Below are 52154 nucleotides of genomic sequence, written 5' to 3'. Positions count from 1 at the left end.
CGCAGAATAATTTTGCTTCACATTTTGTTTAGCCTGCGAAGCAAAATCATCATTTTTCTTGTTGTATTCTTCTTCGTAGACTTCGCAGTTTCGCTTTCTGCGAAGCGTTTCTTTTATTATTTCCCTAAAATGACTTATTTTTTTGTGAAGGTTGAATACAAATGCATCAAATTCAAGTATCCGTTTAGCTTCAATACAAATGCATCAATCACAGTGAGAGATGATTGGGATGTGATGAACATGGTGAAGACCAAATGTTATAGTTCCTTTTGCTTCTAAACTTCTTAGCAAATGTTATGGAAGCCACACTTCCTCCCAAATGTTCTAGAAGCACACTTCCTCCATTGCTGGGGTTTAAAGTTTAGAGTTTGAATTATCGTTGCAATCTTGATGTTACAAGGATAACGACATAAATATTTATTGTTGCAATCTTGATGTTACACAGTTAAATTATTAATAAAAAAATGACATAAATATTTACAAATATTACTATATCATCCTATATTATTTAATGTTACAATTAAAATTGGTAGTAAATAGAATGCCCTAAATGGACGATTTTCTTCTCATTCCTCAACTGAGCTTTAGGATTTACCCTTGTGGTTCTTCCCATTTTTCTTTTATCCTACCCCATAGCTGCATCACTCTACTCCCATTACAACCCTTCTTTCTATCATTATGGACTCCTCATTAAAATCCCAAATGTCCAAAGTCAAACTTACCCATCCTGAAGATAAGGTTATCGACTTAGGCCTTGTTTGATAACACCATTTATCACTTAAATTAAAATGTTAAGCACTTATTTAATTTAAGTGTGTTTGCTAATAGTTATTTCTCCACCACTTAAATTAGTCAATTAAGTTAAAAATTATTGAAACACATTTCCACATAATTTTGATTTGACAAAATGATTTAAGTTAATCCATGATTAAGACAATTAAATTTAAGTGCTTTGATTTAATTGTACTAATGAGTTTGTTCAATGTTAAGTATAAAAATATTTATAAGAACAGGAATAGAGTAAGACAGAACTTAGTCAGCATGATAACATAGCACGGGCTGAGTAAAGAATAACTCAGTACGAAAGAAGGAAAGTCTTCTTCAGTATCGAAGCCTACAAATGAAACTAATCACAGAAGCTGAGTAGAAAGCAACTCAGCATGAAAGAAGAGAAGTCTTCTTCGGAACTATATCTTGCAGAACGAAGCTGACCGTGGAAGCTGAGTGAAAAAGTAACTCAGTATCGGAAATAGCAACGATCAAAGATAATGGCTATCAAAGTCAAGCTGTGTGTTTTTCAGGACAGCACCAATGATCCGTTTGCTAAAAGACAAGATCCGACAGAGATCTGCGCTAAATCAGAAAGCTTTGAAAATATGCATGGATACAGTTTCGAGACGCATGGGTCAACTGTCCGCTAGCTAAAAGACGAAATCTGTGCTAGAAGACAAACCTGCGAGAAGAAGACAAGCCTGGTGCCTGCCGAATTCAGACGACAGGATTGGCCTGCAAATCTGAAGCTGACCAGAACAATGACGCAAGCAAAGAGCCGTTTGAATTCAACGGATAGATCCGAATTCAAATGATTGTGTCTTCAGATTTCAACTATAAAAGGACAAGTACACTTCTCGGATCCTTGGCCGAAATAGAAGAGAAAAAGAGCATACATACAAAGCACATCAAAATAAGAAAAAAATCTTACACCAAATTTCTATCTCTGTGTAAAAGCTAGACTGATTTTGTAATCATCTAAAGTGTTCTTTGTCTGAAAAAGAACAAGTTTGTATCAATTGTAAAATTGAGAGAGTTGTGCTGAGTACACGGTTTTAAGTACTCAGCGGTAGAGAAATCTAAGTGTTCGGTTATAGCACTTAGTAGGAGTTGAGTATAAGAATAGAGGACGATATTCTTGCATATTCAACTGCCTTGTAAATGGTTTGTGCTCTACCTTTAAAGAGCTCAGTATTAGATTGAAAAAGCCCGAAGGGATTCTGGGGACTGGACGTAGGCGGAGAGGCCGAACCAGGATAAGTCGTACTGAGTAATTTCTAAACTCTCTCTCAATATATATCTGTATGTGTTGCTTGCTATATTTACTCATTATATAAATTGTTTAAGCTGACACTGAGTAAATCAGAGTGCTGAGTTGGAAGCTGACCACAAAAGAGTCATTTCCCAACTCGCAAGTAAAACAGTTCTAGTCAGTATCTGACTAAAGCCGTCTTACGCCTCACTCGGCAGTGCTGACCAAAACTGAGCTGTGAAACTCAAAGAATTATATTAATTCAGCATAATTAAAACGAAAAAGTTATATTAGTTCCTAACCCCCCCTTGGAACTAATTACACGGGACCAACAAAAATCATTTATTTTAATAAGTCAAAATATTTAACTTAATATTTTAAGTTAACCATTATAACTAATATTTTTATACTCAACACTTATTTTTAGTATTTATCAAACAGTTACATCATTAATACTTTCAGTACTTATAATATTTATCACTTAAAATTCAGTACTTATTTTTTCAACACTTAATTTTCAGTTTTAGCAAACAGCACTTTACTGTCGGAATCAAATAAAGGCTCTAAGAATTTGGCTAAACCTTGCCTGATTGACAGAGTTCTTTCAAACAAACCTCTGGGATTTATGCATGATTAATATGGAATTAATGATAATTAATGTAGGATTAATGCAGAGGTGAATATACAAATAATGAAAAAAAAGGATGGAGTCTCTAACATTATATCACGCAATGTGGACCATGACGAGACACGCCATAATAAGACACGCTCGATGAGAGCGAGTAATGGAGACCCATCATTGTTCTCAAGGAGAGCGTACATACGCCTCGACGGTTCTAAGAATACCAAAATGCGCAATTAATAGCCATTAAGGGGAATAAAAACTTAACTATTCGAATACCCCAACTCTGAGGTTTTCAAGGATAAATGTTGGGATTAATGGAGAATTGATAGCAATTAAAGATGAGTAATGACATGACTCTTCACCTGCTTCCCCATTAATGTTGAAGGTTACAATAAACTTATATAAATATCTCAATCTCCTAGGATCAAAGGTACACATTATTCTAACCCTACTTTGTGATTACAAATTATTCTCTAAAGAATATTGCTGACTTAGGCATCGGAGTGTCCCCGGCTGATCCCAATGGCGCCTCATAAAGAAGTACTCTGATCAAAGATTTTTTCACAAGTTATACAATATATAAAATTAAAAATAATATTTGATTATCTATCATGAATTAGTAACCAATGAACTAGGAAAAAAAGTTCTAATAATTATTTTTAATCACACGTACATTCAAAATATATTAAAAATACATTTTGAATATCTAAAAATTAAAAAGTATATCAATCTTTTATTAATAAATACTTTTAATTAGAAATGGATCTTTGAAAAAATTAATTTTTAGAATCTGAAAATGTTTTATATTTCTGTAATTTAATTTTAATTTATGTAATTTTCTAGGTATTTAAAAATAGTGTTTACATATTAAAAACAATTACAAAATGCTAATTAATTCAATATCAATTATTCTTTACATCCAAAAATAAATTAAAAGTTACAGAAAAATCCCTAAAATTATTGATGAGCATACTGTGAAAAATCGACGACAAGCAGACATCGTGAGACGTCGCACGTGTGTGTTGGGCGGATTCCGCAAGTACACGGTTTCTCTTGTAGTAATAAAAGATATCGAACCTACAGAGAATGTCTGATAATTTGATTAAAAATTATTGTTTTGATTAAATTCGTTTTCTCGAGGTTTATAGAAAATTGTTAATGGTTTAAATGGTTTCTAATTCTAAATTTGGTTATAGTTAAGATTACAATTTATAGAAATTATATTTAGATTAAAGTTCATTTCAAGATTTATTTATACTAAGGGGGTGTTTGTTTACCTACTTTTCACCTCCTGTTTGCATTTTCATTTTAAAATGCAGAGTTTTAGGTGTTTGGTTAGGCTTCTCCTGTTTGCCTTTTACAGTTGAAAAACAACATTAAGTGTTTGGTTAGTGACCTCCTGTTTACTTTTTACACCTGAAAAGCAGCCTTTTACAAAAGCAGAGAAGATCTGCTTTTTGGAAAAGCAGTTTTTTCTAACAGCAACCAGCAAACAGGAACAGCAAACAGCAAACCGTAACAGTAAACAACAAACAGCAACAGCAAACAGTAGGTAAAACAAACGAGCCCTAAGAGAAAACACAACTTATAACTTTGATTTGTTTAGAAAGATATAATGAATTATCGATTTACTCAATTTAAAAGCATTGAATTGTAATCAATCTTTCATTTTCACTCTTGATTGACTACCTTAATCAAATGTGGTGTTTATATCCGATTAATCGATCTCTCGAAATGACCAAATATAAATCCGAATTTGCTTAAGTGCCCAACAAGTTAGCATGAAAAATATCAAGATCTTTTATAAATACTTTGCATGAAACACCCGTTAGAATTACTTACAGAGTATCGCTAGATCAAACTTAAAATGAAACAACAGTAAAGATGGAATTGAATTAAAATATATTCATTAGTTTGAGTTGAAAAATCTCAAGTTAACAGAGCAGAAGAAGTTTGAATGGCATTTGACTAAGAAGAGTTCCGGGTTGTCAATCCTTTACTCAACTTCGTAGGTTTGTCAAACCGTGGGTTGCCCCCAACACTAGTTCTTCTTGCTGAATCCTCAAAATAGCAATCTTTCAATTGTCTACGAAGCATAAACTCGACTTGAGTAAACAATAAAATCTATACATTGTAGTGACTCTTTGTGTGTTGTGTAACACAAAAAAGTAGCACAAAAGTAAACATTGAACTCTGAATTCTTCCTCTATTTATAATCTTCCAAGAGGTATGCTGAAGAGACTGTTGGTCCCGTATAACGTGACAATATTAGTTCCAATGGGGGGGGGTTAGGAACTATTTAAAAATTTTATCACTAAGACTGACTTGTTTTTAGCCTAAGACTTTAACTTAGCCTTTTAGCACAGTGGTACTAAGTTGATAACATTGTGATATTATCCCAAGGATTAAAAGAGATATTCGCCTAAGAACGCCACGTGTTGATCAACTGATACGGGAATACCACGGCGTATTGAAACAAAGAGATCCGACGGGCGGATCACCAAGGTCTCACCAAAAGAGACCCGCGAGCGAACCTGTGAGGCGAATCTCCATAAACACTCAATCCGCCATTAGAACGGCTGGGCCGATCCGGCTATAAAGACCATTAATGAACTATCAATTAGCTAACAGCCAACTTAAAGGAAATCAGTAACCGCCATTAATGGAACATTAATGGAGACTTTCTAGTTACTGAAAGTTACAGCTTCATGACTATATATAGCCTATGTCTCAGGCTATCAAGGTACACATTCACTTACCCTTTGTCAATTCAGTTTGCTCTCTTGTTTTTCTATACTGACTTTGGCATCGGAGCTTCCCCCCGTCGAACCCAACGACTCCCCCACAGAGACGGAAACCTATCGGAAATTCTCCACTAGTCATCAATTGGTGCGGTGAAGGTGGAACTCTTAATCAAATAAAGGGTTTTCGTTCACATTAGAAAAGATATGACAAATGGAGAACAGAACCCCTCCTCAGGGGTTGAAACGCCATTGGTAACACCCTCAAGCCAACCTGAATCAAGCGCTGGACGCGTTGATGTGAGCACTCCAGCAACTCAGGACGGAAGGAGTCTGTCGCCAGATGCATTCGTTAAAACATGTGCGGGAGCCATAGGAAGAGCGTTTGGCCCTGATATGGAGAGACGCCTAAGGTCGTTCATGATAGTACCAGAGCTTCGGCGCACCAACCCTACGTCATCTCAATGGCAACAAGCCATTATAGGATCTGGCGCCCATGATTCTTCATTCTTCCAAACTCAACCCACGGATTCCATGGTGACTACTACCGTAGCTGGTAATAACCCGCCACTCAATCGGTAATTATTTTCTGATGAAGCAGGTGGAAGTCAAAGGATAAATTTGGGCGGATCAGGTAACCCAAGCCGCCCGTGGTCGAGTCTCCCTGAGGGCGGATCGGAAGGCCGAAGGCACAAAAAGCGTAGAAAAGAGAAAAGTAGGCGGTCGAAATCACCTTCGCCCCGGAGACCCAGATCCTCCCGTAGGGGTAGATCACCCCCATCTACTGGTCATAGACAAAGCAAGAGGCCAGTAGAGATGCCATGTTCAGATAGGCCACCGCCACTGCCACACCAAGGAGAGGATAGACACCTTCCTTCAGGAGACCATGGAGGCAATAATGGCCAAGGTGGTGGCGGACAAGGAGGTGGAGGACAAGGTGGAGGCAGACACGGTGGTGGAGGCAGACACGGTGGTGGAGGTGGACGTTCACCATCAGATCCGTCATCTGGTTCCAGCTCTTCATCTTCTCCAAGTAGATCTCCCCGTAGGAGACCTCCGAGTCGATCGCCACGAAGAGGACACCGCAGGGCGGGTCCGGAGAATTTTGATGATCGAGTTAGAGCTGCGGTGCTCCGCATTAATGAAGAGGATGCCCAGCATAATCCATTCGCCAATCGTGATTCGCCTTTTACAGCATGGATCGAAGCTGAGGAAACGGAGAGGCATTTTAAAATACCTAATATACCCCTTTATATAGGTGCGGACAACCCGAAGGCCCATGCAAGAAAGTATCGGATGTTGCTCAGCCTTAACCGTGCTAGTGAGGCGGTCTTATGCCGGATGTTTATCACCACCCTAGGAGGCCCCGCTTATGATTGGTTCCAATCTTTACCTCCTGGATCTATCGATAGCTGGGATCAATTGAGTAGGGAGTTTTGTGCTAAATTCGCCGGATGTATTCCTCCTGTGGTCAAGTCATGAAAGCTTTTTAAATTAAAGCAGAAGGCGGATGAACCCATCCGAGAATATGTAGACAATTTCAACAAATTGTGTATACGAATTGTCGATGTGGATGTCTCCATGGCAGCAGAGGCTCTAGCGAAAAACACCACGTGTAAAAGTTTGCAGGAAGATTTAATTCGGAAGAAGCCCAGAAGTATGGCAGAATTAATTGAAAGATGCAAGGACTTCATGGAGGTAGATGACATTCGCAGAGAGTCATTGTCTCTGCCCAAGAAGGACAGGGGCGAATCTCGCCATCGAGATGAGGAGAAAGACAAGCATCAAGACTTATCCTCTAGAGGTCGGCGAAGAGGCTCTAAGAACAAATCGGCATTTGTGTCGTCATTTACGCCACTCGATGCTTCTAAAAGCGAAGTGCTCATGTGGATTGAGAATAGTCAACACAAGCGGAGCATTTCATACCCCGAACCAAAAGGGGGGGAGTACACCAACACTGGGAAAAATCCCAAAAATTATTGCAAATACCACAGGAAGAATGGCCATGACACGGACGCATGCTGGGAATTAGCCAGAGAGATAGAAAGGCTTATCGAAAGAGGAAAGTTGGACTGGTTCATCCAAAATGATGGCAAGAAGGGAGACGGTGATAGATCCAGAGATGATCAGAAGAAGAAGGCAAAAGGGACTATCAATGTTATAACAGGCGGACCTGGGTACCAACCTGTGTTGAAAAAGGCAAAAACCACTGCTCTAGACATGACGTCACTTAATCGCCCTTTTGCGGATACTGGTCCGGAGATCTCTCCTCATGCAGACGCCCTGGTCATTACTATGATGGTGGAAGGCTGGGAGATGAAAAGAGTGATGATTGATACGGGGAGTTCATGCAATGTCATCACAAGAGGAGCATTCGCCAAACTCATGGTCGACCCAATCCAAGTGGAAACCACCATAGTGGACATTCTAGGGGTAACATGACACACCATTCAAACTAAGGGCCAGGTAACATTAGATTGTGAGTTACCTTGATCAAATTGTGCAATCTTCGAGTAAATGAACTTGTCCCCTTCTCGGCGAATCAGGGGAATGTCATTCATCATGAAGTCTAAGGCGTCAGCATATGTCCAAGCATCCGCCCTGACACTCTTCATGAGCTCCGCCGCTACCTCATCACTATCCGTCAATATACGCATATCTCCCGCCATGTGCAAAGGTTTGGGATTCCAGAATGTTGGAAAACCTAGAGATTCGCCCTCGTTTATCTTTACATAGAAGAATTTTTCGTCCCAACAATGGACGTTGGACATCTTGCCGCTAAACGGCGAATACGCTCCAAACTTTGCAAAAGTGAGGAAAGACTCAGACTTTCGCTTTGACGGTTTATGAAAAGATCGAAAGATACGAGGGGTGCACACTACCCCTAAGTTCGAAGCTAGGTAACAATCTAAAGCAAGATCTAACCAGCCATTTGGATGTAATTGGCTGGTGGTAATGTCAAAGTAAGCAAGGATGTCCGCCATCATCTTTGGAAGAGGCAGTCAAAACCCGCTTTCTATATGACTACAGTATACAGATAAGAATCCGCTTGGCGAACAGGCGGGTCGTTGATGAGCATCCGCCAGTTGGGTTTCGTAGTTATTTATCCATGGGAATCTACTCGCCAGATCCGCTAGATCCGCTGCACTCATGCGAGAGGAGGTGGACTCCACACGAGGTGTCTTTTTCCTAGGTGGGGCAGAAGAAGAAGCCACCATCCCGGAAGATCGCCTAAAATCTGTGGCCAGAGCAGTACCGGTGATAGGAACTGAAAGGTTTTGACTTCTACCTAAACGAGTCCGACCGCGATTACACGCCGAATCGCACAACTCAGCTAAATCAGAGCTAACCGTACCTTCGGAGGAAAGAGAATTTTCCGATGAAGAAGTGGTCCAACTAACTACAATTTCAGAAGGAGAGGTCCAATTAAAAAGTTCAGAGGTTGATCCGGAGGATGAAGAAGAGCTCCTAAACATTCAGAAAATATAGAATGAAAAGATGAACTTACATGAAAAATAAAGGCTGAAAGGATTCTGAAACTCTGAGAGAAGCTCTGCAATGAAGACGCAAAGGAAAATGGAGAGGAAGAATGAATGAGGAAGAAAGAGAAAAAGAGAAATGAAGAAAGCATTTTCTTTTCCCTCGAGCGGTGCGCCTGCCACACGTGTCACCCCTCGATTGGCATCGAACAGAGTGATCATTAATACAGGTAATCATGACGGCGCGCAAAGAAGCTCAAAAGCCCTAAAGGACTTTAAGGGAACTTTGGGGGGGGCTTTTGATAACATTGTGATATTATCCCAAGGATCAAAAGAGATATTCGCCTAAAAACGCCACGTGTTGATCAACTGATACGGGAATACCGCGGCGTATTGAAACAAAGAGATCCGACGGGCGGATCACCAAGGTCTCACCAAAAGAGACCCACGAGCGAACTTGTGAGGCGAATCTCCATAAACACTCAATCCGCCATTAGAACGGCTGGGCCGATCCGGCTATAAAGACCATTAATGAGCTATCAATTAGCTAACAGCCAACTTAAAGGAAATCAGTAACCGCCATTAATGGAACATTAATGGAGACTTTCTAGTTACTGAAAGTTACGGCTTCATGACTATATATAGCCTATGTCTCAGGCTATCAAGGTACACATTCACTTACCCTTTGTCAATTCAGTTTGCTCTCTTGTTCTTTTATACTGACTTTGGCATCAGAGCTTCCCCCCGTCGAACCCAACGACGCCCCCACAGAGACGGAAACCTATCGAAAATTCTCCACTAGTCATCATAAGTAAATTCCAGACACAAGCTTAGCCAATAGGTGGCTAAGGCTGCTTCTGTCCTTGAGTTAGGAAATAACACTTAAGTCTATTCCTGAACTCAGCTTCTCAGTTCACTCAACTCAGCGTATGTTCTTTTTAGTATTTTACTAGGCAGTATTTAAGCAAGCAATGTATAAAGGAGTTAAGGGTTAGAAAGATGTTACTCAGTAGACGTATCTTGGTTCGACCTCTCCGCTTACGTCCAGTCCCCAGAATTCCTTCCGAGCTTTTCAGAATCCTCTACTGAGCTTTTTAAAGGTAGAGCACAAACCTTTTACAATAGCAACTGAGTATACAAGAGTACCTTCCTCTATTCCTCTACTCAATCCTATTTCTACCGTTGAGTACTATAACCGAGTACTCAACTTCTCCTTTCTATTCTTCTAGAAATGATAAGTGTTTTTGTTCTAAACAACAATAGCTAAGAACACTTTAGATGAAATAAGATCACTCTAGACTTTTACATAAAGATTGGAATTGGTGTAAGATTTGCTTTGCTTTTCTAATACAGAACTTCGAATATCAATTTGGTCAGCGTTTCGACTTGATGAAGATCTGCATCGAATGAAGCGTTTGAAAGGCCTATTTATAGTGACACTTGAGGCACTGGCCATTTTGAATTTCGAAATAACCGTTGGAGGGAAACGACTTCCTGTCGCTTTCACTCAGTCTGTGCTCAGCGTGTTCGGCCAATGAAATTCTTGTATCTTTTGTCTTCGGTAGTGCTCAGATGCTTTTCGTCAGGCTGGTCAGAGTGTCTCTACATTTTTGGCAAATTCTTCCAAACAGCTTCCTGCGTCTTCTGAACTTTACCCAAAGTAGAAATACTTTGTCTCCAAGTTTGTTCAGGTCAGCCGCTGACCTGACTTCCTTGTCGCACAACTCAACAGCTTCGTCTTGAAGCTTTTAGATGAAGGCTTCTCGATCATTCTCTTTGCTGGGCTTGCGTTTCATTCAGCTTGAGCTGCGTTTTGATCTGTTTGGGCCGTGTGGCTTTCATCCATAGACTTGGGCTTGACTTTATCTTGTGGGCTTTTGGGCCTCATACTTTTAATGTCTTTAATCTTATAATTCAATTTACTCAACATTGAACAAACATATTAGTACAAATAAATCAAAACATTTAAATTTAATATGTTAGAATATTTTTATCATGGAGATTTAATTCTACTTAAATAATTTTGTCAAATCAAAATCATGTGGAAAGATGTTTCAATAGAGACGTGTCCGTTGGTGATGGGTTGCCTCTATCTGGATGAAAGGATGCGTCACTTGGAGAAATAAATGTGTAAAATGTGTTAAATGGCTTTGTTGTTTCTGTAGTTTCAAGAATCTCGTACGTGACAGGGGGAAAAAGAAAGCAGGAAGGAAGGAGAGGCGCATGGTTGCTCCTACGCATGTCGCTATAGAGATTTCAGAATCTCTATAGTGATAGAAACTATTCTTTTCCTCTTTTGGTTATGTGCTTCAATTTCTCTGACGTGATTTTTGATTCTCGTACTAGATTTTTACTAAAGCTTTCTCACTCATTTCTACTCCATTTTTGCTCCTATTTGGATTTTTCCAAATAATTAACACCTTGCACACAAACAACAAATACCAACGCGAAATCTTTCCAAAATAAATAATTAATATATATTTTACATAAAATTAACCATATTTATGCATGCTAATTTAGGTATATTTTGGGCTTATCAGTATGGGTGGTGGCCGGCAGCGCGTGGTTTTCGGTGTCAAAACTTTGGTCGGTGGGGGGTTTTTTGGGTCTCTGATTTTTTACGGTGTGGTCGGTTTCGGGTTTCGACGATTGGAAATAGGCGAAATAGCACAAACAAATCTTAAATCGCTTGTGTTAAATCGCTAAAACGCGCTAGAAAATTCCAACAGCCACGAGGCGATTTTGGCAGACTAAAGTTATCCCTGAGACGTACTAAATATGTAGATATGAGATACGACTCAACCAAGCATGCATTTATTCAATCAAACAAATTAATAGAATCATAAATCATGCAAAAATGGGTTCTTAATAGATGGAACACGGAGCTAAAAGGGCTCTGATACCAATGGAGGCACTTTAAATAGCTATAATAGATTTCTCTAATCTCTAAGAGATGAGTAATGAATCTAGATCTATAAATAAATAAATCAACAGATTTAGGTTTACCTCTTGTAGCGTAGATCCGTTGAACAACATCGGAAGTAATCAACCTTGGCTCCCCATCATCGATCTAGAAGGTTACTACACCAAAGGAGCAATCTTCATTGTTCCATGAACTAAGAGCGTATACCGAGATCAGATAAAGGGGGCGGCGGCTTAAGGTGTAGGAGACATAGTGTATTTTGCCTTTTTGCAGTATCTCTTGTTTGTTGACTCTCTTAGGTCTAGCCTCCATAGTTATTTATTTATAGTTAGGCTAAACCTAAATCCTAACCCTAAACTGATTAGGTTATGGGCGAGCCATAAATGGATCACTAAATAAGTCAAGACCCATTTATTCCATTTATTCCTACAGTATATAGCTAAAAATAAATAAAATATAATTAAAACAACCAATCATTATCTAAAAAAAAAGATAACTAAAAAACATTAACTACCATTTCCAACTTCATTAAAACGTTAATATATACTCCATTTGTTCCATAATATTTTTCTTTTAATGTTAAGACACATAAATTAAGAAATGTAATTAATTTTAACTAAAAGACTTTGTTACCTTTGTATTAATTACACACACTAATAAACCTCGCTTCAACTAATGAAGCATGAAGATGAGAGAAAAACAGAGGAATGCCCAACAGAGAAAAAGATGAGTTAAACAATGTTGATTAAAATGGAAATTTGGAGTTCTTTCATCTCCATTGTTGTTCAACAGATATGAGTCTTGTCATCTGACAAGTTTGGTTTCGTCTTGTCATTTGACAAGTTTCTTCTTTTCTTTTCAATTATTGCATTAAAAGTTCTTTTTCCATTTATGGCATCATCAATTAATCATTATGGAGAATGCATTTTAGTTAAGATGAGAGCTTTTCAAGGAAATCTCAGTCCTCAGCTAGCCGAGGCCATGACTAGCAAAAAAAGCTTTAAGTTGGATTAAGATGCATTGCCTCAATGAGAATTCAAATTCAGTCGGATTGTCTTGTCATAGACAAGACAATTCAAATGGGTTTAGAAGGTCTTTCGTATTTAGTTGACATTGTTTCTGATTGTATCCATTATTACGAGATTTAGAGTTGTGCTCTATCTCTTTTATTAAGCGTTCATCGAATTTGGCTGCCCATGCTCTAGCAAAAGCGGTCAATTCTGTGTCTGTTCGGGGTGAGTGGGCATGTCCACCACCATTTCTTAGCAATATTCTTTCATCTGATTTAAGTTAATAAAACGTGACATTATTTCAAAAAAAGAAAGTACACACATTAATTAATTTTTATCCATTTCCAAAATAAAAAAAAATAACTTAAACATGTGTATAATTGGTAAAGCATCAATTAATGTGCATGGATTGAATCAAAACGTCATATATTATGGAACAAAAAATTTTATCTAAAAAGACAAATATTATGGAACAGAGAGTACCATTTATAACTTCATTAACAATAACTAAAAAATATAACTAAAAAATCATTAACAACCATTTATGACTTCATTAACATTAAAATATAACTTAAAATCATTAACTTAGGCCTTTGTTTGATAACACGCATAATGACTTAAATTAAAATGTTAAAGACTTATTTAATTTAAGTGCATTTGATAACAATTATTTCTCCACCACTTAAATTAGTAAATTAAGTTAAAATAAACTTATTTTGATAAGTCAAAGTATTTAATTTAACATTTTAAGTTAAATATTATCAACTAATATTTTTATAATGATTATATCATTTAATATTTTCAGCACTTATAATATTCAGCACTTAAAATTCAGTCCCACTTATTTATTTAGCACTTAATTTTCAATTTTACCAAACAGAACCTTACCCATTTAACTAAAAATAGATTTAACTAACCCATTACTATTGTTGAGCGATTTCCGCAAGTGCACGATTTCGCTTGTAGTAATAAAAAGATATCGATCCCACAGAGAACATTTTTTTCACAAAAACTTATTTTAATACAGTTTAGACTATGTCTTTAGGTTTATATTATAGAAAATCGTTTAATTGAATTGGATTGGATGGAATTGAATTAATCAGAATCAGATGAGAAATATATGCTAGAAATTTAGAAAACAATTCTGTCTGAGATTTGATCACGAGACAGAAACTTTTGTGTTTAAAGTAAGAAAAGTGTTAAACTCATTCACATTAAGCAAAGAAAACAACTTTAACTTTGGAAAGATTATGGGCATGTAATAAATCGTAAATTCGTTCAATTAACAGGCTTTGAACCATAGAAATCTCTCTGGATCGGAGTAGATTTCTACCTTAATCAAATTGGTATTTATTTCCGATAAGCCGACATAACGATCATATCTTCCATAAACACTAATTTTTTCAAGTGTTCAACTAAGTTTCCTTGTAATTATATGAAATTAAATACGTTTTAATGAAAACACCAGAACCTTACTTCGAAGGTAACATCAAAGTAACAACAAAAATATTTATTGAATTACGTAAACATTTTATTATAGAATTGTGAATCTTCACAAGTTAACAGAGAAAAATAAACATGGATAGCATTCTAACTAATTTGAGTTCCGGGTTGTCAATCCTTTCCTCAAACTTCGTAGGTTTGCAGACCCTGGGCGCTTCAGCCGTTAGTTCTTCTCGTTGAATCTTCGGAATAGAGCTGGTTCGTTCTACTACCAGAATGAGAACTCGTCTTCGAAAAATTCTTAATCTAAACTTAATCGCTACTGTGTTTGTAATAATCTAAGAACAATCTTGTGTACAATAAGTTTGCTTTACAGAATCGAAATCTAACTTCTGAATCACTTCTGAATCAGAATTTCTACATATATCTGCTCTCTAAAACTTAATTAATCTAACTCTAACATTGAACTCTGAAATCAATTCTCTATTTATAGATGTTGAATAGTCGTGTTTGAAGGGTCGTGTCCGCTGTGAAGAGACATTTCTATCCACTCGAACAGACGCGTTTCTTGGAATTTCGACATGTGAAATTAGTGCTGGATTGGCTGCTGGTCGTACCGAGATTCTGAAATCTCAGTCGCGACCTGGGGAGCAGTTTTTTTCCTCAGAACGAACTTCGACTTCGTGCCTCATTTAAGCGTGTCACGATCGAGATATGGGAATCTCGATCGCGACACGGGTTATTCCTCCCGGTCTCGCCTCGTTCCCGTCTCCTCATATCGGTGCACTGATTTTCTCATACTTTTGGCTCGTAACTTAGGGTTTTTCCTTCGTTTTTGATCCGTTTTAGCTTCTATTTGGATTGTACCAAATAACTAAGTACCTTGCATCAAAGAAACATATTCGGACGTAAAAGTACTCTAAATAGATATAATCAGCACAATTTCATGACAAAACTGACGTGAATATTAATGATATTTTAGGAATATTTTGGACTTAACAACTATATAAAAATATTTTTAATTACTTACAAACTATATTTACCTAAACCATTTTCTAACTAAAAATATAATTACTACTTTTTGGTTAAAAAAAACTAAAAATATAATTACCTAGAGCTATTTAACCGAATATATATAAATTATACACTTGTAAAAATAAATATATTTCCATTACATTGATTTTTTAGAAGATCATTTAATATTCTTTCACACTAAAATCATTGAAACATAATAAACAAAATAAATTAATAATATCACTTAGTTAAGGAAAATTAAGTATAAAAACAATATGCTAGAATTTGTAATTACCATACCTTAATTGTTATGGAGAAGAGAGTAAAGTGAGACGGTATAAGAAGAGAGTAAAGTGAGATGGTAGGAGGAAGAAAAAGGTAGAACGATGTAAGCGTAAAATAGCGTATCTTTGCGAGAAGAAGAAGGTAACAAGAATTGTCAGAATTTGCATCAAATAAATAAAAATAAACAGGGTCTAGATCATAAATATAATGAATTATGAATGACAATTAGAACTCTTTTTTTTTTTTTATCGAAATGACATGAGAGCATAGAGTTGTTATTTTGAAAATGATACCACTTAATAAATAACTGGTATCAATGAGATATGTTATTTATTAACCGATCTTAATTTGCCATGTATGGCTCTCGCATATATGGCATGCGATCCAGATTTTTCAAAAACCAAAGTCTTTAAACTAAATATTTTATAGGAATTTATTAATAATTTTGACATTATTATAAGGAAGAATCTGACAATGTGATGGTATCAATTTTTCTTTTGATCGATAAACTAACCGAATTACTTACTGAATTGCTATGACGACGCAAGTTAAAACTAGTACTTCCTTTTGGTATAAAAAAAACACCAGAAGTATCTTGATTTATAAAGCTCTTTCTTTTCTTAAAACAAGGGAAATGTAATAAGTCGTATAATGAAAATTCTATTACAAAATAAAAAAGTCTACTAAATATACTTTATTAATTTTAAGTGATTGAGATTATCAAACAATGATGATTGACACGTAAGTTGTAAAAATGATCGGTAGATAATTTTGTTGAAAAGTTTTTTAAACACATTCATTGAGTAAGGGATCGATTTAATTAGGGCATATGAATTAACGAGTGACACTGACTATTAATTCCCAATTAAAGTTGTCCCTACCCTATTTTCTTAATTTTTAACTAACTAATTCATTAATTAAGTAATTAATCAGTCCGAATTCAAAACAAAAACAAAAGCTAAAGAAAAGTGAGAGAGAGAGAGAGAGAGCACGAAGAAAGCTAAAAAGAAGGAAGCAATAACCTGCTCTCTTTCTAAATTCAAATCTTGGCCACTTCTGTTTCAGTTTAACCTTCAATTTTCTTGTTGAGATTTAATGGCTCAACAAGGGCAGGCTTCAATGGAACCTGCCGTTTTAGATGATATAATTACTCGCTTGTTAGATTTTAGGCAAACAAGGGCTGCCAAACAACAGCAGGTTCAGCTAACTGAGAACGAGATCCGACAACTATGTACTGTTTCTAGAGAAATCTTTCTTCAACAGCCTAATCTTCTTGAACTTGAGGCCCCCATCAAGATCTGCGGTACATTCTTTCTCTTCTGCCCTGCCCCCATCAAAATCGTTTGTGTTCTAATGGGCTCTTTGGGATTGTGATTTTTTTTTTTTTATTATTTCTTTTGCAAAGTTAGGGATTCAGTATCATGGTTGGGCTATGGGTCAATCTTTTGGATGATAATTTTAAACTTAGTTTACCTTGCAACAATTGACCTAAAGAACGTTATTAGATGGATAAAGGATTAGTGCTTGGATCCTAGGTTTTCCTGGTTGTTCAAACTCTTGACAAATGCAATGTAGTCTTAAACTGTAATTTTGATATGCTGCTAATTGTGAGTCTGAGGGTAGCTGCTGGATTTTAAAACATGAAGGCTGAGACTGCAATTTCAATTGAAGTTCCTATACTCTAGTGGGAGCATGACTGAGGGTAATGATATTTTCAATGTTTCAACATTTGATTTTACTTGTGAGTTGTGACTTGTTATGAAATGAAAATGATCTTGGAGAAAATCTAGCGGGAAGGGGATGGGGGGAATAGTACTTTGAACACAATGGAGGTAATGAATTTTCTTTCGAGCCTTTTAAAAAAACTGGCTTAAGAAAGTGATTGTTATGCTATCTCTGATATTTTCTTTTTATGTAAGCGTTTGCCTTACCCTCTTGCCTGTCTGTTTTCTGTTGTAGGTATTTCTTTATTAAGTTTATACAAAAATGATTGCATAATGAATTTGAAATACAAGTACTTCAGCTGTATAGTATACTGTTATTATTATTTTGAATGTTTGATTGAATTTTGTTCTTGCAATCCATTGTAATCTGATCCTGTGATGGTTACTTGCACATATAAAATCCATTGTATATGAGATCATATGGTCTTATCAGCAATATTAGTTTAAGGTTTGACACCTTGCTGGTTGTACAAGGTAATTTGTAACTGTGAAACTGAAATTGAGTGGCTCAAAATATGTTAAATGAGCTGGCCTTCTGGTGGTCAAATATTAGGTGTTGAGTAGCTTGTGCTACTAGAATCACGGTGACGTTTTCCTTTGTCTTGGTCGTGTAACCATGCTCCTTGATGATCTCCATCCTATGAACATGTCAGGACAACCTTGTCATTAAAGCTTATATGCTTAAATTAGTCTTTATTAAGCAATAGATTATTTATATATAATATTCAGAGGCCTGACTGAATTTATTCACTTGCTGCTATTGGTGAGTTGTCAAACTTCATTAACACAATAGATGTGAGTAGGATCCACATTGTGCTGCTGAAGATTTCATTTGACCAAATGAACATCATTCTAGAAATATGCTGCCTCTAAAATTGTCACAACTTTCTGGTAATCATTGGTGCTGAGTCATGTCTCATTTTTTTTATATTTCCCGATCGAATAAGGCGAATACCTCCAATGGTGTGATTGTAGTTGCAAACAAGTTCAATTGTGAGATTTTGATTGCTCTGAATGCCACTGGTTTAAGTTTTGGGAATGTGTTTGAATTTGTATTTCAAATTGAAAGAATTGGTCGATTTTGTGTCTAGTTCAAACTTGAAACAAATCTTAATAATTGTCTGTGTTGGGCTTATGGAGACTAATATATATAGGCCCAACTGAAGCGATGGGCCCAACTGCAGGGTTTTTGACGGTTAGGGTTTCAGGAGTATAAATGTAACCTCTTTCTCTGTAATCCGTATCTCATTCATTATAGTAAATATCCTGGCTTGGTAGTGCCCCCAGACGTAGTCATTCATATTGAGTGGCGAACTGGGTAAACAATTCTTGTGTGTTTGCTTATTTTTCGTTTATCGTAATTTCAATTATTCCTAACAGTCTGATCCTTCTCTTTAACAATAATGAGCTTTAGTTCTCACCTTCTGCATATATTAAAAAAGTTACTTGATTTTAATCATTTATTTAAGTGTGGAATTTTCCTTTGAGATATTTCTCACAATTATTTTTCCTTGGATTTCCAGGTGACATTCATGGACAATATACTGATCTTTTGAGGCTTTTTGAATATGGGGGATTTCCTCCTAGTGCTAATTATTTATTCCTCGGTGATTATGTGGACCGTGGCAAGCAGAGTTTGGAAACAATATGCCTTTTGCTTGCCTACAAGATTAAGTATCCTGAGAACTTCTTTCTTTTAAGAGGAAACCATGAATCTGCATCTATTAATCGCATTTATGGATTTTATGATGAATGCAAACGGCGGTTTAATGTGAAGGTTTGGAGAATTTTTACTGATTGTTTTAATTGTCTTCCTGTTGCTGCTGTTATAGACGATAAAATATTGTGCATGCATGGGGGGCTTTCCCCTGAATTAACAAGTTTGGATCAAATAAGGAACTTATCCCGTCCAGCTGATGTTCCAGATTCTGGTTTGCTTTGTGATTTACTTTGGTCTGACCCTAGTAGGGAGGTGAAGGGATGGGGAATGAATGATCGAGGGGTCTCATTCACTTTTGGGCCAGATAAAGTGTCGGAATTCTTAACAAATAATGATATGGACCTTGTTTGCCGTGCCCATCAGGTTGGTAAAGCTCACTTTTGTGAATTTTGTTCAACTAGTTCAGAAACATGGTTTTTATTTTTTTTAACCCTTTTTCAATTTTCAGGTTGTTGAGGATGGGTATGAATTCTTTGCAGAGAGGCAGCTTGTAACAATATTCTCAGCTCCCAACTATTGTGGTGAATTTGATAATTCTGGTGCAATGATGAGTGTTGACGAAACCTTAATGTGCTCTTTCCAAATACTTAAGCCCGCAGAAAAGAAGTCCAAATTCATGTGAAAAGGACATGTATGGTATCTTTATTCAAGCTTATAATGCTAACGTAAGTTTCATGATTTTAAATTTTTCCTTTTTCACTAGGTACTCATCTATGATTAATTTTAAGAAGACAGTATTCCCACTGCCCTACTATGTGTCTTATAAAGTGACCATTCTACCATCAGTAATTTCCTTTGTTTTTATAGCTATCCCATGGAGAAACAGAAACCGAATTATTCTATGTAGTTGAAGTGGACTTTTATGCTTTGGTCACAGCTCAATTTTAAATATGAAATCAGATAGGAAATGGAAAACTTACTGAAGTTCATTCAAACCAGACTGTAGGACCTTACATTTAAAATTCAATCTATGATTAATGTTAAGAAGACGGTATCCCCACCGCCTTACTATGTGTTTGGCTCTTTTGTGGGAAATTGCAGGCGTGCCAGAGAATTATAGTATTCTCGAACTATGGAGTGAAATTGAGTGCGCTTTCTAACTTCTACATAACAAACGATTGTAAGAATTAAAGAGACCGAAAATTCCTAAAGGATTCGATTATCAAAATGATACTTACCTTACAGAAAATGATTGAACAACAAATAAAATAAAATTGTACTAGAAAAGATGAATGAACTTTAGATCTAAAATTGAAACTAAGGGAATAACTAAGAATTATAAAATGCTGAAGTCTAAGAATGATTTGCTAGAGTTTTGCTTGGGTGTGTTGAGTTGTTGAGTTCCATCGTGATTCCTTGCTTTTATAGGCATTGGGATAACTTCCTGCTTCATTCCACAAGTCACGTTCTCCACCATATTGAGCAACTGCTTCACTTTGACTTCCACGATGAAATTGATTATAATGCTTTCGAACTGTCCTGATTTTAATCGACTCACAATATACACGTTAGAAATATTAAAAGGCCTCATGATCCCTTAGGTTTACCTCAAGTATCCCATGATGTTCACTCTAGGAAGTTGGTTTCCCACGAGGTACACTATATAGGAAGTTGGTTTCCCACGAGGTACACTGTATATGAAGTTGGTTTCCCACGAGTTCCATTGTATAGGAAGTTGGTTTCCCACGAGGTACACTATATAGGAAGTTGGTTTCTCCTGAGATACACTATTTGAGATGTTTCTCTTGAGGGAGACTGAGGTTCACTCTAGGAAGTTCTAAGTGAACGATAATCTAGGAAAACATGAAAAGTTTCCTAAACAGACCTTTTAAGAAAAAGTTTCCTAAACATGCCTTTTAAGAAAAAGTTTCCTAAAATGTTCTTTTAAGAAAAAGTTTCCTAAAAAGAAAAGTTTATCCCATGAAAAGTGTAAACCAGGGTATGCAACAAGAAAACTTTATTTTTGGTGCAAACACTATGTATCTTATGAAGTGACCATCCTACCATCAGTGATTTCCTTTGTTTTTATAGCTATTCCATGGAGAAACAGAAAACGAATTATCCTATATAGTTGAAGTTCACTTTTAAGTTTTGGTCGCAGATCAATTTTAAATATGAAATTTGATAGGAAATGGAAAACTTACTGAATTTCATTCAAACCAGAGTGTAGAACCTTACATTTAAAATTCTAGATTCCATTGCTCAATTGGTGGCTGCACAAATTAGGAGAAACATCCAAACAGGATAAAATTTTGCCACTCTGCAAGTCTGGTCAATTTGCTCTCATAGTATTTTTCTCCTAATTTTTGCAAGAATTGAATCCTGGAGTGTAATTAACATTACCCTTAATGACATTTGGTCATCACAAAATCTGATCTTATTGCCTTCTTTTTGAAATATCTTATCCCATCTGTCACAATTTGGCAAAGTCACTGTTACTATGATACTACAATCACAGTATCTTATCTTTTGCCAGATATCCGCTATCATATTCATTAGTATTTTTTTTCCCATATTACTTGATGTTACTGAGAGGTCAAGGGTTCGAGTCTTAGGAGCGGCCTCTTGTCAAAATATTGGTAGGGGAAGGCTTGCCCCCTACACCCTTGTGGTGGGACCCCTCCCCGGACCCTCGCTTAAGCGGGGACGCGTAATGCACCGGGCCGCCCTTTATTACTTGATGTTACTACTGCCTCTTTAAAAGTTCTCTCTTTACTCCTAGGCATATATTTTCATTTGTTTAGTTTTTCTGTTTCAACAGTATGGTATATTATGGTCCAACCATACATAATAAGCGTTTCCTCTGAATGGTAACATGTTGTGCACAACATATCATTATTGTCCAGCCTACTCCTATATTGATGTTGTTGCTGCCAATATTTATTTGTCATCTATGAAACACAAAAAGCTTTGAATATTAGGAGTTTCCAAGTTTTGTAATATGAAATTGAAACACTCAGAAACTAGTATAGTACAATTTGGCCACGTGTAAAGAAAATTGTAAACACGTTTCTTAAAATAAAATGCATTTTTAGAGGTTGACTAGTGCTCATTAGTCTCTTAACCAGTTCATCATGCCCCGTCTTCTCGCCATAAAACTCCTGATTTATTCGTGCTTTCTTCTTTCCCTGTTCTGCTTTCTTCAAACTTTAACCAAAACCTGTAATTTCTTTCATGAGCTCTTTCATAAATGTCTATGGAGTGTGTTCTTTTGATATTATGATTGTGGAAATTTTATAAATTTAATTTTAACACTCGAGTTTGTTAATATGGTTTTTTTGTTGTTCTTTTATGCTCGATAGATTATACTTTGGTCTTTGGCATTTAAAGAAACTGACTGCATTCTTCCTTGTCAAGGTCTCATCAAGATTTGTGTTGAACAATATGTTAATTTGGTCTTGTGGTGATAAGTGCTCGGCAGGTATAGACTGCAAGAAGCCATTGAATGGTCTGTCGAATTCTCAGCTTTGTATGAGGGTCGACATCATAAATTTAAGTAGTGCTGTCTCATGACTTGTGATTATGTATACTTAACTCTCATTTTCCAGATGATTGTTATTTATGTGAAAACTGTTATTTCTTTTTGTATAGAGCTAAGGTAATTGTATATAGTTGATATTCTTCTAGACTTTTTACCGATTTCGGTTTTGGCCTTCTGATAAATAGTTTTACTTGTCATTAATCATTCTTGCAGAACTTAATTCTATCATTAAGGAGACATTTGAAGATTGAAATCCTGGAATTAAAACTCCCAATTTTGAGGTGGTATTTTGGCAATTACGCCTGTCGAACGTTGGAGGCATTTGTGAAAACTATTGTGCTTTGAAGGAACACTATCCTAACTCCTAGCTCGGAGCTAACTGCTCTTAGTGCAGTGGCAGAGACCAGCAATTTTCTTTTTTCCTATCTATTTCAGGGTTTTTCAAGTAAATTATATCGCCTGGTGTAAATAAAGTTTGGATGTAAATGACATTGATACACCACTTGCGAGATTCCTGTTTTATTTAATTTTTACCTTAATTTGTCAAGGCCATATCATCATTTTTTGTGTTTCAGGACAAGGCTGATTAACTCAAGAGTTTAAACGTATTGTTGTGCAGAGAAACACATGGCATAGCATGCAGAAGATGAGACGTATGCTCTAACAAATTTCGTTCACTTGTGCTGACGTTTATTCTCTTCCAAAATGTCAAACTTGTCATGTGATCTAAGATCATCTTTTATGTTTTCAAGTGTTTTATGACCGTTACTAAACGTGGAAGCAAACAGCATATCCATCATTGCATGTTTGGAGACAAAGTCATGTGTCTCAACCTAAGTTTTAACGTGAATGAAAAGGTGGACTGCTTCTATTTAAACCTTAATTTGAACACACACTACTCATAGTATTGTGGGCTCTTCCCTTGTCTGGCTGAAATGAAGATGCTTCAGTTTTTTGTTCATCTTCTACTTGTGTTAGTTGCAGTTAGTGGCAATGTTTCTTCGTTTGCCACCATGACTAGAGGTTTCCCTAGTGAACTCAAACTTGTCAAGCAACATGAATCGGTTAATCCCTTACATTATGGATATCAACCACCTTTTTTACGTCATCCACCTATACATATGCCTCTTCCTTGGCCTCCTCATGGATATACACCACCATCTACTAAACATTTACCACCCACACATGTGCCTCCTCATAGATATATGCCACCACCGGCTAGACACCTACCTCCCGCTCAAAGATCTCCTTATGGGTATTCGCCACCTCTTCGACATCCACCACCTACTCAAACGCCTCCTTCACACAGATATATGCCACCACCTTCTCGTCTTCCGTCACCTATACATACACCTCATGGATATACACCACCATCTTCTCAACATCCACCACATATATATGTACCTCCTTATGGTGTGTCACCGCCTTCTCGTAGGTATTTACCACCGCGTTCTCAATGTTCACCACCTATTCGTACCCCTCCTCATAAGCATACACCACCACCTACACATGTACCTCCTTATAGTGTGCCACCTTCTAGACACCACCCACCCACCCGAACACCTTTTGGTAGGCATTTGCCACCACCTTCCCAACGCCCACCACCCATACGAACCCCTCCTTATGGGTATTCACCACCACCTTCTCGACATCCACCACCAATCCAAACACCCCCTTCTCGTGGTTATATGCCACCTCTTCAACATCTGCCACCATCTCGACATCCACCACCAACCCAAACTTCCCCTTCTCGTGGTTATACGCCGCCTTCCCAACATCCACCACCAGCCCAAATACCATTTTCTCATGATTATACGCCACCTCATAGACATTCACCACCTTCTCGATATCCACGACCGACCCAAACACCCCCTTCTCGTGGTTATACGCCACATCATCGGCATTCAACACCTATCCAAATGCCTCCTTCTCATGGATATCTACAACCACCTTCACAATATTCACCACCTATTAGAACCCCTCCTCGTGGGTATCCATCACCGCCTTCTCAACAACATTCACCACCAACTCAAACACCCATTTCTCACGGTTATACACCACCTTCTAGACATCCACCACCCACCTATCATCGATATTTGCCACCCAACTGAACGCCTCGTCGTGGATATTCGCTAACGCCCCCTTCTCATGGATATTCATCACCGCCTACTCGATATCCATCGTCGTCCACTCCAAACCCTCCTTCTCATGGATAATCACGGCCTCCTCAACATCCACCACCAACCTAAATACCCCATTCTCATGGATATACACCTCCTCAACGTTCACCATCCACCGCAACTCCTCCTTATAGACATACACCTCCAGCCAAATACCACCTTCTCATGGATATCCACCACCCACCCAAACTCTATCTCATGGATAGTATCCACCACCATCCTATGGGCCATATCCGCTAACAATACTTCAACCTTTGCCATAAACGTCCAAGTATTAGTAAGTAAATTAAAGCGTTTTCACTTATAAGGGTTTCAACTATGAAACAACTCAGTAGTGTTCACATGGACCCTAATGACCAGGGTGAATGTGGTCATTCACCATTAGATGTAGACTGATTAAAATCCAAATGTGGAGATTCAAAGCATTCTAAGGCTTAGATTTAATCAGCATACATCTAACGGTGAATGACCAAATTCACATGGTCATCAAGGTCCATGTGAAAAATACTGTGAAACAACTATATAGATATGTATAAAGAAGTGTGATGCTCCATATGGAATATTGATTTTCTTGTTGTCATCTTTTTATTGCACTGAATACTATTGTGAACATTTGCATTTTTCTAGTGACCACATATATCTTGCTAAAATATTTTTGCTCTTCAATATATAAAATATTAAAAGAAATGAAATGGCTAATATTAACATAAAAAAATTTGCTGTCCAAGGAGATAATTAATGTTGATGCAGAAGGAAAAATTTGCATTAGCAAGAAGTTAATTTTAAAAAAAAAAATTAAAAAAATATGCTGCTGCCTAGGATCGAACTGGGGGCCTTCAGTGTGTAAAACTGACGTGATAACCACTACACCGCAGAAACTGTTTTAAGGATTGGAGAAACTGTATGAATATAGCCAATGTATAAATGGGATGCTTGTCACCAATGTTCATTTGTATCGTAGAAGATGAAAAGCTCCCTCTTTAAAAAGCGAATTAGATCACTGCTAGTAGTGGCAATTTGCATTACTTAAACGGCTTAACGTGTTATTGAGTGTCTGACCTATTTAAAATTTTGTTATTTGGTTTTAATCTATTATTTGGTTACATTTGACTTTTGAACTATTCTAATTTGTGAAATTTCCCTCAATTTAGGTGGAGACTTAATAAAACCGTTATCCCCTTTCATATGTAGTGATATTTTGGCATATGAATTTGACACACTACACGTTTTGAAATTTACTTGCCACATAAACTCTCTTATGTGAAAATAATTAATTAGATTATAAAAGAAAAACAAATAAAAAATCTATAAACTAAAATTTATCAAATTTAAGTATCAAAATATCGTCACGTGTCAATAGAATAACAGTTACGTTAAGGCTCCATTTAAATTTGATGAAATCATACCAATTGGTATAGGTCAGAGACCAAATGTGACCAAATAATAGGTCAGAGGTCAAATAATAAAATTTTCGATAGATCGAGGGTCAAATAGTGGTTTAACCCTTACTTAAAAATAGTTCAATGTAATAATAATCTAAGGTTTGAATTTATGGCATGGTTGGCTGTTAGCTTTTTGGTTAGCTGATTTGGTTAGCTAATTGTTTATGTAAAATGATAAATAATAGTACAATAAAACCTTTATTTAGGATTAAAAGGTAATAATTAGGAGTAAAAATATCATTCAAAAGAGATGAACCAATAATCTAATTGAAAAAATTCATAAATTTGGAGAAACGTTTTTACGGTTGCTTCAAGTACGGAGTAAAAAAAAATCTCAATTTGGGGTTATGTTTTACAATTGGACAAGTTTGAGAGGTTATGTTTTACAATTGGACAAGTTTGAGGGGTAAGTTGTTACAATTGAAAGTTCGGAGTGGCAGTTGCAACATTTGGACAAGTTCAGGGGGTTATTTGTGTATTAGGCCTTGATAAAACTATTTAATAGCATTTTCTTCAGGAATTGAAAGAATTCAGACTTTGATATCTCTAATTGAAGAAATCCAATGGAAATAGAAGAGGCATGTACAACTGATATCAGGAAACGTAAATGTGTCAAAAATTATAAGAAATCGTTATGTTTCTGAAGGTAATTATTCAATTTTTTTCTTTATATGTAGTAGTTATTTTGTTCTCAATTTTTCTTTATTTTTATAAAATAATAGTTGTTATAATTCAATATTTGAGAGATGCAATTCACTTTCTATCATTACCTTGGTTCGACACCTCTCGCTACCTTATCTATGTTTTTTTATTTGCTTTTTTTTTAAATGACTAAAATAAAGATTTTGTACATTTGCATTCTTTTTTAGTATATGTTGTTAGGTGTAATCGTTTTGATTGTTAACTCTAACTAAAATTTAGAATTTCAGTTTTATATGAACTCAATTGTTAGGTTTAATTGAAATTAGATTAATTTTCTAAATTCAGAACCTGGTGAAATCCACTATTTTTTTTTTTAATTCAGGGTTATCTAACTGATATGGCTTAGATTTTTATTTCTATGTATTTTGATACAAATAGATATAAAGTTTCATATCATAGTTGTTCATTGAAGTTGGAGAGATATTGAAGAATATAATTAAAAAGATATTAAACCATTATGCTTTTTAATTGAAAGGCTGGCAATCAGGGAGTGCAGATTACAGACATCCCAGCTAGGCTGGCACCCCTGCTCTCAACACCCAATCCCTAAACCAATTTATTAAAAAAGAATAAAGAATACAATAGCAAACCAAGTCAGGAAAAAAACAATTAAGCAAATCTATAAACTTGCCAACCTCCTAAGTTACAAAGAAAGGCAGAAATACAAAATTGAGGGATGTCTGACCACTAAACCAGATCAGAATGTAATCTATCATAATTAGCCAGAAGATCAGCAACTTGATTACCTTCTCGGTAGATGTGAGAGACTGATAGGGGTCAAAAACCCCTATCTTTGGGTACGGTTTTAGGACGGTTTTTAGCGTTTTTTCATGAATAAGCGAGCGATTCTCGCATTTATATGCTTTTGTGTGAGTTAGTTAGGAATTGGAAATGTTTTATTTACTTTTCGTTGTTTAGGCTCGTTTTCTGGTTATTTTAGGCAAATATGGCCAAAATAGCATGTACGTTAAATTTTCATTACCTTTATAGCTAATTGATCCGCCAAAAGTCGCACCAAACGGAGTGTTTACTCAAAATGAGTGATTGGCGGGTCAATTTAGCCTCAGAACTAATGTTATTTGGAGTTTTCGTGCATGTGCAGGCTAAAACAGGAACGAGTTTGGGTGAAAGTTGCGTTTCGGGACATCTAGCAGTCGCGCAAGGTGTTCTGGGCAATCCCGCTCGTCGAAATGGCCTTTTTGGGGCTAGATCGGCGAGCAGGCATTGCCTGCCCGTCGAGCAGACCTTTAAGGGGCCAGCTCGCGTCGAGCAGGCCTTCATAGGCCATCTCGCCGAGCTGGCCCTCAGGGGCCTGCTCGGGCGAGCTGGCTTGCGCAAGGCCAGCTCACCGAGCTGGCGCCCAGCTCGGCGAGCTGCCCTGTGGACTGATTCCCGGCCCCACAAAGACACGATTGACCCCATGACTTCCCACCTGCAAAAGGATACGAATTAGGTCAGAAAGAGGGCCCGAACCGCGTTTATAAATAGGAATTTTCAATTGTAAAATAGACATTTTTCATTCTTGTAATTTTCTTAGCTTTCCCCCTTGAAAAATCCTCTCCACCTCCTCCATCTCCTTCAACCTCCATTGAAGAACTTCCGAAGCTCCATCCACCGAGGATTATTCAAGGTCCGTCCTTAAGACCTAGGAAGCCGGCTGCAGGGTAGACAGGTTCCCTGAAAGGGATTTTCTTATCACCTTTTATCTTACCATGTTTGTACCCTTTGATACAGTCTATGAATCTTAGGCTAATTGTATCCCGTGACAATATTCTTCGCCTTTAATGATATTTTAGCTCTTGTTTTGTTCTATGATTCATTTATTTAATCTTTGTCTTATGCTTTATTCAATTGGTTTAACTCATTCAAAAGCCCCAAAATCTAGTAGGCACATATTGTGAGCTGAATCTGACCTAGTCAGAGCCTAGGAGATTGACGACCTCTTAGTTGATTAAGCCCAACTTGCTGAGCCTTAGACCTAGTTTCGGCCTTACAAGGGAATCACGCACTAGGGACTTCAGGAGGGTAAGTAGGGTTAATCGCCTTGAATACAAGTGACTTAGATTAGGTTTTTAATCTATTGACCTAATAATCTATCTTCATCATTATTGTTCATACCATGTTCCTTCGGGTAATTGCATTAGTGAAAGATCACTTAGGAGTAGTTTAACTTAATTAGGAGTAGAATAACTTAGTTAGGAGTAGAATAACTTAGTTCGAATTAGTATAACTTAGTTAGGAGTAGCATAATTCAACTAGGAGTAGATTAATTTAAACAAACCCAACTCAAAACCCACACAACGTAGATAACACCTGAGACCAAGTAGCTCGATACTTGTAGTAAATAAATCCTGTGGATTCGATACCTAGACTTGTCCAGATTTTATTACTTGATAACGACGGGGTACACTTATCCCTTAGTGAGCCTTGCGGTACCGAACGCCGCGAGGCGCATCAGAGACCACCATTGTCAGTGAGTCTAAATTTTCCAGAGATTTTAGCCAATCCTGCCTGAGAAACCAAGGAACCACTCTGCTTTTGCTCCGCAACAAATTAACAACAAACATTGAGTCACTCTCTAGCCAAAGCCGATGCCACCCCCTATCAAATGCCATGTTAATCGCTGTTATTACTGCTGAGAGTTCTGCAGCATAGGAAAAAGTCGATTCCAAGTTATATGAGAATGCTCCGGAGAATTCACCGTGCGCCGATCTGTAGACTCCCCCACAACCCGTCGAACCTGGGCAGCCAGTAACAGAGGCGTCTGTATTTACTTTCATCCAAGTGTCAGGAGGCGGTTGCTAGCTCACTAGGATTATACACGGAGCCCGATGCTTTAAAACAGGGAGCCAGAGTTCTCTGAGCGTGTGCAGCTCCGTTGTCGAGTTCCATATAGAGCCATGGCCAAGCTTACCAGTTTCGTGAATTGAATGCCATAGCTTGCGGAGAGTTAGCGAAATGCATGGGTCTTCATCTTCAAAAATAGCTTTATTCCTTATCGTCCAAAGGATCCAAATTCCATTGACAACAGTGGATCTCCAGATTGCACGAACCTGCGTACTAAAATTCTGATTGTGCGCATTTGTTAATAGGTCCAACAATGATCCCAATCTATATAATTTGCGCCTGAACAGAGATTCGATTGAATTCCATACATGTACAGAAAATGAACAAGTTAGGAATAGATGATTGGCCGTTTCCATGTCTGCCCTGCAGAGGCTACAGTGAGAGACGACGTGAGAGCCCCTAACTCGTAGTCGATCATGCGTTGCTAAAGCCCCTAAAATTTCTTTCCAACAGATCAGCGAGTGGGAAGGCGGTATATAAGAGTTCCAAACAAATCTACACCACCTCAAAGGCGTCGAGCTGCCCTGCATCCAAGCATAAAACAGTTTAACCTTGAACACACCATTGATCGCAGGTCTCCAGATGCAGATATCTGCACCGTCTCTCCCTTACCTTACAGCCCTGACCCTGCGCTCAACCTCACTAGGCAAAACCGGTAAATTGTGCCAGTCATTGTTCCTGAAATAATCGCTCACCACATCTGTAGCTTCCCTTCTTTGACGAGCCGACATCCCCATTTGATCTGCTATGGGTGGGTTAATCCATGCACCGTTCTAAAAACTGAGAATTGAGTTACGCCCAAGCCACCAGAAGCAATGTAAATTCAGAGTTTTATAAGCAAGCTTCACCGAGCTCCAAATTGTGGAGGTTGTAACATAGCTCTTAGGCAGACCCGTCGGGCTGACAAAACAAGAACGGAGCAGCAAGAAGCAAAAAGAATCTTCTCTAATAATCCCCCATGCCATCTTTCCAAGCAAGGATTGATTCAGAATTCGAAGATCCTTCACTCTAAGGCCACCTTCCTGCACAGGTTTACAACACTTCCTCCAAGAGACAGTAACCAATTTCCTGCTATCAATTGAACCGGTCCACACAAAGTTCTGAATATAATTATTCATATGAGAAAGCAAATTCCTAGGCCATTTATACACTATGAACGAGTGAATGAAGCTGCTATAGATCACCGAGTTAACCAGCGCAACTCTCCCAACCATTGACAGAGATCGACCTTTCCAGCACGAGAAGTGGGATAAAATTTTATCCATTAATCCTTGTAGATGATGCTTGTGAGGGAGTCCAGGAAACAACATGACTCCTAAGTACCGAAATGGAAGAGCACCCAAATTGATACCAAGTTTCTCGACCAGTTTTGCTTTCCTGCAAGGACTGATAAGATCATTGAGAAACAGTTCAGACTTAGTCCAGCTAACATGCTGACCCAAAAGGGAGCCGTAGATAGCAAAAACTTCATTAAGTACCCGTAAATTACCCAGAGAGGCCTTGCAGAACAGAAGAACATCATCTTCATATAATAAATGTGTCAGGAAGAGCTTATCTCTGCAGTAGTTCATTGGAGCTAGTTTACCTGACATCTGCAATTGCAATAGCAACGACTTAAGTAGTCTTCCGCAATGGCGAAGAGAAGAGGAGATAGAGGATCCCCGTGTCTGACCCCTCTGGAGCAACTGAACAAGCCGTTTATTTGTCCACCTGACAAAATTGAAATACGCGCAGAGGGATATTAAGGATCCAGTCCAAGAATTGAATCAAAAACCCAAAAGCTTCCATCACAGTTAGCAGGAAGTTCCAGTCTAATGTATCAAACGCTTTCCGAATATCAATTTTAACTGCCATATTGCCTCCAAAACAACACTTCTTTAGCATGTTAGTACCCTCTGAAGCCAAAGCAATACAATGGTGGATACTTCTCCCAGCAATGAACCCAAACTGGTTCGGAGAAATAATTCGACACGTAATCCCAGACAACCTGTCAGCAAGCAGCTTAGAGATAATTTTATAGCCAAAATTACTCATAGCAATTGGCCTGTATTGATCAATGGAAATGGCATCTTACAATTTAGGAATAAACGTCATTAAACTAGCGTTCAGCCCCGGGATTACCTGACCTGTGTCGAAGAAACTTTTAACCATTGTGAACATGTCTGAGCCTACTATATCCCAGAACGTCTGAAAGAATTGACCCGTGAATCCACTTGGACCGGGGGAACTATCCTTGTCCATATCGAAGACCACTCTTCGCACCTCCGATATTTCAGGACAAGTTGTCAAGGTGTCATTATCTAAATCTGTAACCAGCCACGGAACGACTTCGAAGATTTTAGCATGGTCCTATGGGAAATTTCTATCCGCCTTGAAGAGATCTCGAAAGTAACACTCAATATGAGCGTCAATGCGTTGAGGATCTGATATGATTTCATTATTAACCTGCAGAGAGTTAATTCCGGCATGAGCTGATCGAATATTAGCCATTTTATGGAAGAAGCTCGTATTCTGGTCCCCTTCCCTCAGCCACCTTATTCTGCTCTTATCTCGAAGGTACGCTTCCTTTTGCCTTTGAACCGCATCCAGCTCGGCATGTGCGTTTAATTCACACTGATGAAGCTCCTGAGAGAAACCGGTGGAAGATATTTCCCGTTGAGTCTGATCAAGAATGATACTGGCTTCCTGAATTCTGATGTCTAAATTCCTAAAAACCTCTTTGTTCCATCTGCGCAATATGTCGCACAATTGTTTCATCTTCACGCAAAGATTCTGCATAGGAGGAAGACCCGTATTATAGTTGCACCAGAATAACCCAACCACCTCTCGTAAATTCGGGTGTTGCACCCACATATTCTAAAATCGGAACTGACCAGGCTTTCTTATTCTCTGCATACTTCTGAAAAAGAGCGAACAATGATCGGAATGGTGTCGGGTCAGGACCGCGCTGCTATAGATATCCCAGAAGTCTGTAAAATCTTTTGAAATAAGAGATCGATCCAGCTTACTTTCCACCCTAGCTGAGCCCGTTCTGCCATTACTCCAAGTATACTGTAGCCCTTGTTCGGTAGCCTCAATAAGCTTAGCCCCTTCAATAAAATTCTGAAATTCCTGGCACGGTTTAGCCGCTGGAGCTCTTCTTATTTTCTCATGTGATCCCAGAATGGCATGAAAGTCTCCTGTAATCACCCATGGACCAGGCAATCTGAGCCTGAGAGTTTCAATTTCACTGTACAAATCCCTTCTCCTGTTCGCCCAAACACTCACATACACAAGACAAATATAGCTAGAAATACCGAGAGATGTGAATTTTAATAAGACAAATTGCTCATGAGTGCAACAAACGCCAACAAATGCAGTTAAGTGTGATTGTGCAAAGACCCATAATGAAGCCGGAGACCTCTCATTTCTGCCAATTAGAGTCATCCCGATACTATTCCAGTAAGAGTCATGAACAGTAACATAATCAACCATAGGTTCAGCTAGGCATAAGATATTTGGTTTATGTAAATTGCATAAATTAGTGAGATGTTGCTGTGTATCGCGATTATGAATTCCCCTACAATTCCAATACAAAACATTCATTTGTATCTATTAGGCAAATTACTGACCCGTTTGGCTCGAGTTGATTCTGTCTTAGTATCTTTTCGCTTCTCCTTTCTTTTAATTGTCTTTGAACCAGCTATTTCCCACATCACGTTCTCATCCTCTGCCATGTCCGCCCATGAATGGGCATCTTATGTAGATGAGGTGTTATTCAGATTGTTCGCGCCTGGTGATAGTGCCCTATCTCCTAGATCAAAATCCGCAATGCTCAGTCCGTCCACCAGTTGTGGACTGCCTTCCAACGCTAAATGATGTGTGAAATCGTGATCTCCCCTCGGCGATTCCGCCGTCTCTTCCCCCTCCTGATCATCTTCCAAGACCACTGTCCCTTCCTTCTCACACAGTGAGACCTCCTCCTCTTCTATCACGGTGTTATGCATCTCATTATTACCACCTTTTCCCGTTTCATGAGCGCACGGATGTAGATCCTCCTTTTCCCGTTTCATGAGCGCACGGATGTAGATCCTCAATAATTCTGTTTGTTACTCTTGACACCGGAATATCCGTCTGGGCTGAATCCTTATTAAATTTCTTGCCTTGCGCTCCTACGCGCTGCTATTTTATCAGGTTTTGGCATTGGCTTTTTATTCCTCTTACAATCTTATTCCTCTTACAATCGTAGGCCATATGGCCGATATTTGAGCCAGGGCTGTAAACGAGCCGAGCCACCAGGGCTGTAAACGAGCCGAGCCAAGCTTTGGCATGCTCGAGCTCGGCTCGACAGTTTCTTATCGAGCTCAAGCCAAGCTTCAAGCTCCGTTCAAGCTCAATTTGCTGTTCCAGCTCGACTCGTTTAGCAGCTCGATTGTTCACGAAGCTTCAAGCTCCGTTCGAGCTCAATTTGCTGTTCCAGCTCGACTGGTTTAGCAGCTCGATTGTTCACGAGCCGAGCTCATAAACGAGCTCACAAACCAAGCTCATGAACAAGCTCACGAGCTTGTTCGTAATGGGCATGGTTTTAAAATTATTAACCCCATTTGAACCAGAAAAAATCGGTAAACTGGAACAGTAAACCAGTTTCACCCTGGTTTTATTGAAAAAAAATACTGTATTAGCAAAAAGAAATAGCAAAAGCCACTTCATTCCAAGGCTTAATATTTATAATAATATCAAAGCCTCTCCTGAAGCTTTCAACATATCATTGGTGTCTATTTATAACTGCTAACTCATTTCTCTAGACTAAAAACTTCCGATGTGGGATTAGGAAAAAAAAGAAATAGAGAAAGAGAGACGTGTGATGGTGAGTGTGATGGGCGAGTGAGATAAAGTGGGTGGGACCTATACCTATATGATTTATGATTTCTGTTACCAATTTCACACATTTTTTTCTTTCTTTTTCTAATTTCTTTTATTTAGATAATCACTGCTACTTTTTATTAAATCATCTTTCCTTCCTTTTTTTCTTCTTCATTCTTTTTCCTTTTAACTATTGTTTTTTATAAAATTATCAACTATTATAGTAATAACTAATAATATTAATTGGGTATATTTGTAGTATATACATATTACTAAACTTTATTCTTTTAAATATATAAATATTATAAATGAGTTATCTCACGAGCTTTTATCGAGCTTGTTCATGAACTTGTTCATGAACCTTTAATCGAGCTTGCTCGCGAGCTTTCGAGCCGAGCTTTGGGCTGCTCAAGCTCGGCTCGTTTACAAACCGAGCCTGAAAATCATGCTCACGAGCGGCTCATTAAAAAATCGAGCCGAGCCGAGCCGAGCTTTTATCGAGTCGAACGTCGAGCTGCTCATGAGCGGCTCTGTTCATTTACAGCCCTAATTTGAGCACACCTTACAAAAACTTGGTAGTTTCTCATAGGTCACATCAATCCACAACTGTTTGCCTTCCCGCTCAATACCCTATTTAACCGGTAGATCCACATCCACCAGCAATCTTGCAAAATGCCCAAAGTCTCCCTCCAGCGTAGCTCTATCCACATTGATCAAACCACCAATGCAGCTGGCAATGTCAGATAGGATCTGCGCACCCCAGTATTCCCATGGAAGAGAGTACAGTCGGACCCAAACTTATGCGGTTGTTGATTTCTCCACGAAGGGATCGAAATACGGGACCCATGGTTGCAATCTGAATGTCCCGGATTTAACATTGAGGACTCCTTTCGCCAATATGTGACTTTTCAGTGACTATAATTCCAGGATAACATGATAAAATCCGCGTCCTATTGATATTAGTCTCCAGGCATCCTTTATCCCCCAGATATTTGTCAGAGTCCATTTGAGATCAGCAACCTTCCATGGTGCATCTCCTTTATTCAAGATGATTCTTCCAATTAAAGAGGTTGAGCAAAGTGCAATTCTCCTATCATAGGCTTTCTGAGAGATCTTTACTGTCTTAATCCCACTGATGTCAGAAATCGCCACCGATGATGGAGGCGTTTCGATAATGTTGGTCTTTAAAATACCAGCGTACGACTTAGGAGGTGATTGCGTAGCAACCGTCTGCGTAGGGAATCTTAGTTTTGGATTGAAGAGAACTATGATATCCACATAATCATCATCTGAGACAGAAACGGCCTGATCTGCTAAGGAATCCCAGAATCATCGATGGGGCGGCGACTAGGGTTTGAGAGCTCAAAAAGAAAAAATGGAATGCTGCTCAAAAATTTGTCTGAGCCCGGGTTCGAACCGGAGACCTCTAGTGTGTGAGACTAGCGTGATAACCAACTACACCACCCAGACAATTATTAAACCATTATGCTTAAAATGAAGTTTATTTCACTTATAATTATACTTTGTCATCTCATCATTCTAAGTTCCTTTCTCATTTTTTAGTCATGGATTCTACATTATTATTATTATCATCATCATCATCATCATCATCATCATCATCATCATCATCATCATCAAGAGGTTAAGTTTTTTTGCCCAATCATTTAAACATAGAGATTGTAAGCATCCAATACATTTGATAAAATGTTTATTATTGAAACAATTTGGATTATGCTAGATATAAACTCAAAATGGTAAATATAAATAAATTTTGATGCTGAAAATCCTAAAATCTATGTTAATTATGAGATATTAAGACAATTGATTTTGCAACACTGACCTTTATAGTTATTTACCAGTATATTATGGTTTGTACAAAATCATTAGTGTTTCTAAAGTTTTTATTAGTTATTTTTATGTAAGAAATTTTTCCAATGAACCAATTCATCAAGTTGGTAATTTTTGAAGGAGAACAGAAAGACCTTCTAACGTTAGTAAATTAGTGGTTTAGTAATTAATTTTTTTACAACAGTTTTATGTGTACCATAAATGATAATAAGTTAAATTGTAATGTCTTCATATATTCACTTCTATCTTCCATTCTTAAAATTTATTAACTGTAATTTTTATTTATTTTAAATAAAAATTATTTAATTTGATTATCGTATCCCTTTTATTTATTGTCTCTTGATATAACTTTTAAGTATGTTGATATTGATGTGTGTGTGATATAGAGATATGTCATATGCAGCCTCATACCACTTTTAGAATCAAATTATAATCATTTGTTCTAATTTTTTATTCATGGATTTGATACTTCTCCCAATAAAAATCAGAATTGTTGTTAATTTGATATTGGGTTTTACAAGACTGCGGTTGCATTCCCTGCATTCTTGCTCAGTTGATATACCTAATTTCTTTTCAAGTATTTAGGGCGACTCTTTCTTCAATATGTATAGCATTTTTTTTAACTTTAATAGAACTCTTGATATCTCAACAAATCTATATGTACGATTCTTTAATTATCGAAATTGTCCATAGTTATTTTATGTTTCATAAAAAAAAGATTTGACATCTTAATTGCGCCATTAGAGTTATAGAGTATATCTATAGGTTTTTGTCTTCAATTGATACCATGTTGTATTGTACCACTAACACTTTATATACGAAATATTTTACTACCCAAATAATCAAATGGACTCAAATACGGGTTTGTGGCTTATTTTTTGGAGTTTTGATTAAACTTGAGTAGGCAGCGGAATAATCTCTTTAGAACCAAGAACTTGTATCACTAGTCACGCTTTTCCCACGTTAAAATTATTTAGGAGGAAGAACGAATAATCCACAAACTAAGAATGAAATTTCACAGAGAGAGGGGGAATGGGGGGTTCAACCGAATATAGGGAGAGGGAGAGAGAGTGTGTGATTTTCTTTTAGTCAACAACGTGTTGTTTTAGGTTTAGCTTAACCCTCTATTTATAGGTTAGGCTTTCTTATCCCATAAGGATTAGGCAGTTAATTAATTCTAGTTAAATACTTATTCTAATTCCTGAATTAATTAATTAGCTAGAATTAACATAACTATGATTCCTATTTATTTAATTTCTTAATTAAATAAATACCCAAATCCAATTAGGATTCCACCTGAATCCGACTTTTAATTCGGGTGAACTACTACATTTCCTACTCGCACGTATTAAATTCACTTCATCCTTTCTCAGGGGCGGAGACAAGGAGGGGCCCGAGCCCCTCCGGCCGTCGGAACCACCATGGTTACGAGTAGTTTTGGTCCCCCTAATATTAGTCTATATAGAATCTATGTAGTAATATTTCATTGTTTAAAGGTATACTAGAAGATACCCTCGCTTTGCTTCGGGAAAAAAAATTAAATAATATAGTAGGAAAAAGTAAATAAATTTTTAATATATTTTTTATGAATATTACCTAATACAAGAAAGAATATATTTTTAAAAATATTTGTAATATATTTAAAGTGTATAATTATTTTTTTATGAAATACGTCATTATAACGTCAGCATACCGTCATAATTCTGCCCTAATATACGTACGTATCAAAAACGACGTCGTACAAAAAGATGGTCCATATTCAACCCTAAAAATTGCACACTATATAATGTCACTTATACATATCTAACTCCACGCCGCTGCTAAACCAACTGCATATCCACTATCTTTCTGTCTCCCTTCATCCACACAAAAAAATGGCAAATCTGAAAGAGCGTGAATCCATGGACGAAATCCCTTACCTCATCATCACAGAGATACTACTGCTTATCATCCTCCTCATATTATTTGCCTTTTTTCTTCCCGATATCGTCCTAGGTCCTCGTTAACTGAGAGAAGGTAATATGTTTAGCAATAAAATTATCGTTTGATTATGAGTTGAAATTAGAAGTTTTATTGTAATTTCAGTAACTGTATCGTAAAGATATACTGGAGAAATCCAGATGTTTGATGATCTGAAGGTAATAAAGAACCAATTAGATTGTGATTTTATCTGTAAATTCAAAAAACATATGGATCTGATGTTTTATCTATTTTGGGACTTATAGAAGTGAATGAAAATACTGAACTGTGAAGCCATATATTATCCATGAATTTATTATATATTGCATTAACTTCATTGTTTGAAAGAGTTCAAGATAAGCTAAAGGATTTGATAAGGGAGATAATCTGATTAAACATCTTTTAATAAATAAATTCAGGTACAATTCATAAATAATCGTAAAGAAACAATTAGGAAAGATAGTTGAGAAGTGGCTACAACTTCAATTGCCCTGTAAAAGAAAAATTTAAATAGTCATGATGAAAATAAACCAAGAATGTATTTGGAGAAGATATTTAAAAAAAACTAACCGCAATAATCGTTTTTGATCTACTGTTTACTTCTTTTTTTATGAAGTTGATGTCACCTGAGAAAGCATATTAATATCAAAAGTGTAATTCACAAAACAAAATTAACTACTACTTATGTATTTACTCATTACGCTTTCTTTTGTTTTGAAACTCTGTTGATGATTGATGAACATCTGGTTGGTTTTCAACAATTGGTAACTTTCGTTTTGCTACTGGAGACAAAGAACATCGAGATATGGGTGACTTCAAATGAGTGGAAGGTGTTGAATTTGGACTTGGAACTTCTTTTTTAGGTGTTACTAGAGTGTCCTTAAAAATATAAATTACTTTAAATGATATGTTGGATGGATCATCAACTAAATGACTGACTTGAATCTGAAATACGGTTTCGACACCGTAAATCTTTATCATTACAGGTGGAACCTCATATCTTTCTTTAAAACTATTTGCAAGAGTAGTTGCAGGAATGCCAATTAAATCTGCTGCCATATGCCCAAAAACTATAAATGTGCTTGTACCTGTAGCATCTTCAACAACCAATTTCATTCTATACCTGTAATATTTGTTATAGAATAAGCAACAATAATTTTAGTAGAAAATAATTTAAATATGTATGAATAGTATAAAGAATTCAAAATTTTACCATGGCAGTGGTAGATCATCAATGAATCTGCAATTTTTACACCACAATTTGTCGTCAAAAGTTTTGAATACCACTTTTACATGTAGGACATGCCCGGTACCACCAACCATCAATGGGGTCAATTTCTTTGATTTTTGCCTTGCATGTGAATTTGATTTCCTGAGAAAAATGAAATTGAGATTGGTAGTGTTAATTTTTATGCTTAAACTCATATATATAAACTGATCAAATATAATCTTAAATAAAACCTTGTCGGTGTGAATATCTATTTGCAGTAACTCAACAATTATCTTTCGATTTGCTTCTTTTTCTTCCTCTATAGTCATGACTTTTGGAAAGTTCAACGTGCTTTTTTCCAGCAAAGGGTATTGTTTTTCAACAATAAAATGTAGGGGTGGGCAAAAAAACCGATCAAACCGGTAACCGAACCGAAAACCGATAATCCGAACCGGAAAAAGCGGTTAACCGAACCGATGGTTTTCTTAATGGTTAAAAAAATAAATAGGTTTCGGTTTCGGTTTCGGTTTCGCATGTTGAAAAACCGCGGTTACTTGTTAACCGAACCGTTTAATAAATATAAATTTAAAAAATATATATATTATAAAAAAGAGAATAAGTTCAAAACCGTTGAGTTCAAAATGTGAGAATAAGTAAAAAAAATGGTTTCAAAAAAAGAGAGTATCAATTAGTATATTATAAAATTAAAAAACAAAGTTCAAAACCCTATTTCTTTGCCTCTCCTCCTCTCTCTCATTGTTTAAACCCATAACAAACAGCCGCCCGCCCCCCATCTATTTTCCTCTCCTCCTCTCTCACACCGACTGCCATCTCTCTTCCGATCTCGTCGTCTATCTTCCTCTCCTCTCTTACACAGCCTGCCGTCTCTCTTCCGATCTCGCACACCGCCGCTGTCTGTCCTCCTCAAACACTGCCGCTGTCTGTCCTCCTCAAACACCACCGCTGTCTCTCCTCCTCACACCGCCACTGTCGTTCCGATCTCTCACTGTTCTGAATCGGAGTGCTGAGATCCACGTTTCTCTTTTCGTAGTGTTGGATCTCAAAAGTTATTGTTGTATGTTTGTTTAGGAACTGTTCGCCACTTTAATCTTTTTATTTCTTTTGATTATTGTTGTATACAGCATAGGGAATATCAGTGGAACACTGGTTGAAAATAATAGTTTATTATTGGGTAATTATCTTTTATTTCTTTTTGATTTGTTTTGCATAGTAATGGGTTTCAATTGTTTGGTTCTAATTAAATTCTTTTCTTTCTAATTGATTTACAGAGAAATGGGTTCCACTTGTAATGATGAATTTTTTTTTTTGAATTTTCACTTATTTAAAGAAATTGATTTAATAATTAAATCAAGTAATTGATTTAATAATTAAATCAAGTGACTAATTTAGTTGATGGTTTTTTTTAATGTGAACTCATGGTTAACCATTAATGTTGATTAACCATTTTGAAAAAATGTTTAAATGGTTAAAAACCGATAATCGAAAAACCTAATCGAAAATATTGGTTAACCGTTAGTGCGGTTAACCGATATTAGTGGACCGGTTTCGGTTTTAATATATTAAAAACCGATAGTTTCGGTTCGGTTAATAAAATAGTCTAATGGATCGGTTAACCGAACCGTGTCCACCCCTATTAAAATGAGTGTAATAAATGTTAGCAATTAAAATACATGCTAAATATCATTAATAAAAAAACTAAATAAACATATCTGGAAAAAAAAAAAAAGTGAAAAGGAATGAAAATTAGAGCTACATAAAACCATACCTGAACCACTTAGATACCCGTTCTTGGAGTGGCAGGTTCTTGGAGTCGAAGAAAAGGATTGAAGGCGGGCTAGAATCTGAAAATCGAAGGATCATAATACATAAGCATTTGAAGGATTAAGAGTGTAATGATATAGATTTAAATGATAGCAACTATCTAAACAAAGTGTTCGTCGAAAATCATATACGAAGCCCGTCATAGAGAGGGAAAGATAACTCTTGAACCTAGAAACCACTGGAAAAAATAACAGCAACTGTAATCGGAGAAGAAAACTTACTGTTGAGAGGAAAGAGGCGATCCGAAAATGGTGCCTGATACAACAACGAATTTAACATCGATTTAGAGCCGCTTTTTCGACCTCCATGTGTATCGCCTGCAAAAGGGGAAAAGCGATATGAGAGAACCGACAGTTTAGGGAGGGAAGAAGATAAGAGAAGCAATTGGAAAATGATAGGGAAGGAGTGGAGTAAAGAGAATGCAACCCTACCAAGGCCTAATTTATTGAAAGGGACTTGAAAAACGATGTCGTTTTAGATAGATGAGGAGCAGTTTTTCAGAAACTCCAGGGGCAGCATAGGGAATCAATTAGAAAACTTGCTGAAAAGACAATAAAACCAGCTGATGATGGAGAAAATGATAAGGGCTCAATTGGAAAATTTAGAAAAAGATGCCCAAAAGACAATAAAACCAGCTAAATAGAAAGCAGGGTGAGGATTGTAAGGGTTCAATTGGAAAAAATTGACAAAAAGGTTCCAATTTCACTATTGAGAACATTCAACTTTAAAGTATTAAATAGATGAGATGGTTAAAAATAATTGCTTCTATTTAAAACAACTTAATTTCTAAATTAAAATTTAAAACTAAAAATTAAAAAAATGTAAAAATGTTATAATTTTTTTAGAAACTAGCATTGAACTAATAAAAAAATTAAATATATCCCATTATGTGTTAGGCTTGTCCAAAATTCAAAATTCCAATATTTTGGAACTATTAGGTATTCCCTAAATCCCAATTTCTAATTTATTTTAGGTCTATCAGGCCTCTCTAAATCCAAATTTCTAATTGTTTTGGCCTGTTAGGCATTTATAAATCCAAATTTCTAATTTTTTTTGGCCTATTAGACCTCCTTAAATCTAAATTATTAATTTTTTTTGGCCTGGTAGGCCATGTGAAATCAAATTTTTTAATTTTTTTACATATTTAGCCCTCCCTAAATCCAGTTTTTTTTTTTTTTTTTTTTTTGCATTTTAAGACTATTAAACGAAATCTAGCTTAATTTTGAGAAATTATACATTAATACTTAAAATTGGTTCTTGACCATTCAAATTATAACACGTATATATACAAAAAAAATTAAGCAAGTTCGATTTAGCAAAAAAAAAATTTCCCGAACGCACGTGTAAAATCAGCCCCCCCCCCCCCCCCCCCCCCCACCGAGTAATCCTATATTCTCCACTGCCCTTTCTCTTATCATATTCGTAAATTGATCGTGTGACTAACATACCATCAAGAACATCGTTGATATATACTTGTTAGAGATATATAGTGCCCTGATAACTTAAGTATTATACACATGTTAAGATTATACATACTTAAAAAGCATCAATAAATTATATGTCTTTATACCAGATATCATATCACATTTCCTGTATTCTTTCATTTGGATCTTTATATAATTTTATTTTCACAATTATATATCTCAGTTTAACTGTTTGGAGTCTGAAACATAGAAACTTCAAATGAGTAAATGATAATAGGTCAGGAGCCATATGCATAAATTTTGGATAGATTAAAGGCCAAATAGTGCATTCTGTTTTAGAATTATTGGTTTTGTATCTTTTGAAATTTAATTTCTATATTTTTTTAATAGGAATATTATTTTTGAGTCATTTCCTTCATTGGGCTCTAGGAAGACGCTCCTCTTGCCTAGACTGAGTAATGATCTTGACTAAGTCGTTCGGTGGCTCTCGATTGTTTCCTTGGACTTCTTGTTAGGGTTGTAAATGAGTCGAGCCGCTCTCGGTAGTTGGCTCAATAAAAACTCGACTCGACTCGGCTCGATTTATAAACAAGCCGCTCGTGAGCACGATTTACTGGCTCAGTTCGTAAACGAGCCGAGCTTGAGTAGGCTAAAACTCGATTCGAAAGCTCGTGAACGGGCTCGATTATAATATTTATAAACAAATTTTAGTTTTGTAGAAAACTATATAGTTTTGTGTTAGTTCACAAATATCCAAACTTAATATTATTTCATTTACAATTAGATGAGTTTTCACAAACATAATAAATAATAAAAAGACGAACTATTTATAAACATTTTATTTATTTATTCATGAACTTTGCTTGTGAGTTTGTTTATGTACACAATTAACGAGCTATTTGCGAGTAAATTTCATAAATATTATTAACGATGTACTCACAAACAATTCATGGTTAGATAATTTTCTTAATGAGCAAAGTTCAAAGAGGATTTTAGGCTCGAAACAAGCTCGAAGTTCGGTTCGAGCTCGTTTATTTTTTAATGAGCTGAGCCGAGCTTGAGCAAGCCAAAACTAAGCTCGAGCTCAAAATCGTTAATTTTATAGCGAGCCGAGTTTGAGCAGGTCAAAGCTCGGCTCGGCTCGACTCGATTACAACCCTACTCCTTGTTATGGATTAATTTTCTCATCAATATAGCTATAATTTAACTAAACATATTATTTTAGGGTTTTAGTTTTACCCAGGAATAAACTTTCTTTAAATTGGTATTGTGGATAGGTTTGAGAATGTTTCACATTTTGGAGACCGTTGTTTCGTGAGTAATGTACATCAGTGGTCACTGAAGTTTGTGGTTTGTTTTATAAAGGTTATTGAACTTTATTTTTTTCATTAAAATCATTCAATTTTTCTTTTTAATTCAATAAAATCATTCTGATAAAAAAACCATGATAGTAAAACGATATCACGTTGGTAAAAATATTTATTTTTATATATAATATTAGGGGTTGTAAAAAAATCCGATCAAACAGGTAACCAAACCGAAAATTGAATTAAAAAAATTGGTTAACTGAACCGACGGTTTCGATTTCGGTTTATACATATGAACTTTTTCGGTTTCGGTTTCAGTTTTGATACATATCGGTTTCGGTTTCGGTTTCAGTTTCGGTTTATACATATAAATTTTTTTATTGATAATTCAAAATAAATTAAATTAATTTTGAAAATAATTGATTCATTCTGTTATAGAATTTTAATTAAAATTGAATGATTTATTTATTTTTATAAAATTCAATGATTTGTACTTCTTAGTAATTTTAATACATTTTCATACTTTTTTATAACTGGAATTCTGTGAAATAATAATAATAATAATAAAATAGGAGATTAATTAAAAAATATATTAGAATATAATGAAAAAACAAAAATAGAATTAAACTACAATTAAAATTAAATGTTATATTTACGATACAAAAGAATTACAATCTATGTTAAACAAAAATTGAATTAAACTACAATTAAAATTAAATATTATATCTACGATACAAAAGAATTATGATCTATGTTAAAATGAAAGCAATATCAATATATTATGCTATAAACTATTACAATCAATATTTTTCTAATGTTGCACATGAAGAAACTTTATCAATTCAACATGTTACATATAAAAAAATAAAATTCATAAGAATTAGTCACAAATTCATCTTGATGATAATCATTTTACTTGATGGAATTTTATGATCACCAAGTATTCGAATTCAATTATTCATTCCGCTATAATAACTCAATATATCCAATTGAATAAGTTTAAGGTGATGGTTTCTCCTATTTTCATCTCGTAATATCTCATCAAGACATTCAATCAATTTGTTCTTCATTCTTTCACTATATAGAATATCAGTCACGCTCGCATATATCATTTATTGACTTCATTAATATTTTCTAATAATTATATATTCTTGAATTTCGTAAGCAAAAAATAAACAAAAGAATAGAAAACAAAAAGGAAGGGACAAAAAAGATAATTATCTTCCTCTTGTTTTTTTCGAAAATAAGAGAGAATGTCAAGATATAAGCATATAAAGAGGATAGCGGAAATATTTTTTGCCCATTAATTTTTTTTTTTTTTTCTTAATGAAGTATTAAGTCCATAAATTAATTTTAGTTAAATAGAATTAACTCGCAATTGTAACCACTCAGTACAAAAAAAATAATTTATAATTAATATGTGAAATTAATTATATTAATTAGAATGATTATGCTCAATATTTGTGAATTTGAAGAGATTAAAATAATAATATTTTTTAATTAATATTTTCCAACAACCTGTTCTATGATCTTGTTTCATTTTCATTTGTTAAAAACTCTTGAAATACTAACAATTTTGTACAAACCACGATATAATAGTTAAAAACTATATAAGCCAATGTTGCAAAAGCAATTATCTCAATATCCCATAATTAATGTATATTTTTAGGATTTTGAGCATCAAAATTTATTTTTATTTACCTTCATTTTGAATTCGTATCTAGCATAATCCAAATTCTTCAAGAATAAACATCTTATCAACTGTATTAGACACTTACAATCTATTTGTCTATAGAACTGGGAAAAAATAACTTATTGGTAATCATAATAATAATAATATAACATAATTTATAATTGAAATAAACTTCATTGTAAGTATAATATTTCAATATCTCTTTAATATTTTATTCAATATGTCTCCAACTTTAATGAACAACTATTGTATAAAACTTTATATCTATTTGTACCAAAATGCATAAAAATAAAAAATACAATTCATATCCGTTAGATAAACTCAAACTAAAAAAATGAATTAATTTCAACAGGTTCCGAATTAGAAAAATTAATCTAACTTCAATTAAAGCTAAAAATTGAGTTCATATAAAGCCGAAAATCTAAATTTTAGTTAGAGTTAACAATCGAAACGATAACATCTAGCAACATATACTAAAAAAGAATGCAAATGTACAAAAAATTTATTTTAATCATTTAAAAAAAAAAGACAAATAAAAAAGAAAACATGGATAAGATAGCGAGAGGTATGGAACCTAGGTAACGACAAAATGGAATTTCATCTCTGAAAGATGAAATATAACAACTATTGTTTAATAAAAAATAAAACAACAACACAATTGAGAACAAAAATAACTACAACATATGAAAAAAAAATCGAATAATTAGCTTGAGTAGCGAGAGGTATAGAACCTGGGTAACGGCAGAAATGGATTTGAAAGATGAAACTATAACAACTATTGTTTAATAAAAATAAAACAACAACACATTTGAGAACAAAATAACTATAACATATGAAAAAAAATCGAATAATTATTTTCAGAAATATAATACTCCATCCATATCTAAATAAGTGTCTTTTTAGAAAGCTTGAGAAATTCTTAAATAAATGACGTTCTGCACATTAGTATCTAATTAGGTCTTTTTTGCCCCTATTTATTCCATCCTTAATTGAGCGTATATCACAACTCACAATGAAAAAAATACAGATTTCAAATGAGAAGAAGATGGAAATTACACAGTTTTACAGAGATCAAAAAAAAGATGAAGAGTTTGAGATGGACTTCTGGTATAAATTGAAGAAGAAGAAATTAAAACATTACGGACTGAATTCCATTTTTAGAGCCAGAAGAAGAAAAAAATTAAAACATTACGGACTGAATTCCATTTTTGGAGCCAGAAGAAGAAGAAATTAAAACATTTGAGACTAAATTGAAGCAGATGGAAACCATAGAAGCTCAGAATGAGAAGATGAAGAAGAAGAGTCAGAAGGTATTAGACTTCGATTTGAATTTACCCGCTGATCGTGGGTTTGATCTGAATAAATTTCCAGATGAAGAAAAAGAAGATGATTGGAAGGAGAAAGGAATTAAAGAACAAATCAACACTATGCTGAAAATATATTTTCCCAAGTGCTTCGACTGATTAATTTTTGTGTTTGTTTATCATTTTTCTTTATTGTTAATTTTCAGTTTAATGTTTATCTTGTTATTTCTATTCCGTTTGGGCTTCTTCATGAATTTAAGATTGTTCATGCAATTTTATTTCTGCTATATATATATTCATGTACTGAACAAAAAGCTGTATTTAACACCTGCACAGCTCTTTTTGTTTTTATTTGCAGATAAAAGAAAAATGTTTTGATAGTCAACTTGCTCTTAAATTGAGAAAATGTTGCTGTTAAAATGAGAAAACATTTTGTTTTAAAAAATCTATAATGTCAATATATATGTGCAGGTACATTTTTGGTGTTGAAATGAGAAAATATTGTTGTTCAATAATGTAAATATATATGTGCAGGTATGTTTAAAAGTAAGTTTTGTTTTAAAAAAAAAGAAAGCTAATTAGATTAGTGGTAATGGACTTGTTTTTTAAGTGCATGATATTGCTAATTGTGTATGAAATAGACACATACGCAATAAAAGTTTCCCAACAAAAAAATCTTCATAAAAGAGTATTGGACATAGGCACAAAGCAGATACAAACATGAAACCAGGAAAACATGAAATAGACTGATTAATTTAAAAATTGCAGAACATCTTGTAACAATGCAGTATCACAATTCAATTGAACTGAAATTTTGCCATCTCTTTCTAGTTTTGCTTTGTTGATATGTGGAACTTGATACCTATGGCAGCCTCTTGCTTTCATGATTTCAATCATGCACAACTGTAAAGACAAAAAAAAATACGGTTAGATTTAACCACGGAAAAATTCTCAAACGATTTCACAACAGCTTGCACAAGCTCATCAGTTGTTTTAGCACACTCCTTAGACTGTAATGCTTGAATAGCATTAAAAAAGCCAAGGTCCAAAACATTTAAGTCTGGAGAGTTTGGAGGTTGACACATTATACGGATATCAAATCCGTCTAGTTTAGCTGCTTCACAAAACTCACTATCATTATGATCAATGTGTGTCTTTGCATTGTCTTGTTGAATAAATATTGGATTCATTCTGTCCTCTATTGGCCACTTTTCCTTGATAGCTGGTAAAAGTTTCTCAATCAAATACGACCGCATAATATTTCTGGTCACTGAAGTTATCGGTTTAGTCTCTAATGTACCTGCAGCTCTATTAACACTATTCCTTTTCGCTGGTTCATGTGTGACAAAAGGAAATATGCCTATTTTTCCTGAGAATAGTTCATTTCCTTGTCCATAAAATCTTGGACGAGCTATAGCCGTTAAAAACATTACTTTTGCTATGAAATTTTTGCTTTTGCATGTACGGAATGGTTCTTCTTCATCGGGTAACAAGTAGTACTTCTTGGATCTTTTTGAAATTTTAAACCACTTCTCATCAATATGAATAATGTTGTACATCCCCTTGAAAATTGGTTTATGAGGTAAGCTGTTTTCTTCGAGCATTGATATGCAAAACTTTAATCGAGATATTTTATTCTCATCTTTCAAAAACGGCTTAATAGGATTAGAATGTCGCCGTATTAATCCTTCTTTTAGCAATTTCATTACTTTAGTATTGCTAATATTCAGGGCACAAGCTAAAGACTCAATTGTTGTCCGTTGACGTAAAGGAATCTCACGAATATGTTCCAAGTCGACATGATTTTTTTTGCGGCCACATTTTTTAGCTTTCTTACTCGATACATCACCGATTGGAGATTTTTTTGATTCTTTCCAAATTCGCTGAATTGTACGAATTGGAACCGATAAAATTGATGCGACTTCACTTGTCGTCCTTTTTTTAAGCTTTCCGTCAACACTTTTTTGTAATAGCATATCATACACGGCTCTCCGTTCAGGATTGGTCAAATTTCTTTTTTTCCTGTTCATACCATCATCTGTGTCAAAGAATATACAAAATTCTATTAATCCACAAACTATAAGCAATTAAAGTTTAAAATGTAAAATTGTACATAAAATAATGGATTAAAGCATTGTAAAAACAAAATCACAATTAAAGAATAAATCAAGCTTATATCAACAATATACACAGATCATTGTACATACTGCATCTTTATTTTTATTTGCATAATATGGATAAAACTATATTGAGCAAAAATTTAGTTTTTGCTCACAAGAGCATACACAAACAAGTTCTTTTTTATTTCTATCACTTTATCAATGCTAAATCACAAGAGAATAATGCATCTTTTTATTCCTTATGCCATACTAATTCATTTTTGTCCCTATTTCACTCACCTGGAAATAAATTCTATCAATATATTCCACTCATTCCTTTGCCATAATTCATTTATGTCCCTGTTTAAATCCTATAGGGCTGCTACACAGTGAAATTTATAAATTTGGAAACACAAACTTGAAGCAAAAAGGTTTTTCCATGAATTGAAATAATAATTTGAACACAGAAACAACCTATCACCTGAACAAATAAAAAGATGTTTATTCTCATTGTCTTTAGAATGTATCCTCATTGTCTATTAACAAATGCTTATATAGAATGTTTGCTAAAAATTTAATTTGTCGAGATGTTCATAGAATGTTTAGATATCTAACCCACATCTAAGACACAAAAATAAAAAGGGAAGCTAGTTACTTTCACATGACAACAATCTTCAATTTCTACCTATATAGTTTGAGGAACCTAGTTACTTTCACATGACAGCAATCTTCAATTTCGACCCATATAGCTGCTGATTAATAAAAAGGGAAGGTTACCAGAGAGCATGTAAATCAAAATTATCCTTAATTCCACATATAAATTGCATAAAACTATTACGATGTTAAAAGTGTGACTTTTAGAGGAGAATAACATAAGTATATTTCAATTTTGAAAGTTCAGAAAATCAGAATACTTTGATTTTAAGATTATACCTTCTTGCGGTCCTTCTTCCAATTGAGTGTTGTTATGAGTTCCATCTTGTTCGATGAATGGCTGTGAGTTGAACTCAAATTGATGCATTCCATCTTCATCTTCTTCTCTTTGTGGCTCCATATTCAAATCGAACCGAAAATTCCGGGTAATTGGAGCAGTTGGATTAACGTTAAGATCAAAAGGCACAATTGAATTATCATTCATTTCGTTATGTTGTGTTTGTCTTTGTTGTATAAATGGGTCCATAATTTTTGGATTGAATTCTACATATTCAAGCATCAATTTATACTTCAGGCATCAATTTATACTTCAGGAACCCAAAACATTTTACAGATTTTTCAATTTCAAAAATATGGCGGAAACATTTTGACGGTGAAACAAAAATTTCATCCAAAAAATTGGCGGCGATTTTTTTTGTTATGAGTAGAGATTTAGAGGAAGTTGAAGAAGCAATTTATATTTATAAAAACGAATTGTTGAAAACCATAGAAAATGGAGAGAGAAAATTCAATCCAGAAGATGATCACCATTGCCGCTTATTCTACAGAGAAAACGAGGAAAGAGAAAAGAGGGGAAAGAGAAATTAAGGTGTAATTTGGCATTGATAAGGGGTATAAATGTATTTTACATGCTAAAAAGTAGTTTTCTTATTTTATGTGAATCAGCTAGAACGACACTTATTTAGATATGGAGGGAGTACTATCTATTATGGCCAATGAATAATGCTTTATATAGAAGTTTATTTATTACTTTTGTTTTTTTTTCTTTTTTGCTTTGTGTTTTTTCATCTTCTTGTAACTCTTACTTTCTTTTATTATTTTAATTAGAAGACATTGTTTTGAGGGTTTCGGAAAAGGGTAAGGGAAAGAAAAGCATTCATTCCGTTTATTGGTGTTTGTTTTAGTGAATTACTATACCCAGCCATGAATTCCCACCCCTAGCCCCATGAAAAGACCGAACTACCCTTTACCCAAAATTTGAAAAAACACAAAACCTCTCAAACATCATACACACTCTTTGATCAAACCCGGACTAATTTGTGAACCAAAACATGGAGCGTAACAACAACCGTAAAGGGAAAGCGAAAATGATAAGATTTACCGTTTTTGTTTTTTGATTTAAGCTTAAAAATGGAATCTGTGGGCGATTTTTCAAAAACGCCGGAATCGCAGTCGGGTGTATGAACATCACGCCCGACCTACGGTTCCGGCGTATGAATATCACGCCCTACCTGTGGTTCGGGCGTGATAGCCTCATGCCCGCACCATAGGTCGGGCGTGATATTCATACGCCGGAACCGTAGGTCGGGCATGATGTTCATACGCCCGACCTATGGTTCGGGCGTGATGTTCATACGCCCGAGGGGTTTTTGAATTTTTTTAAAAAAAAAAAATTATATTTACATTTATAAAATGTTTAGATTATTTTGGGGTTTAATTTATATGTGAAATTTTGATTATAATTTATATGTTAAATTTTTAGATTAATTTAGTGTAATTTTGAAGATTTTTAGTTAAATTTAATTAAATTTTTGTAATTTTTCATTTGTTTAATTTAGTTTAACTAAATCTTTATTTTGTTAAATTTAGTTAAATTTTTATTTTGTTAATTCAGGTATTTACGGGTTTAATTCAATAGCGGACTAATTTTTTTACGGGTTTAATTCAACAGCGGACTAATTTTTTTTGCCCTCCCGACATGTGGACGTGTGGTTATCACGCTCCACCGTGAGATCGGGCGTGTGGCTATCACGCCTCACCGTGTGGTCGGACGTGATAGCCTCACGCCTCACCGTGTGGTCGGGCGTGATAGCTACACGCCCGACCACAAGGTGAGGCGTGGGGCTATCACGCCCGACCACACGGTGAGGCGTGATAGCCACACGCCCGCGTGTCGGGAGAGCAAAAAAAATAGCATTTTTCCACCCTTAATCCATGAAAGGGCATTTTTGTCCTTTCGCAGGGCTAGATATGGGAATTTGAGGCTGGGTATAATAACACCCTTGTTTTATCAATTCAATCATTCCCTTTACCCGTTTTCAGTTTTGGGTTTA

At 35.7% G+C, this 52154-nt stretch overlaps 1 protein-coding gene and 1 non-coding gene across 3 annotated transcripts; one reads left to right on the top strand and one right to left on the bottom strand.

Annotated features, from left to right (window-relative positions):
• Positions 1 to 16490: 16490 nt before the first annotated feature.
• On the top strand, positions 16491 to 23042 carry LOC136232059 (serine/threonine-protein phosphatase PP1 isozyme 2). Of its 2 annotated transcripts, none has more exons than XM_066021104.1 (4): positions 16491 to 16846; positions 18791 to 19350; positions 19436 to 19618; positions 22682 to 23042. In XM_066021104.1, exons 1-3 carry the CDS (start codon positions 16639 to 16641, stop codon positions 19607 to 19609), a joined length of 942 nt encoding a protein of 313 aa, XP_065877176.1. In that variant the 5' UTR covers positions 16491 to 16638; the 3' UTR covers positions 19610 to 19618; positions 22682 to 23042. The 2 variants fall into 2 exon arrangements, with proteins under 2 accessions (XP_065877176.1, XP_065877175.1); XM_066021103.1 differs by having other exon boundaries at positions 19436 to 19652.
• Positions 23043 to 35877: 12835 nt separating this feature from the next.
• Positions 35878 to 35951, bottom strand: TRNAV-CAC (transfer RNA valine (anticodon CAC)). The gene has a single exon. It is a non-coding gene; the product is annotated as a tRNA-Val (tRNA).
• Between the last annotated feature and the right edge of the window lie 16203 nt (positions 35952 to 52154).

Source organism: Euphorbia lathyris, chromosome 6 (genome assembly GCF_963576675.1).
Source record: "Euphorbia lathyris chromosome 6, ddEupLath1.1, whole genome shotgun sequence".
NCBI lineage: Eukaryota > Viridiplantae > Streptophyta > Magnoliopsida > Malpighiales > Euphorbiaceae > Euphorbia > Euphorbia lathyris.
This window is presented reverse-complemented; position numbering and strand designations above follow the sequence as displayed.

Excerpts from the sequence above, each read along its gene's own strand:
- LOC136232059 (XM_066021104.1), top strand. The coding sequence starts at position 16,639 with ATGGCTCAACAAGGGCAGGCTTCAATGGAACCTGCCGTTTTAGATGAT. Across the intron at positions 16,847-18,790 it reads GGCCCCCATCAAGATCTGCG|GTGACATTCATGGACAATAT; the intron begins GTACATTCTTTC and ends TTGGATTTCCAG. Across the intron at positions 19,351-19,435 it reads TTGTTTGCCGTGCCCATCAG|GTTGTTGAGGATGGGTATGA; the intron begins GTTGGTAAAGCT and ends TTCAATTTTCAG.